The sequence below is a fragment of the Lepus europaeus genome, chromosome Y (assembly GCF_033115175.1).
Source record: "Lepus europaeus isolate LE1 chromosome Y, mLepTim1.pri, whole genome shotgun sequence".
Lineage (NCBI taxonomy): Eukaryota > Metazoa > Chordata > Mammalia > Lagomorpha > Leporidae > Lepus > Lepus europaeus.
Window position 1 is genome coordinate 6,967,385 of NC_084851.1, and position 72,089 is coordinate 7,039,473.

The window sequence follows — 72,089 nt, forward strand, 5'->3', positions numbered from 1 at the left end:
GCTGTCTTTTGCAGGCCATTAGCAGGAAGCAGAACTGCAAATAGAGCAGCCTGGACTCAAACTGGCACCAATATGGAATTCTGGGGTTGCAGGTGGCAGCTTTACCCACTATGCCAAAATGCTAGCCCCCTGCAGTTTCTTTCTTAAGAACTAAAATTAACTGTAGAATAAACTGTACAATAGAGGCAAGTAAAAACAAGCAGGCATTAATGAAATACCTGTAGAAAAATGCACAATAGAAATAAGGAAAAAGAGTTTTTAAAGCATATTAACAAAAGTAATAAAAACTAGTATAAGTCATTAAGGAAAGAAAAGAGAAATACCATACAAACAACCAGCTTCAGGAGCCCAAATAGTAGCATCTTCAAAAATTTTCTTTTCTTTCTTCTTTTTAAAGATTTATTTGAAAGAGTTACAGGGGAGGCAGCAGAGTAAAGAAAAAAAAAAACAAAGAGCTACACACATACACATGAACACACATGCACACACACACACACAGAGAGAGAGAGAGAGAGAGAGAGAGAGAGAGAGAGAGAGAGAGATCTTCCATCCCTTGGGTCACTACTTAAATGGCTGCAGCGGCTAGGGAGGCAGAAGCCAGGAGTGAGGAGCCAGGAGTTTCATCTGGGTCTCCTGTGTGGGTTGCAGGGTTTCAAACACTTGGGCCATCTTCAGCTACTTTCCCAGGCCACTTAGCGGGGTGCTACATCAGAAGTGAAGCACACAGGACTTAAATTGGTGCCTTTATGGGATGCTGGCATCCCAGGCAGCAGCATTACTCATTACACCACAAAGCCCCCCAGCTACCCCCCTCCATTTATAAACCTTAACAAGATAGTAAGGATTCTGAGAAATCGTTTGGAGTAAAAATTTTTTAAACAGATATCAAAAGTCACTGTATGTTGGAAACCAATATACCATAACACTTATATTGCATCATGTAGAGAACTTCCATATAAGTTAAATAAGACTAATCAGTATTTGAAAAATCAAATCAATGAATTTAAAAATTCCACAAGCAAAATTTCAGACTAATAGAAAATTCTAGACATTCAAGGAAGGTTGTTCCTCATTTTCCCAGATTCATCCAAAGTGGCAATAAACAGAGAATATATTTGATTTTCTTTTGAATTCATTGCTTTACATTAGTGACACACTCAGATCATGTGGAAGAAACTTAACATACATCTTTAATAAGAGATTCAGTTATTTTAAGCAAAATATGAAAGCAGAAGAGATCAACAACAAGCAGGATACATTAGAAGATGCAAAGATGGTTTAACATTCCAAAACAATCCAAGTAAATAATTCATGTGTAAGAAAAATATAAGTGAATCGCATGATCGTTGAGATTAAATGTTGAATAAAATGTTGAATAAATATTTAATAAAATAGCTTATAACTATAAAAAGAACAGAAAAAATAATAGCAATTCCCTAATTGTAATTAAGACTGGCTACAAAGAAGTAATAATAAACAGTATAATTAACACAGAAGACTAAATGATTTTTCCCTGGAAATAATCTTGTTGGACCTCTCAGTTGCAGAGATGCCCACTTGCTTGGGAGGACGCCCAAAGATCCAGACTCCAGACCAGTTGATGCAAAAAGCATGAGGTTTTTATTGAACGTTTGCGCAAACGGGCCCCCACCTCAGGCAGTGAGGAGCCCTGAGCGGCAGTTTCACACAGGTTATATAGGCAACGAATTAGCATATTCCTAATGCGCATGCATAGGATTGGTCAGTTCAGAGGGACATTAGCATACCGGAGAATGCTGAGGGAGAGTGCTGAGGGAAAGTGCTGAGGGAACGTGCTGAGGGAACGTGCTGAGGGAGAGTGCCTAGAGACTCTCCGAAGGGGAGTGGCAGCTCTGCTCTGGGCATGCCTAGAGGTTCTCTGAAGGGGATTGACTTTTCCTTCCCAGAGAACGTCCTGCCCGCTGGACTCTGGGGAACATCTAACCTCTTAAGAAGCCCCTGATATCTGCCCAGGCCTAGTTTCTTGTCCCTCTTCCCCATAAGGGTCCTTCATTTCCTCCTTTTCTTTTTGCAAAGATTTTAATCCTAAAATCTATTGGACCGGCCTGGGGAGAGCCTGCCTCACTGGAGGGAGGGAACTCTGTTCTTGCTGGACTGGGTTGGGTTCCATGTTAACAATTGTGGAGCATGGGGATTGGAAAAACAATGGGGAAAGGCCAGGAACATCACAAATATTAAACAGTTTTTGAAAGTCTTAGCTTGAGTGGGTTCTGAGTGCACTGGAGCTTCCATTTGGCTGGTCTATCCGGATCCTCGGGGCCCTGGGGGGGTGGTGCTCGCTTCACGTGTGAGGCGTGGACCCAAGCAGCGATTCCATCGACCTTGAGAGCGGTGGGAGTTGTCAACAGCACAGTGAAGGGGCCTTTCCACCGGGGCTCTAGAGTCTTAGATTGGTGCCTTCGGACATACACAGCGTCTCCGATTTGGAAAGGATGTGGGATGGTTGTCGTCTTGGGTTGGTAGGCTGCTGCAAGAGGTTTCCAGACCTGGTTCTGGATGATCTGGAGCGCTCTCAACCGGGCCTGTAATTTAGGGGCATCGGCAACAGAGTCACAGGCAAGCTCAAGCAAGCCTGCTACTGGTGGGGGCCCTCCATAAAGGATTTCGTATGGTGTCAGCCCGCAATGAGAGGGCGTGTTTCGGACCCGGAACAACACCATAGGGAGGAGTTGGACCCAGTCTTTAACGCCAGTCTCCAACGCTAATTTGGTCAAGGTCTCTTTAATTGTTCTGTTCATTCTTTCTATCTGTCCTGAACTTTGGGGTCTATAGGCACAGTGCAATTTCCAATTTATGCCTAATGCTTTGGCCACCAACTGACTTACCTGGGAGACAAACGCTGGGCCGTTGTCGGACCCGATTACCTTAGGCAAGCCGAACCGGGGGAAGATCTCCTCTATGATCTTCTTGACGACCACCCGGGCGGTTTCCCGTTTTGTGGGGAATGCCTCAGTCCATCCGGAGAAGGTGTCTACAAAAACTAGAAGATACTTATTCCCATAACTGCCCGGCCTTATCTCAGTGAAATCGACCTCCCAGTTGATCCCTGGTCGGTCTCCTCTTAACCTAGCTCCCTCCGGGAGCTTGAGGTGTCTGGCATTTACCTTGGCACATGGAACACAGGATTCAGTCACCTGCTGGACTAAAGAGTCAAGTCGTCTTTGACCCAGTGTCCTTTTTCTTTACAATAGGCACATTGATCTCTTTCCACCCGAGGCTTTCGCTTGTCTCCCAAGTCCCTATTCTGTCCTGGTCTACTCCTTTCTGTATCCTGCACTACGGTGGCCAAAATTCTACTAAGCTCTCGATTACGTCTTTTGTCTCTTTTGTCTTCCCTTTCCTCCTTCTCCTCTCGGGTCTCCCTTTTGTTGTAAATCTTTTCTGCCTCCTTCATTAAATCTTGTATAGTATACCCCTGAAGCCCCTCTAGCCGCTGCAATTTATTGCGAATGTCCGACGCTGACTGTCCTATAAAGGACATGATTACATCTCCCTGCCGGTCCTCTGCCAGGGGGTCAAACAGGGTGTACACACGGTAGGCTTCCATTAATCTTTCTAGGAAGCCTGCCAGCGTTTCCTCAGCCCCCTGCACTACTGCACGTACCTTGGCCAAATTGGTGGGGCGCTTTCCAGCCCCTCTGAGACCCGCAAGGAGATTCTGGCGGTAAAGACGAAGTCGCTCCCTACCAGCAACGGTGGTGTAGTCCCAATCAGGACGGGTTAAGGGAAACGCCTCCTCGATTTCGTTTGGCAGTAGGGTCAGTCGGCCATCTGCTCCAGGGACGTTTTTCCGTGCCTCAAGGTAGACAAGCTGCTTTTCCTCAGTAGTGAGGAGGGTCTGCAGAAGCTGCCTACAATCATCCCAGGTCAGAGCCTGGGGGTCCTGAGAGAAAGAGGGGTTATGGGTTTTCCAATTGTAAAGATCGGAAGCAGAAAATGGCCAGTACTGCATCTGGCCAGCCACCGAACGAAGAGGAAAGGTCTGTGAAATCCAGACGCTTCCCGAGCCCCCTGCCTGCCCCCGACGGAGGCGCAGGCGGCTGGAGGGCGGGGAAGGCGCTGAGACTTCTTCCCCTGCCCTCGTGGAATCAGGGGATGGTGCAGAAGGTTGCACATCCCGCTCTGGTTGTTGTGGGGGTTCCTGTGGGGGAGCAGGCTGGCCGGGAAGATAGGGTGGGGGAGAGTCAAAGAGCAGAAAGTCCTGATCAGCCAGAAGAACCGGTGGCTTGTCAGGTTTTGGATCTCGAATCTCCTTCAGAGGGTATAGGGAGGAGGTTGGCACAACCGGGATAGGAGGAGGGGGTATCGGGGAGGAATGTATTAAAGGAGTTGGGGATGGCCGAGGAAGGGGTAACGGGGTCCGTATGGGCTCTGTCGGGAAGGAGAAGGGTTCTATCCAGGGAGGGGGGTTACGTGAAAGATCCTCCCACGTGGTAATGTAGGGCACCTGATCAGGGTGTCCATTGGATCCTGGCTGAAAGACTCGCGCCTTAATCTGTAAAATAATATCGAGGTTAAAAGTGCCGTTCCTTGGCCAGCCGACCTCGAAGGCCGGCCACTCTGAGGAACAGAATTTTGCCCATTGTTTCCTTTTAACCTCCACTGAGAGGTGGCGCGCGCGTTCTCAAACGTCCTTCCAGTGATCTAGAGTGAGACTTAAAGGGGTGGTTATTTGTTGACCCATGGGTGCAAAGATTTCAGCCCAAACAAAAAGAACAGCCAATACACAGACACATACAGAAAACAAGACAAACCGCGCGGCACCAGATCTAGGACAAATCAACAATGCTACCTCAGATGGGAGCGGCCGCTTGGCCAGGCTTTTCCCGGGAAGGAGGGAGACTTGGTCCCTGACCTTCCTCCAGACCATTCCAGGCACGTCAAACCAAGCAAAAAGAACAGCCAACAAAAACCACGCAGCAACAGACCTACGACAAATCGAACGCTATTGCACTATTTTTGGGAGCGGCTGCCTGACCAGCCCTCCCCGGGAAGGAGGGAGACTTGGTCTCTGACCCACCTCCAGACCACCCTGGGAGCGTCTTCCGGGGGAACGGACCGAGGGTTTCCCCTACTGGTCTCACAAACCGGAGCGTCCTCCGGGGAACAGACCAGGGGTTGCTGGGCACGCCTGCCTCCCCCACTGGTCTCACAGAGTCAGGTACTGGCCAGTCAGAACACTCAAGACGAAGAACAACAAACAGAAAACACTTAATCATACCTCCAACTGGTTCACAGGGAATGGGTCTGAGGGCGACCTAAAATCCCCGTACGGGCCACCAAATGTTGGACCTCTCAGTTGCAGAGATGCCCACTTGCTTGGGAGGACGCCCAAAGATCCAGACTCCAGACCAGTTGATGCAAAAAGCATGAGGTTTTTATTGAACGTTTGCGCAAACGGGCCCCCACCTCAGGCAGTGAGGAGCCCTGAGCGGCAGTTTCACACAGGTTATATAGGCAACGAATTAGCATATTCCTAATGCGCATGCATAGGATTGGTCAGTTCAGAGGGACATTAGCATACCGGAGAATGCTGAGGGAGAGTGCTGAGGGAACGTGCTGAGGGAACGTGCTGAGGGAACGAGCTGAGGGAATGTGCTGAGGGAGAGTGCTGAGGGAACGTGCTGAGGGAGAGTGCTGAGGAAACGTGCTGAGGGAACGTGCTGAGGGAACGTGCTGAGGGAGAGTGCCTAGAGACTCTCCGAAGGGGAGTGGCAGCTCTGCTCTGGGCATGCCTAGAGGTTCTCTGAAGGGGATTGACTTTTCCTTCCCAGAGAACGTCCTGCCCGCTGGACTCTGGGGAACATCTAACCTCTTAAGAAGCCCCTGATATCTGCCCAGGCCTAGTTTCTTGTCCCTCTTCCCCATAAGGGTCCTTCAATCTTGGATAAGGTTTTCTTCTCTCTTTCTTCAACATTGTCCTGAATGCATAATTAGGGAAATTAAACAAACAAAAAGAAATGTAAGATATAGGGTCAGCTTTTAAGAAATAGATCTCTTAATATATGTTAATGATATTAGTATATATAGAGAAAATCCAACACAAGCCAAAACCAAATATGAGCTGATAGGTGAATTAGGCAAAATTATTGGGTACAGGATCAACACAATCAAGTGGGTTACCAGGTCCCCATAAAAGCAAATAGAAAACAATGGTCCCCATAAAAGCAAATAGAAAACAGTGGTAATGGACAAAGTACAATCCAGAAAATGAATATCTGAATGAGAAATACTCTTCAAATCCATATTTAACAAAAATCAAACGACCAAACAGAAAAATAAGCCAAAATATAAACAGAAAAAGGCCCAGAATCCAGTAAACAGTAAACTGTAACTCACCTGAAGATTATGGCAAACCCGAGTTTCAAGGTCTTAACAGGATCTGGGAGATGGGATCCTGGGGTGGGACAGCGCCCCCTGCTGTCAGGAAGGCCCAGCTGCTAATGGCGCAGCTTCAGACCTGAGGCCAAGCCCCGCCTCTCATTGTCCCCACCCTGCCCAACCCCAAGGGCCCGCCCTCAGGCTAGGGAGGATGCTGATTGGGTACGTCCTCTGTGACATGGTGCGGCCTCTGTGACTGTAGAATCAGGCGCGCCAGGGCAGCACTGCAGACCCTCCGGGAATCCTCTTCCCATTGCCACCGAGTTCAGCTTCCGGTTCTGCTCCCAGAGTCCCGGTCGGCTCAGACGCTTCTACCCTGAACTCCCCTCAGCGCAGGGCCTGAGAGGACTCCCGGAGTCCCTGGACGCCGGCAGCGGGGAGTGTGAGGGTCCCGGGCCCACAGGAGGGGAGGGGGCGGGCAGCTGGGACCCTGGTGTGCGGCCCTGTCTCAGTGTGCAGCGACTCCGCCTGAACCCGGCCTCACCTCTCCAGGTTGTGTGGGGAGAAGGAGAATCTGAACCTCACGCGTGACCTCATTTCCTTGAGTTGGGCACCGAGGTCTCAGGTCCACAGCTTTCCCAGGGTCTGAGTCAGCGTTTTGTTGCTATGACGGAATCGCAGAGACTCAGTGGTGTATTTACCACACGCTTTTGGGCCAAGGACGAGGGCCAGGATGTGGGGACGGAGTTTCTGCTGGGGAGGCTTGGGATGGCACAGATCCCACGTGGACAACTGGAGTGTGGGGGAGGCCGACCCCAGGTGGTGTGAGCACCAAGACCTGGAGCCTGGGGCACCTGAGTGTGGGTTCAACAGGCCGCCTCCCAACGCTCATTCCATTCGTGTCTTTTGTAGAAATTTGCTTCCGTTTATTTACTTGTGTAGGAATTGTGCGCCATGATTTGAATGTTACACTGCTGTTTTCTTTTGTGAAACCTGAGTTTATTCGGTGATAAGATTTGAAAAACGAAAGAGGATTTTTTGTTTTCTGCTAACTTTAATTAATAATGTAAACACTAATGGAATGGCTACCCAGGTTAAAAAATGGCCTTGGTCAGTTCAGGGCTCTTATTTTGTTTTTTAAAGATTTATTTCAGGCCGGCGCCGTGGCTCAATAGGCTAACCCTCTGCCTGCGGCGCCGGCACACCGGGTTCTAGTCCCAGTCAGGGCACCGGATTTCGTCCCGGTTGTTCCTTGTCCAGTCCAGCTCTCTTCTGTGGCCCGGGAGTGCAGTGGAGGGCCCTGTACCCGCATGGGAAACCAGGAGAAGCACCTGGCTCCTGGCTTTGGATCAGCGCATTGCACCTGCTGCAGCGGCCATTGGAGGGTGAACCAACGTCAAAGAAGACCTTTCTCTCTCTCTCTCTCACTGTCCACTCTGCCTGTTGAAAAAAAGAGATTTATTTATTTGAAAAGCAGAGTTACAGAGAGGCAGAGAGAGAGAGAGAGAGAGAGAGAGAGAGGTCTTCCATCAAGGTCTTCCATCTGCTGATTCACTCCCCAGAAGGCCACAAGGCCAGAGCTGTGCTGATACAAAGCCAGGATCCAGGAGGTTCTTCCCTGTTTCCCATGGGGGTGCAGGGCCCCAAGTGCTTGAGCATCTCCCACTTTCCCAGGCCATAGCAGAGACTGGGATGGGAAGTGGAGCAGTCGGATGGGATCTGGCACTTGTGTGGGATGCTGGCAATGCAGGCGGCATCTTTATCTGCTATGCTGCATTGTAGGCCCCAAGGGTCTTCTTGATCTCTCCTACCTCTGCCCCCACTGGTAAATGATCTGAGGTTCTTTTTAATGTTTTTCGTGGCATAAAATCTATTACTCTCAACAGTGAGTTTTTCTTGGTTTATTTTGTGGTATTTGTGATAATATTTATTTTTTTCATGTATTACTTCACAGTAATTTTTTAAAATAACATGAAAATTTTGTAGGCTATAGGTTGTGAATAAATTCCACTTCTATAAAAGGTGTTAGTGGAGTACGAGGATTAAGTATCTAACTTTTCATGCTTATGCACTTACTTAGTTTTTGATTTCCCAGTGCTTAGATTTACCTTATTTATTTATTCCACCTGGTTTTACCTGACATTTCTGTTTGGTAACATATTCCTAGTTACTAATGACCACTGGTTGGGTATTTATACTGCTGATCTATTTGTATTGATTACAAATGGTGAATTTGTATTTTTGCTTGGAGTTATGTAAGTTGTCTCTTACATATCTTAATGCTCTATTTAGGGGCACTGGTAGGAAGCCTTGTAATGTCTTCTTGGAGAACTGCCGGTTGTCTCAGTGTGTAACCCTTGTAGTAGTCTGAGCTAAATTCTGATTAGTCTGAAATGAATACTGTTTTTCTACATTTTATTGGATTCGTATTATAATGGACTATTTTTCTGCATTATTTTATTTTTAAGCAGTTGTGTATATATGTGTCTTAAGTTGATAAGAATGGAATTTGGAAATATTTATGTAATTTAAATGAACAAAGCAAGGCAGTTATCATATCCACTACATTATATACCTATTTTTCCTGATAAGAATACTTAAAAGTCTAAACTCTTATTTATTTTTCTATTGTAGAACACATTGTTATTAACTATTCTCAACATGTTGCACAACAGATCTCTTGAATGTATTCCTACCATGCAAACCAAATATGATTGGCCAAGATGACTTCAAATCTCCTTCATGTGTCTATGTAAATTTCTTGTTAGAGATGCCACCTGCCTTGACCTGGCCAGCTCTCCTCCCAGGCCAGCCAAGTAATGAAAGTCAATAGAGTGCCTTCCCCTAGGAGGTTCACACCTCCCTTAGGATATACCCCATGTGAAGAGATAGATAGGTCTGGGCCTCTTAACTTACAAGGCCTAAAGCCCAACAGATTATTATCAAGCCCCTTCTATCAGGTTCTATTTGCCTCTCAATCAGAAAAATTACTTGTAGCTTAGACAGCACCTTTCTTAGCTCCTCTAATAATGACTCTGTCCTTTGTTCTAGACCCTGTCTAGTCCACTTGGGCCTCATTCCTTTGTAATCATAACCTCTACTCTACCACCAATGGCTCTACTCCCAACCTGTGTGTACTGATGGTCCTCTTCCCCACTTAATGCTGTATAATTGTTCAGACCTGGTAAATGCCACTCTTAGGATCATTGGTTACTATCCTCACCCTGTCTTTTATGACCTTGTCTAAATATGATCAGAGTCGGTGAACTTGGAAGGCTTCCATAGCCTTGGCAACTCATGACGACAGCCTAGGGTGGTTACTGGTGCCATAAACTAGAGTGTCAATTTGTTGGGTCAACAACAGGAGCCACTGTGCACTTGCTCCTGATGTGGGATCTCTGTCCTTAATGTACTGTACATTTTGATTTAATGCTATAACTAGTACTCAAACAGTATGTTTCACTTTGTGTTTCTATGTGGGTGCAAACTGTTGAAGTATTTATACTAAATTGATCTTCTGTATATAAATAGAATTGAAAATGAATCTTGATGTGAATGGAAAGGGAGAGGGAGCGGGAGAGGGGAGGGTTGCGGGTGGGAGGGAAATTATGGGAAGGGGAAGCCATTGTAATCCATAAGCTGTATACTGGAAATTTATATTCATTAAATAAAAGTTAAAAAAAATAAAATAAATGGTTTTACTATAGACAGCACAAAGTTGGATCTTGGTTTTATTTTTCCCATGTCAGTCTCTATCTTTAGTGTATTTAGATAATGCACATTTAAAGCAATTATTGATGTAAATGGGTTAGTATGTAATATGGTTGCAATTGTTTTCTCTGTTATTTTTTAAAGTCTTATTTATTGATTTTTGTTTGTTTGAAAGGTAGAGAGACAGAAGGAGGGAGATCTTCCATCGGCTGTTTCACCCCCCCCCCAAAAAAAAAAAACCTACAAAAGCTGCAAGTCAGCCAGATTGAACACAGGAGCCAGGAAGTCCATCCTGGTCTCACACATGTGTGGCAGGGACCCAATAACTTGAGCCATCACCTACTGCCTTCCAGGGTGTGCATTCACAGGAAATTGAATCACAAGTGGGGTTGCTGAACTCAAAGCTGGCACTCTGATATGTGACATGGTTATCAAAATTTGTGTGTTTAGCTGCTGCACCAAATGCCCATGCTGATTCTTGTTTTTAAATATTTTTTGTAATTTTATTTTATATTTTAAAAATTTTTATTCTTTTATTTAATTCATTAAAGGCAGAAATACAGAGTGCTGGTTCACTCCTTAAATTTCTGCAAGGTAGGCCAATGCTGTGGCATAGCATGTAAAACTGCCACCTGTTGGTTATTAGTTGCTGTTAATAGTCCCAGTGATCTACTATATTTCTGTGATACCAATTATCTCTCTTTTTTAAAGATTTTATTTATTTACTTGGGAGGCAGTTACAGACAGAGAGGGAACGAGAGAGAAAGAAAGGTCTGCATCCACTGCTTCACTCCCTAAATGGCCCTAAGGGCTGGAAGGTGGTCTGATCCAAAGCCAGGAGCCAGGAACTTCCTCCAGGTCTCCCATATTGGTGCAGTAGCCCAGGGCTTGAGCCATCTTCCACTGCTTTCCTAGGCCATAAACAGAGAGCTGGATTGGAAGTGGAGCAGCCAGGTGACAAACCAGTGTTGATATGAGATGCTGGTGCTGCAGGTGGAGTCTTAGCCACTGCCCCACAGTGCTGGCCCCCAGCCATGGCTTTTAATTTATGTGTTTGTCTGATAATTGTGGTGGCCTTCTAGGTGGCTGTAGGAAATATAGGCAGAGATAAAAAGTGCATTACTTTGCTAGGGTGGCCATAACATAATACTGTTGAATATGTGGTTTGAATCACAGCAGTATATTTCTCATAGTTCTAGAGATTAGATATTTGAGAGCAAGATGATAATGGATTTGGTTGCTCCTGAGACCTCTCTTTGGTTACCATACAGACACCATGTTGCTGCACCCTTACATGTATTTCCTCTGTGTGCATCCCTCCTTATAAGAACATTGATCAGTTTGGATCAGGGCTTCACGCTTATGATATCATTTGATGTCAATTATCTGCTTAAAGTCCTATCTGCAAATAGTGTCATATTGGTTGTCAGCATTTCATGATATAAATTTTAGAGAGATACAGATCAACCTGTAGTACTTAAAAGGGCCCAGGGGTTTGCACTGTAAGCAGCTGTCTCCATGGAAGACTTGGTTTCTGAAATGTGTATTAATGTTTCTCACAGTATCATTTTCAATACCGATGTAAATACTGGTGCATGAATGAACACACATGTGCACCCCTGTATACATATAGATACATTATTGTGAAAATATTTAATGGTTCATGGAGGTAAAGTAAATATAGTAATCCATATGATGACATAGTGGGGCCAGCAGTGTGGAATAGAAGTTTCAACCTCTGCCTGCAGAGCCAGCACCCCCATATATGTGTGGGTTCAACTCCTGGCTGCTCAACTTCTGATCCATCCCCCTGCTGATTCTCCTGGGAAAGCAGCAAAAAATATCCCAAGTACTTGGCACCCTGCACCCAGGTGGGAGACCTAGAAGAAGCTCCTGGCTCCTACCTTCAGCCTAGTGTAGCCCCAGCTATTGCTGCCATCTGGGGAGTGAGCTAATGGATGGATGTTCAATCTCTCTATCTCTCCCTCTCCCTCTCCCTTTCTTCCTTTCTCCCTCCCCTTCCTTCCCTTCTTCCCCCCTTCCCCTTCTGTCTGCATCTCTGCCTTTCAAATAAATAAACAAATCTTATTAAAAATTACACAGTAACAAACATTAAAACATGATGAAAAATAGAAAATGATACAACTGAATAAGTGTGTTATCCAATATCTAATTTCTAAAACATAAACAGCAAACAGAGGGCTGTTTTCTTAACATGTTCAAAATTTTAAATTATAATTACTCAAAACTTAAACTTTTCATTATAGGGACACAATGGCAAGCTACATTACCAAAAGCATAAATCCAATGCCACTGTAGTACCTTTTTCATTGTTGTTTCATATTTTTTCAATATTATCTACTTAATTAAATCATGAATTATGGTGGGCTTTTCTGCTCTTTGAATACTACTTATAGCATTTAAGATATTTACAAATTTATCATCGAGTGTGTTTTTTCAACACAGGTACTGATATTGCCAGTTCAGTGAACACTGGGGTGACCATTGCAGGATTTAAAATGAAATTTATATTATAATAATAGAAGTCTCCCTAAAATTTTCAAAGACTCCAAAGCACATAAATTATCACATCAGTAATTTATTAGAGATATTTGATTTGGTTTAATTTTTATGGCTAATGTGTCATTACTATTTGGCAGTTAGAAATGTAATTGATAGGCCGGCGCTGTGGCTTAACAGGCTAATCCTCCGCCCTGCGGTGCCAGCACACCGGGTTCTAGTCCCGGTCAGGGCGCTGGATTCTATCTCGGTTGCTCCTCTTCCAGGCCAGCTCTCTGCTATGGCCCGGGAAGGCAGTGGAGGATGGCCCAAGTCCTTGGGCCCTGCACCCACACGGGAGACCAGGAGAAGCGCCTGGCTCCTGGCTTTGGATCAACAAGATGCGCCGGCTGCAGTGGCCATTGGAGGGTGAACCAATGGCAAAAAGGAAGACCTTTCTCTCTGTCTCTCTCTCTCACTATCCACTCTGCCTGTCAAAAAAAAAAAAGAAAGAAAGAAAAGAAATATAATTGATAAAGCATGTAAGAATTAAGATTTTATGTTTCCTAGAAAGAATTTTGGTATGACAGTGTGAGTATGTGTGTGATTTTATTTTAGTAGGATTTATAAAAAATGTTTTAAAAAGATATATTACTTATTCATTTGAAAGGTAGAGTGACAAAGAAAGGGTGGGGGAGTTTACTCCATCAGTGGTCCAAGGCATAGCAAGGCCAAAGCCAGTAGCCCCAAATTCCTTTTAGTTTCCCATGTATGTGGCAGGGGCTGAAGCATTTGGACAATCATTTGCTGTCATTCCAGGTGCATTATCAGGAAACTAGATCAGATTCCTAGTAGCTAGGACTGGAACTGGTTTTCTAATGCAGATCATGAGTAGTTCAAGTGGTGGCTCAGCCTACTGTGCCACAATGTCAGCCCTGACAAATTTTATTTAAAAAAAAAAGGAAAATTCTTGTAACATCTCTATAAATGGTTCCAAAGACACAGCAAGTAAAGAAATAATTACTGAAGACAGATTTGTTAAGAGCAGAGAGACTCAGTGCTTATGGATCCAGACTTGTTTCCTACCTTCCCTTTCATGATTCAGTGCAATGGGAACTCTACTCCTAAGTGCAACTGAGAACACATGGCCCTCTCTCCTGCTAGCTGCCAGCTTTGGATGACATCCTCCTTTTTCTTTCTGTCCTCAGTTGCCTGCTGCCAGAACTATGCACTGGGTGAGTTTAACTGAGAGGTAAGGCCCAGACCACACTTGAATAATAGAGACTAAGTATTGGGCATTAGGACACTTGGATCTCATCTCCCACAACATGCAATGTCCACTGTAGGCACATCCATAGAAACAGTACATTTGCAGTGACTTTGTGTTGAAAGTATTGGGGATATTGAGGAGACAGCCTTCTTTTTATTTACTTTTTTATTTTATAAGCAAGGACAAATAGCAATGAAAGAAAGCTTCCATCTGCTGGTTCATTCTCCATTCAAAACAAATAAGGCTGGGCTGGTAAGACAGGCATGATAACACTGAGAATTAAGTATTAATTGGGATGCTCACTTCCCTTTTCAGAGGGTCAGTTCAGATCCCAGCTACTTTGCTTCTAATCCAGCTTCACCTAATATTCCTGGGAAGGCAACACCTGTTGGCCCACCCCAGCATGGGAGATGGAATTCCTCAGTCCTAATTTTGTCCTGGCCCAACTTTGGCTGCTGTAGGCATTTCAGGAGATGGGGACATAAACCACCAGATGGAAAAATCTCTGTCACTCTCTCTGAATTTCAAACAAATTAATTTTTAAACAGTTATAAATTGGGAGCATGGCACTCAATTTTGGTCACCAGCATAGCTGGTGTCCCAATACTCAAGCCTCTACCTTCTGGGTGATACAGTCCTAGAGAGAGAATTAGCAGGAAGCTGGAGCTGAATCAGGAAAGAGCTAGGACTCAAACCCAGGCTCAATGGGATGTGTTGTCCCAAGCAGTGTATTAACCACTATACTCATCCTCAATACATTAAGGAGATAAAAAAAAATCCTAAAATTGATGATGGTGATGGTTACAACTGAATGGAAACAGTGAATTGTATCGATACTCTTAACTGGTGAATCTCATGGTAAGTTGCATTTATATCTCAATTATGCTATTTAAGAAAGTTATATGACTTAGAATATATTGTATTATTTCAAACTTTTCATGTAATATATATTTTAGTGTCTCAAACTCCAATGCACATAAAATGTGACTTTATATTTACATATAAATATGAATATAAATGTAAGACCAAGGGATGACAGCATATTAACTAGAAAAAGAACAGTGATTTATTCAGGACCAAGGGATATTGGTTAAAAGATGGCATTAATCTTTTCTGTATATCTTTTCTGAGAATAAAATTAAGAAATGAATTAACATGAAACAAAACATGGTCAGACACCAGAGGCATGTGGCTACATAATTTACCAGAGATGAATCTGAGACTAACATTTGGGACTGACATTATAGTGCAGTGGGTTAGGACACTGCTTGCGATGGTGGCATCCTATATTGGCATGCCATTTTGAGTCCTAGCTACTCTGCTTCTGATCCACATTTCTGTGAGTGTGTTTGGGAAAGCAGGGGAACATGGCCCAAGAACTTGGACCCTACCAGCCATGTTGGAGATCCAGATAGAATTGCCTGGTCCTGACTCCTGGCCCCATCCTGGCTGTTGCAGACACTTGGGGATTGAGCCACAAGAAAGAAGATCCATCTATCTCTTTGTCAGTCTCTTGCCTCTCTCCTTATTTTCCTTTCAAGTAAATCTTTAAAAAAGAAAAAAAAAAGATTAACCTAATTCATAATCCATGTGGTGGAAACTTAATTACCCAATCTCCTTTCTATTTGTCTCTCCCTCTATACTACAGGGACTATTTATTCCCATCCATCCAGTACAAATTACTTACTAGAACTGCTGTCATGACTTGGTGCTCAAAAACATGAACTGCAATCATCATATGATATCTATACTTAAGAAACAGATAGGCCGGCGCCGTGGCTTAACAGGCTAATCCTCCGCCTTGCGGCGCCGGCACACCGGGTTCTAGTCCCGGTCGGGGCACCGATCCTGTCCCGGTTGCCCCTCTTCCAGGCCAGCTCTCTGCTCTGGCCAGGGAGTGCAGTGGAGGATGGCCCAAGTTCTTGGGCCCTGCACCCCATGGGAGACCAGGAGAAGCACCTGGCTCCTGCCATCGGAATGGCGCGGTGCGCCGGCCACAGTGAGCCTACCACGGAGGCCATTGGAGGGTAAACCAATGACAAAAAGGAAGACCTTTCTCTCTCTCTCCCTCTACTATCCACTCTGCCTGTCAAAAATAAATAAAAGAAAAAAAAAGAAAGAAACAGATAAAGAAGTTGCTTAAGCTTAGCCATCTATTTGTGAGTATGTTCTTCCCACTTTTATTCATATCAGGACTCCTCATTGAATCCAAATATCCAACCCCAGTAGGAACAGCTCCCATTGAAAGAGGTGTATGATGACAAGGGGGACAATTCCTGGGAATGGGTATGAAAAACCAGTACTTTGTGTTGCTAAACTAGTTCTTTGATCCCTTGTTCATTTTATTACAAGGAATGTGCCATAGAGACCCATTTTTAAGCATGTAATTTCTTCTGTGTCCTGAGATGAAGGTACCTAGGCTATAAACTCAAGACTGAGGTTCCTGCTTTTCCACAATAATCACTGAAGGGCAATGGCAGGATCAAAGAAGGCTTGGGAATTTCAACAGGGCAAACCATAGGTGAGGCACAAAGAAAGCCAGGGATAGGCTGTGGGCCAAGAGTCTAGCCCATCTCAATTCTAGCCATCCTTATCTGAGAGCTTCATGAAACCCTCTATTGGCCTCTTCGATTAGTTTGTAACATAAACCAACAAGTAGAGGAAAAAGTTCAGATCCATTTCTTAGAACAGTAAGGGAAGATTTGTTAGATATTTAGATGGACAGATGGATTTCAGAAGCTCTTAGTTATGTAATTAATGGAGATTGAAACTTTTGTTTGCAGACACTTTTTGTTTCAAAATATGCACTAGAATAGTTTTCTCAACTCTGTAATATGACTCAAGGATGGAACACTAATTATTTTGGTAAAAAAGACCAAGTATCTTTATATGACCATACTTCCCTTCCCCATACTTTCTATGGATTGTGTGAATCAAATATGTTTATAATGCAAGTTTTTCTCATTTAATGTCAGTTACCCATTTTTTGCCAATCATAAATGTTGCAGAGATTTAGTGTTTGTCCATTTCCAATTATATTTTTTTTAGTTTTTTTTTTGACAGGCAGAGTAGACAGAGAGAGAGAAAGGTTTTCTTTTTCCTGTTGGTTCACCCCACAATGGAGACTGCAGCTGGTGTGCTGCAGCTGGTGCACCATGCTAATCTGAAGCCAGGATCCAGGTGCTTCTCCTGGTCTCCCATGTGGGTGCAGGGCCCAAGGACTTGGGCCATCCTCCACTGCACTCCTGGGCCATAGCAGAGAGCTGGACTGGAAGAAGAGCAATGAGGTTAGAATCCAGTTCCCCAACTGGGACTAGAACCCGGTGTGCTGGCATCGCAGGTGGAGGATTAACCTCTTGAGCCACAGCACCAGCCCATTTCCAATTATTTAAAATGTGAGTAAATCAGACTATTGCTGATAATTACTTTGCAAAATATAAATAAAATGCAATACAGTGCCCAAATAGTGTATAAAACATTTCAATACATTCTTTTTTAAAAAAAGATTTATTTATTTATTTGAAAGTCAGAGGAGAGGCAAAGACAGAAAGAGAGAGAGGTCTTCCATCTGATGGTTCACTCCCCCATTGGCTGCAATGGCCGGAGCTGTGCCGATCTGAGTCCAGGGGCCTTACCTTCTTCTGGGTCTCCCAGGAACAGGGGCCCAAGCACTTGGACCATCCTCCACTGCTTTCCCAAGCCATAGCAAATAGCTGGATTGGAAATGGAGCAGCTGGGTCTCAAACTAGTGCCCATATAGGATGCTGACACTTCAGGCCAGGATGTTAACCTGCTGTGTCACAGCACCAGCCCCTCAATACATTCTTATGATATCCAGGCAGTTTGTGTGGCAGCAATCTTACAAACAGGGTTGGCATGAATCGTGCTCATGAACATGTCTGTGTGAAGTTCTCTTGATTGTATTTGGCATGCAATTAAATTCTTCCCTACTCACCAAGAGTATATCAGCATTTGATACATAACACATCAACAAAAATATATGTTGTGGTTTTCTTTGTAATTATTTTTTAAAAGGCAGAGCATCAGAGAAGGAGTGGAGGAGGGAGAGACAAAGGATGAGGGGGAGAGAAAGAGAGACTGTTCCATCTGCTGCTTGATTCACTCTCTAATTTTCCTAACAGCCAGGGTTATGCCAGGCTGAAGCCAGAAGGAAATAATCTTACCTGGATCACTTATGAGGGTAACAGGAATCCTAGTACTTATCCATCATCAACTACCTCTCAGGTACAACAGCAGGGTGTTTTATTTTAAGTATGGAATGACCAGGATGAAAACCACAAATTTGCTAATGGGATGTGTGTCCCAAGCAGTAGTCTAACCTGCATCACCATATACAACCCTCTCAAGTTTGGTGGTTTGCTCTGGCTCTTGCCCAAACCCTGTATCTCCAATAGGCAAGTCCCAGACTTCTTCATAATATAAATGTTCAATAAGGTAAACTCCAACAAGCAAATACTTTTCAAAGTGTGTAGGTGTCATATTTACTGATGTCCAGTGGGTAAAGCAAGAAAAATGGTAATGTCAGGGATCATTGTGATGAAGATTATTTGAAGGCTTGTGTGTTGGGAAGTGTGTTATTTGGGATAATTACTAGGAAAGTATAGTATAATAAGTATGTATTATATCCATTTTTACTGTGCAGTTGTGGGTAAAAATACACAGGTTGCTAAATGACTAAATTCTATAGGATTTTCAGTATATGGACTCCTATTCAGTACATCTGTAGTAATACCAAAGTAGTTAATAATCAAGTAATTTTTTTTCTGTAGTATGGTTTTAGTGACAAAATGATGTTTCTTTCTATGATATACTGAAATTTGTTTAAACAATCATCCTGAAAATAAGTTGCTTTGCAGCCATAAGATTAGTTTTTATTTAAAGATTTATTTTATTTATTAGAAAGATAGTGTTACAGAGAGAGGTAGAGACAGAGAGAGAGGTCTTCTATCTGCTGGTTTCCTCCCCAGATGGCCACAATGGCTGGAGCTGCGCCAATCCAAAGCCAGGAGCTAGGAGCTTCTTCTGGGTCTCCCATGTGGGTGCAGAGGCCCAAGGACTTGGGCCATCTTCTACTGCTATCCTAGGCCATAGAAGATAGCAGGATCAGAAGAGGAGCAGCCAGGACTAGAACCATTGCCCATATGGGATGCCGGTGCTTCAGGCCAGGGTGTTAACCCACTGTGCCACAGTGCCAGCCCCATCATTAGCTTTTTAAAAATAAGTAGCAACAAAATGATCCCATTAACCTAAGGATAACTAGGTTTAATCACTGCTGGTTAGTAAAATTTTGGGTGCTTTTTCAGGATCTTCCCTTCCCCTTATCAAGTGTGAAGTGCTAACTCACCACAGAGATTGTTTCTGTTTCTCCAGCTAATATATCTATAATTCTGCATTCATTTCTACCATGATCTTCCTTAGCATAGTGGAGTCTAAGTGCAAGTGAGACCAGTTCTCTCACAACTCCCTGCATTCCCCTTCTTTTCCAGGTGTAATTGTAGATACCACTACATGCTTCGGAGGTCAAAGAAAATGAAAATTGGAGATACAGGGATTGGGCAAGAGCCAGAGCAAACCACCAAACTTGAGAGGGTTGTATATGGTGATGCAGGTTAGACTACTGCTTGGGACACACATCCCACAAATACAGTAACTTGTTTGCTTATTTCTCAACTTGTTTTACATTGTATTATAGGAGCTTTATGAGGATTTTTAAATTAAAACAGAAATGTAAAAGTGATAAACAAGCTAATATTGTCATAGTTATAAGTTATTAGAGCCATCAGAGCTGATTGTAAATTTGTCTACAGTCTTTCTGATGCCTCAAAGACATATCTGTTACATGATTCAAATCAGAAATTAGAATTTGCAGAATTCTAGTGGAAAATGAATTCTGGATGGTATTTATTGGTCATATAATGCTAAAGTGGAAGTGGTTTAGTTCTAATCTACAAATTAAAAATACATACATACAACATTCTGCACTGGTAAGAGTTACTAACTGGTAATAAATTGGTTAATAAAGTGTCTTAGGAATTGTGAAAATACCCTTGGGAGGCTGTACCAGATTTATGGATTGGACTGGGGTTGTGTGGAGAGCAGAATCTCTTAGGGTTCTTAAAGAGCTCTACATACATTTCTTCCTGCCACACTATACATGCTGGTTGTGCTGCAAACTTCCCAAAGCTCTGTCTTCCAGCAAATCATTCCATTCTTCACTCATACTTTAAGCTACTTGAAGTAGCCTCAATTCAATTATTTAAACATTTACCAATATCATTAAGTGTATTCTCTGGTTTTTGCCTTGCTTGAATCTTTTTCATTTAAAATATATTTACATATTTTAGAATTAGAAAGAGAGACGGGTAGATTAGGAGAAATCAAAGAGCCTCTTATCCACTAACTTACTCTCCTAAATATCCATAGTAACCAAGAATGAATCCAAGAGCTAGGAATGTACTCCTTGCCCCTGACATGAGTGGTAGAAGCCCAATTACTTGAATTATAACCACAGCCTTCCAGCACATGTGGTAGCATGAAATTGGACTCAAAAACCAGAGCTGGGAATAAAAACAAGCACTGTTAATTAGAATTAGAATATCTTTTTAAAATTTTATTTATTTATATAAGTAGAACAGATTTCATGTATTTCCTATCTATGGTTTTAAGAACATAATGATACTTTTCACTCTCTCTCCCTTCCCTTCCTCCTTTTCCCTTATTTTTCTTTTAATTTTTGCAATAGCACATTTTCAAGTTACTTTATAATCACAAGCTCAATCTCCACTAAATAAAGATTTCAACAAGTAGATAGTAGAAACATCACTATTCCTGAAGAATATAGAAAAGGGATATAGATGATAATTAGATCTCAAGGTGTCAGTTTCACTCAGACTTTTTTTTCTGCTGTATAGGCTACCAAAAATCCTAAAAAAATATTTTTGTCTTTTTAGGATTCACTGTTTCAGTAAGCACAATTGTCTTCAATTGAATCCATTTTGTTGCAGAAGAAGGATTTCATTCTTTTTTTGGCTGAATAGTATTCCATCTTATATATGTGTGTATATACACTTACACACACACACATACCACATTTACTTTATCTAGTCATCAGTTGATGGACATCTGGGTCGATTCCCTATCTTAGCTATTATGAATTGAGCTGCTATATAAAGTTGGGGGCACAGGTAACTCTTTCATATGCTGATTTTATTTCCTTTGGGTAAGTTCCCAGGAATGGGATGACTGTCATATGGTAGATCCATTTTTGGATTTCTGAAGAATCTCCAAAATGTCTTCCATAATGATTGTGTTAATTTACATTCCCACTGAAGTGTATTAGGGTATATTTTTCCTACATTCTTGCTAATATTTATTTGGAGGGGGTCTTTTGGTGAAAACCATTCTTACTGGGGTGAAGTGAAACTTCATTATGGTTTTTATTTTCATTTCTCTTGTGCAAAACTTGTTGCCTTGGCTTTGGTTCTAGGTGAACCCAGGATTGTAGTGTCTGAGTGAGTCCTTTTATTTTAGTGGATGTCAGCTGTGTCTGTTAGTGACACAAAGGTCTAGTCAGCTGCAGTTCCTAGGGATGGAAATGTGCCTTTGAGATGAATACGAGTTTCCTTGGGTGTGTATCTTTGGTCCACACATTCTGTGTCAATCTCCCTGATGACTGTGATAGCCAAGGGCTTGTTCTTGGTGCTGAGGAAGATGAGGATGGCTGGCCTTTGAATTACTGGCAAGCCTGAGTGATACTGGGATTTGTGGCAGAGTTCCGTGGCTGTAGGGCTGTGTGATATGGATCGTCCCCTCCTCAGTTCTTGGTAAGAGAGTCCAACTGGTACTGTGTTTTATAATAACAACAACCCTAGTCCTAGGATTAGGTGTACAGGTTTTATTCTGGAGAGTATGGGTCCAGAGAGGAGGAATGCAAGTAGGTTCTTCCCTGTGTCCACTGGGTAGATTCCAGTGGCACTCAGAAATTTACAACAAATTGTTACAGTCCTGGTCTTGCAGGTATAGTGGATCATTGCCCAGATCTCCTGGGGTGGGAGCAAAATTTTTTTTTTGACAGGCAGAGTGGACAGTGAGAGAGAGATGGAGAGAAAGGTCTTCCTTTTTGCCATTGATTCACCCTCCAATGGCCGCCGCGGTAGGTGCACTGCGGCTGGTGCAGCACACTGATCTGATGGCAGGAGCCAGGTGCTTCTCCTGGTCTCCCATGGGGTGCAGGGCCCAAGTACTTGGGCCATCCTCCACTGAACTCCCTGGCCACAGCAGAGAGCTGGCCTGGAAGAGGGGCAACCAGGACAGGATCAGTGCCCCGACTGGGACTAAAACTCGGTGTGCCAGTGCTGCAAAGTGGAGGATTAGCCTAGTGAGCCATGGCGCCGGCCGGGAGCAAAATTTTTTATGGGCTGCTTTTGGTGGTAGCCCCCAGAAGCTAAGGTGATTTTTCCTGGCTCAGGTAGAGTGTGTGAGTGTAGCTCTGGGCTAAAACCCCCAAACTCCCACAGATGCAGGATGCAGGGAGCTGTCTTTTGCCTTACACATTGCCCTGACTCTACAGTGCTGGTAGGAGCAGAACAGAGGCTCGCTGTGTATCTTCTCTGCTCAGTGTCATGCTCTGCAGGAGTCAGGGAGGGGAAGGAAATAAGGAGGCTTCCCTGCTCCAAGCTCAACAGTTGCTCAGACCGCTCAGTGCTCCAGGCTGAGGTAGGAAGTCAGTGGGTGATTGACTTTTTTTGTTTTGTTTTGTTTTTTTACTTACTTGTCTAACATTTCGGTAAGTCACTTCTCTGCAAAATAGTCTTTCCTTTGTTTTCTTCGTATCTCAGAGCAGCTTAAGTCATTGTGGCTATACCCTATTTAGCCATGTTGGATCTCTCCATGATATATGTTTGATTTGTAGCTCATCATTTATTCTGTTGTCATGAGTGTTGGACAATGGTTTATAAATAGCATTTGGGTCAATACTGTCATTCCTGTTTGTAGTTGATGTTTTATTAGTTTCATCAATTGCTATAAAAGGTATATCAATTTTCCAACATTCCTTTTGGGCTTTTTCTTAAGTTTCTTTTTTAGTTTTGTGGACTTTGTTTCATATCATTTGAGGTTTTGTTTTTAGGCACACCAGCATTTATAATTATATGATCAGCGTGATGTATTATCTGTTTATTATGATGAAAAGTCCCTGAGTATTTCTCTAGCCATATAAGACCCAAAAATCATTTGGTTTGACCCTGCCAAAATAACCACAGGTGGTATTATTAATTCAAGAAGCTAATAACAAGCTAATTTTAAGTTGATGATTTTGTATGGACAGCACATAATGTTGTAATATCCAAAGGGCCTTTGGCAGTAAAAATGTTCCTATGTTCTTAACTCCTACTAATCCAAGTATTCATTTTGTATCATTTTATCTGAAAATAGATTGCTTCTTTTATATTATGTTCTCATTTTCTTGTTCAGAAAATGTCTTTTGTGGACTTCATGGATTAATGTTTTATTTACTTGATAAACAAATTAAGAGCTCTATCTGCTGTTTCACTCCCTCAAATACCTGTAATGGCTGGAGCAAGATCCAGGCTAAAGCCAGGAGGCTAGAACTCAATCCAGATCACTCATGTGGATATCTGGGACCCAGCTACTAGAGCCATAATCTGGCACCTACCTGGGTGTGCATTACTATGAAGTTAAATCACAAGCAAGGGTAGGAACTTTGATATGAAATGTGAGCATCCAAAGAAGCAGCTTAACCCAATGAGCAAAAATGTCTGCCTTGTTCACCTCATATTTTAAAGTAGTTACACTAGATATAGAATCAAAGATAGAAGGATATTTTTTCAATGTAGTGAAGATTTCTTTCACCAATTTCTGAGAAGTCAGCTATCATTCATATATAGCTGACCCAGTAGGCTGTTGTTTCTTTCACAATGTTCAGGGTCTATTCTTTGTATTTGGAATCCTTCATTTTGTTATTTGCCTGCAGTAGCTTTGTATCTGTTGATTAAGGGGTCATCAAGCATTTCAAATCTATGAATTGATTTTTTTTATAATATTTAAGAAGTTTTTCACCATTTCAAAATACATATTTTGTTTTTCATTTATTCTCTTCCTACTGAAATTTATTGCAGTTATGAGGGACTTCACAAAGATTCTGGAAAGTTGAAAGAAAAAGCAAGTTTATTTTAGTGCAAAAATGTTAGTAACCCATGCATAAAACTGGTCTAGAAGTTCATTGAAAATGCATACTATAAAACACAATGCATAAAGGTTATGGAAACTGTGTATTTGTAGATTAATTTTTTTAACCAAAGTGAACGTTTCTTTTAATTCTGCTTTTTAAATGTTAGATTGCTTTCTATATTGTTCCTGAACTTCTGAAGCTTTGCATATTTATGTAGTATCTTTCATTAATTAAAAAAGGCTTTTGTGCCAGCGCCACAGCTCAGTAGGCTAATCCTCTGCCTTGCGGCACCAGCACACTGGGTTCTAGTCCTGGTTGGAGCTCCAGATTCTGTCCCGGTTGCCCCTCTTCCAGGCCAGCTCTCTTCTGTATCCCCCATGGGAGACCAGGATAAGCACCTGGTTCCTGCCTTCAGATCAGTGTGCTGCACTGGCTGCAGTGCACTGGCCATGGCAGCCATTGGAGGGTGAACCAATGGCAAAGGAAGACCTTTCTCTCTGTCTCTGTCTCTCACTGTCCACTCTGCCTGTCAAAAATTTTATAAAAAGGCTTTTGAGGGGTGACACTGTGGCATGGTGGGCTAAGCCTCTATCTGTGGTGTCAGCATCCCACATTGGGACCAGTTTGTGTCCCAGATGCTCCTTTTCCAATCCAGCTTATGACCTGGGAAGGCAGCAGGAGGTGGCCAAAGTGCTTGGTTCCCTGTACCCACATGGGAGTCCCAGAGGAAGCTCCTGGCTCAGCTCTGGCTGAGCCATCTGGAAAGTGAACCAGTGGATGGAAGAACTTTCTGTCTCTCACTTTGTCTGTAACTCTACCTCTCAAATGAATACATACAGTCTTTAAATAAAGAAAAGTCTTTTGATCTATGCCCATCTTAGTCTCTTTGTGATAAGACTGTCAAACAGATTATGACTCTGTCCTTTGTTCTAGGCCCTGTCTAGTGCACTTGGGCCTCATTCCTTTGTAATCATAACCTCTACTCTACCACCAATGGCTCTACTCCCAACCTGGGTGTACTGATGGTCCTCTTCCCCACTTAATGCTGTATAATTGTTCAAACCTGGTAAATGCCACTCTTAGGATCATTGGTTACTATCCTCACCCTGTCTTTTATGACCTTGTCTAAATATGATCAGAGTCGGCAAACTTGGAAGTCTTCCATAGCCTTGGCAACTCATGACGACAGCCTAGGGTGGTTACTGGTGCCATAAACTAGAGTGTCAATTTGTTGGGTCAACAACAGGAGCCACTGTGCACTTGCTCCTCATGTGGGATCTCTGTCCTTAATGTGCTGTACATTGTGATTTAATGCTATAACTAGTACTCAAACAGTATGTTTCACTTTGTGTTTCTATGTGGGTGCAAACTGTTGAAATCTTTATACTAAATTGATCTTCTGTATATAAAGAGAATTGAAAATGAATCTTGATGCAAATGGAAGGGGAGAGGGAGCGGGAGAGGGGAGGGTTGCGGGTGGGAGAGAAGTTATGGGGGGGGGGGGAAGCCATTGTAATCCATAAGCTGTACACTGGAAATTTATATTCATTAAATAAAAGTTAAAAAAAATAAAGCATTCTATAGTTAAAAAAAAAAGAAAGAAAACATTTTTTGCCAAAATGTTTTTACTTTAAAATACTTTTTCAAAATGTATGTACCTTCCCTTTCTGTTAATAAAAGAGAGAGGGAGAGAAAGAGGGAGATTCTATCACCTGTTTCACTCACAACAGGAGTTATAACAGCCAGAACTGGGCAAGGCCAATGCCAGGAACCAGATCCTCCATCTGAGTCACTGCATTTGCATCAGGAACCCAAGTACTTGGGAAATTATACATTGCCTTCCTACATGCTTTAGAATCAAACTGAACTGGAAATTGAGTAGCCAGGACCCAAATCAGACTCTATGAGATGAGAGCTTCACCAGTGGTGACATAACATGCTGTGCCAAAAGACCAGCCTCAAGAAAACAGTTATTTCTTCTAGTCTGGGAGCTAGATGGTCTAAAGTCAGGAGGTCAATCTAGAAAGGGCCATCTTCCTGCATCATAATGTGGCAGATAACATCACATGGTAACAGAAAAAAGTAGAAGTCTTTTAAAATTGGTGTTAAGCTGTTCTTTATGATAGCAAATTTAAACTGTGTGGACTAACTTGCATTGAGCTATTTTTTTCCTTTTCCTACAAATAGGTTTTCACTGTAACACTGTTACATCTATAGAATTTAAATAGCTTATCAGTCTTTACCTAACTTTATATGACTTGTAAATAATGAAGATACTTGGAGATTCTTTAGGTATCTTGTCTACTACTTTCAAGACCTAACTTAAATTTCTTTCTAGTTTTTCTTTCCATGAGTATAAGTCAAATTTTCATTTTTCCCTCAAGGATAGTGATTTTGAATTTTATCTTGAGTATTGTAAGGTATATGTTGCAGAAATTGTGGATACTGAAATATTCTTCAGAATGATTTGCTTTACATTAACTGGCTGGATTAAAATTCCAAATGCCATATTCTTTGCAGTGATCAATAAGTCATTGCTTCTCATAGTGTCAGTTTCACTTCTACAGGTATCCTTTTAGGTGCTCAGTTAGTTGTCACAGATTGGGGAGAACATATGCTATTTGTCCCTTTGGGGCTGGCTTTTTTTACTCAGCATGCTGCTTTCCAGATTCCTCCATTTTGTTGCAAATGACTGGATTTCATTTTTTTATTTCTGTGTCATATTGTATAGAGTACATGTCCCATAATTTCTTTATCCAATCTTCTGTCGATGGGCATTTAGGTTGATTCCATGTCAGCTATTGTGAATTGAGCTGCAATAAAAATTGAAGTACACACAGCCCTTTTATTTGCCAATTTAATTTCTCTTGGGTAAATTCTGAGTAGTGGGATGCCTGGATTGTATGGTAGGGCTATATTCAGGTTTCTGAGGAATCTCCAAACTGACCTTCATAGTGGCCTTACCAATTTGCATTCCCACCAACAGTGAATTAGTATGCTTTTCTCCTCACATCCTCACCAGCATCTGTTGTTAGTGGATTTATGTATGAAAGCCATTCCAGTCAGGGTGAAGTGAAATCTCATTGTGGTTTTGATTTGCATTTCCCTGATGGCTAGTGATCCTGAACATTTTTTCATGTGTCTGTTGGCCATTTGGATTTCCTCTTTTGAAAAATGTCTGTTTAGGTCCTTGGCCCATCTCTTAAGTGGGTTGTTTGTTTTGATGTGATGGAATTTCTTTATCTCTTTGTAGATTCTGGATATTAATCCTTTACCAGTAGCATAATTTGCAAATATTTTCTCCCACTCTGCCAGTTACCTGTTCACTTTCCTGACTCTTTATTATGCATTACAGAAACTTCTCAATTTGAAGTAATCCCATTTGTTAATTTTTGCTTAGGCTTCCTGTGCCTCTTGGTTGTTTCCCAAGAACTCTGCCAGTGCCAGTATCTTGCAGGGTTTCTCTGATGTTCCCTAATAATTGTATCATGTTGGATCATAGATTTAGATCTTTAATCCATGTTGAGTGGATTTTTGTAAGGTGTAAAGTAGGGGTCTTGCTTCCTAATTCTGCATGTGGAAATACAGTTTTCCCAGCACCATTTGTTGAATAGACTGCTCTTGCTCTGGGAATTGGTTTTAGTTTCTTGATCAAAGATAAGTTTGTTATAGCTGTTTGGATTGATTTTTGGTGTTTCTATGCTATTCTGTTGGTCTATCCATCTGTTTCTGTAACAGTAGCAGGTGTTTTGATTATGACTGCCCTATAGTATGTCTTGAAATCTGGTTTTGTGATACGCCTGGCTCTGTTTTTGTTTTCTAGGATTGCTTTAGCTATTCAAGTACTCCTGTGCCTCCATATGAATTTCAGCATCATTTTTTCCAGATTTGAGAAGGATATCTTTGGTATTTTGATTGGTATCACATTGAATCTGTAAATTGCTTTTGGAAGAATGACATTTTGATTATATTGATTCTTCCAATCCATGAACATGAAAGATTTTTCCATTTTTGATATCTTCTTCAATTTCTTTCTTTAAAGTTTTGTAATTCTCATCATAGAGATCTTTGACTTGCTCGGTTAAGTTTATTCCAAAGTTTTTTTTTTTGTAGTTATTGTGAGTGGGATTGATATTAGAAATCCTTTCTCAGCCATGGCATTGTCTGTATATATAAGGGTGGTTGATTTTTGTGTATTGATTTTGTAACCTGCTACCTTACCAAACTCTCCTGTGATTCCAATAGTCTCTTGGTAGAGTTGCAGATCATGTCATCTGCAAAGAGGGATAGTTTGAATTCTTCCTTCCCAATTTGAATTCCATTGATTTCTTTTTATTGCCTAATAGCTCTGGCTAAAACTTCCAGTATTATATTGAATAGCAGTGGTGAGAGTGGGCATCCCTGTCTGGTACCGGATCTCAGAGGGAATGGTTTCAACTTTTACCCATTCAGTATGATGCTCTCCATGGGTTTGCCATGAATCATCTTGATTGTAATGAGGGATGTTCCTTCTATACCTAACTTGCTTAGAGTTTTTATCATGAAAGGGTGTTGTACTTTATTTTATGCTTTCTCTGCATCTTGAGATAATTGTATGCTTTTTCTTCAGCAGTTTGTAAATGATTTATTGATTTGCAAATGTTGAACCATCCTTTCATACTAGGGATAAATCCCACTTGGTCTTGGTGGATGATCTTTCTGATGTGTTGTTGCATTCTATTGGCTAGAATTTTATTGATGATTTTTTCATCTATGTTCATCAGATAAATTGGTCTGTAATTCTCTTTCTCTGGTGCCTCTTTTTTAGGTTTAAGGATTAAGGTGATGCTGGCTCTGTAGAAATCATTTAGGAGGATTCCTTCTCTTTCAATTTGAATAGCTTGAGAATAATTTGGGTTAATTCTTTCTTTAAATTCCTGGTAGAATTCAGCAGTGAATCCATCTGGTCCTGGGCGTTTCTTTGTTGGGAGGGCCTTTATTACTGTTTCAGTTTCTGTCTTAGATATGGATCTATTTAGATTTTCTATGTCTTTGTGGTTCAATTTAAGTAGGTTGTATGTGTCCAGGAATCTATCTATTTCTGCTAGACTTCCCAGTTTGTTGGCATACAGCTCTTTGTAGTAATTTCTGATGACTTTATTTCTTTGGTGTCTGTTGTTACATTCCCTTTCTCATCTCTAATTTTAATGATTTGGTTCTTCTCTCTCCTTTTCTTGGTTTGTTGGTCTAATGGTGGTTAATTTTGTTTATTTTTCAAAAACCTAGCTCTTCGTTTTGCTGATCTTTGGAATTTTTTGGGATTAAATTTTGTTGATTTCTGCTCTAATTTTAATTGTTTCTTTTCTCCTACTAGGTTTGGGTTTGGTTTGCTGTAGAGTTTCTAGATCCCTGTTATGGATTGGTAGCTCATTTATTTGGTGCCTTTCCGATTTCTTAAAGTAGGCACCTATTGCTAGAAACTTTGCTCTTAACACTGCTTTTCTGATATCCCATATGTTTTGACATGTTGTATTGTTATCTTCATTTGCTTCCAGAAATTTTTGATTTCTCTTTTGATTTCTTCAGTGACCCAGTGTTCATTCAGGAGCGTGTTGTTCAGTCTCCATGTGTTTGCATATGCTCTAGAGATTCCTGAGTTGCTGATTTCCAGATTCATTCCATTGTGTTCTGAGAAGATGCATGGTATAATTTTGACTTTTTTGAGTTTGCTGAGACTTGGGAAGTGAAACAACTAATCAAAGATTTTTTTCCTATCTTTTTCTCTCTGTCATTCAACCATACAAATACATAGATATTTAAAGGAGAGAACAACCTCTAAAATTTGGGTAGGAAATGTCAACATTTTTCTGTGTAGCTTGTGATTTGTAGCCTGAAAAAGTTGATCAATAGGATTACAATTTTCACTAGCTTAGCATATATTTCTCTGATCCTATTCCCAGTGAGTTCTGCATTTACATATGTACCATACCACTTGCTACCATCTGACACATCACTGAGTCTTTAGTGCTTTTATCTGAGATTCCATATTAATGAGACCCATTCCCATGGAAGATATTTGTATCCTCAGTAAAATGAGAGTGAAAAAAATCTCCTTCCTCTGTAGTCATTTTTGTCATTGGATTTAACCTCTCATGCTCATATCTTCTACCTCTAAAAACTCTGCTGAGTTTTCTATGCTTGAATTTGAGCTTGCATAGTTTCTGGATATTGAGTTTCAGTAAGAATAGATTTTCCTAATCTAAGATTATTAATCACACACTGCATGTAATTCTGAAGTTGTCAAGCACTCAGTGTGAACTGTGGATTCACTTTTAATTTTACGTATGTTTTCAACACAATTGACTGAAAAGTCTATAACCCCTAGCCTCTGTGCATTTCTTGCCCCTTTCCATGGACTTAGAGAGATCCATCTATTAAAGTGAACTGCTGTAACAGATGCTCTATTTGTTAGTGTCTCACAACAATAGGGTTGAAAAACTAGGGTATAATTAGGTGACAAGTGACTCCCAGACACTGCAGGACTTCCACATTTAAAGTGTGTTTCAGATCTCCTATTTTTCTTCATCCTGCTATAGTGACCTTTACTAGAAATGCTCATCTTTGTGATTGGAGAATATAGAAAGCATTGGACCAAGTAAAGCTCTCCTAGAAGTGACACAATTAATATCTACTGATATTTGCTGAGTGAGAATCATGTGACCTTGTGTGAGTTCTAGACTGGGAGAGGATATGTGATTTTCTCACAAGAAACAATACTGAAGTTGAGTGAGCAATGGTCACCACACATCAGTTAATCTTCTCTCACAAATATCTTAACTTCATTCCATATCTAGAGAGACAAACTTAAAAAATATCATCTATTCTCAACTTTGCAATCAAATCCAAGTTCTGTGAATGAAACCAGAAATGTAACATATCCAGATGTGGCTTCTCTTGATTGTTAGACCTGTGTTGTCATGAGTAGACAAGGTGACTGCTTTGTTTTAATCAGTGTACATGATTTAAAAATGACGAGGATAATCACAACAGCCATTCCTTTTTTTTACTGATTTGCATGGCTTTTTAATCTATAGTTCATAGTGAAGAATATTACCTTAAACACACACACAAACTCATGCTGCTGTCACAAAAGCCCTTATAAAGTTAGCGGGTTCTATGTAGGTACTTTGAAAAGTTAAGGGAAGAAATACAATTAAAAGAAAAGTGTTCATTTTGGTTCAAAAATATTTTGAAATCCATGTATCTGAGGGAACTTTATAAATTTCACAGAAAATGCATATTATGAAAAAACTGCAAGGATTTCAATGTTTTGGTATGAAAATAAACTTTTAAATACCATTTTTCTTTTTTTTATTTAGAGAATATTAATTTCCAGCCAGCCATTCCTTTTTTATAATTTCATTTTAAAAGAAAAATTTAGGAAACCTGGAGGATAGCAGCACTGACTCATTTCAATATGACCATCCTGAGGATACATGTGGAGAGAGGCCTGTGCCCTGTAATTGAGACACAGTCTTTGCTGACACCTTCATTCTATACCTTGGTAGCTCTTCAGCCTGTTGTTTTCCAAGGAATCATTGTTTCTTCTCAGAAATAGCTTTCTTTAACCATTATCAACATTATCCACATTACACTCATTGACCAGGGCTGAACAGAGCATGCTTCCTATGGGCTGGGCTGCCTTGTTGGCTGGCTTCTTGTTTATAATATAACTTTATCTTCTGGCACTTTTGAAGTAAATTTGGTTGTTTCTGACAATATAACCCTTTAGAACGTGCATATGTGTGTGTGTATTTGTGTGTGTGAGTGTATTTGTCATTCCAGCCAGGTGTCGGCCTTACGAAACATGACATTTTGTCTGGTTATGCTACTAGTGTTTTAGCATGTTTTTTAGATGCACCTTGTGATCTCCTTTCTGTGATTTTGAACAATTGAAAATTTTATTGAGAACAACTAATTCATTTACACGGTTTAGCAATAGCTGTCATGGTCATAACCTTAATTTTCAAGTCAACATGGGTTTCAGTATGATTGTATCGGCTTTCCAAATTATTTCTTACTGTATATTTTAATTGTAAGATTAAAAAAGGCAGACTTGTCAACTTTATAATAAAAGCAAAAATGAAAATGCTTTGAGAGTTTTCCATTCCTATGCATCCTCAAGTTTCTGGTTTCTTCCTCTTCCCTTTATCTCTTTCTTGTATGATTCAGATACTTTTATGAGCTCAGCATTTTCCTGTAGACATATGAGGTAGAGTGAACTGTACCTGATAGATGTTACTGATATTCTTTTTCCTGCTTCAAACTCTATGTCCATGATGGAAATATTATTTGACTTATTCCTTGGTTACACAGTTGTGGTAGTCATTAAGTACACACAAAAATTTATCAAATAATTAATGGAAAAATACATTATAAAAAACTATGCATAAATTTTTAAAAAGTTTCCAATAAAATAAATGACCTGACAATACAGAAAAATTGATTTTTAAAAAAAATTGCTTGTTCTCCCAATTGATATTCAACATTTTCTCCTGTAACTCATCTAATGCTAATTCAGTCATATGCTTACATGTATGTCTACAGATTACAGTGTGGGATCTTTTCAAAATCATTAGGAGAAAGAGCAATTCCAGAATAACAAGGAGCAATCCACTGTACTGATTTTTGAATTATGAAATTAATATAGAAGCAAGACATTTTCATTGTAATTTTGCATTCTGTTGCCACATAGATTCCAAAATCATCTGCATCTTATATAAGATGCACAGAAGATGCACACAGGAAAATGCACTCCTAGTCTTTTTGTGACAGAACTGGCATGATGAGCAAAAAAAAAATGTGCTATTGCAGATGTTGGTGTCATTTGAAGACCTGGCTGTGGACATCACTTAGGAGGAGTGCCAGTACCTGGGCAGTTCTCAGAAGACCCTGTACAAAGATGTAATGATGGAGATTTACAACAGCCTGTTGTTTTTGGGTGAGTGATATTCCCCTCTCATGCTGAAGTGAAACAGTTACTTCCCATGTGGCAAGCAAATTAATTTTTTAAAAGATTACATGCTGGATAAGCATAGTATTTGAGGCCAAGAAACATGAGGAAAGGATTGAAATGAACAATTTTGTTTCACAGTCCCTGTGAACAAGCTGTTGTCTTTCAAAACTCTAACTTAATGATTTGATGACATCCAGCATTATTTCCCTTTAACAGGGTACTGCAAAAGCAAACCTGAGGTGATCTTCAAGTTGGAACAGGGAGCAGAGTCATGGACAGTGACAAAACCCCTAAATCGGAGCCTGTCAGGTCAGTCAGCACCCATTGGACAGGGAGACTGGAATGGAAAAGATCTCAAAGAATGTTGACTGGGTAGAGCATTTCTCACTATGTATCCCAAGTCCCAGTCCTGAGAACAGCTGATGTGATGCATCAGTCTCCAAGCAGGCTATCATTTTTGTGTTCATCTGCCTGTTGTTTTCCTCTGGGTGAATACATTATCAGAACTACCAACAATGCAACCAATTTATTTTTTAAATTTTATTTATTTATTTGAGAGGTAGAGTTACAGACAGAGGCAGAGATAGGTCTTCCATTCACTGGTTCACTCCTCAGATGGCTGCAATGGCCAGAATTAAGCTGATCTGAAACCAGGAGCCAGAAATTTCCTCTGGGTCTCCTATAGGGGTGCAGGGGCCCAAGCACTTGGGACATCTTCCACCACTTTTCCAGGCCATTAGCAGAGATCTGATTTGAAGAGGAGCACCTGGAACATGAACCAGTACCCATATGGGTTGTCGATGCTGTAGGCAGAATTTTAGCTTACTGTGCCACAGTGCTAGCCCCATTGCAATCAATTTCTGCCTGTAACGAGACTAATTTTTAGGTTATATACATCCCCTGTATTCAAACTTGTCCTTCTTCCTACTGCCACATCCTGTTTTTTTTTCAGACAATTATTCATGTATTTATTCTTTTTTTTTGACTGGCAGAGTTAGACAGTGAGAGAGAGAGACAGAGAGAAATGTCTTCCTTCCATTGGTTCACTCCCCAAATAACTGCTACAGCTGGCACTGTGCTGGCCTGAAGCCAGGAGCCAGGTGCTTCCTCCCAGTCTCCCATGTGGGTGCAGGGCCCAAGCACCAGGGCTATCCTCCACTGCCTTCCCGGGCCACAGCAGAGAGCTGGACTGGAAGAAGAGCAACTGGGACAGAATCCAGCACCCCAGCCAGGACTAGAACCTGAGGTGCTGGTGCTGCAGGTGGAGGATTAGCCAAATGAGCTGTGTCACTGGCCTATTCATGTATTTATTCTATCAATGCTTATAAAAATTGGATCACACAGAGGAACTGATTTCTTATTAGTTGAAGAAATTCAGTTCCCACTTATGGTTTTGCCCAGGCACAGGTCTTACTGTTGCACAAATTTGAGTACTGAATGAGTGGATGTGGGCTTTCTCATTGTCTCTTTACTCTCTTTTTCTGTCTATTTTTATAAATATTTATTGATCTGAAAGTCAGTTACATGGAGAAAGAAGCAAAGGCAGAGAGAGAGAGAGGGGTCTTCCAAATGCTGGTTCACTCCCCAATTGGCTGCAGCTCCCGCCAATCTGATGCCAGGAGCCAGGAGCTTCCTCTGGGTCTCCCACATGGGTGTAGGGTCCAAGTATTTCTACTGTACATCTTCTACTACTTTCCCAGGCAATAGCAGAGAACTGAGTCAGAAGTGCAGCAGCTGGTACTTGAACTGGTACCCATATGGGATACCAACACTGCAGGCAGTGGCTTTACCTGCTATGCCACAGTGGCAGCCCCTCTCTCCCTTTTCCTGTCTCTGATTCTCAAATAAATGAGTACAAAAATGAATGGCCATTGCAAGCAATTTAAAAGTGAATAAGTGAATGGGCTTTGTTTCTCTTTCTGTCCCTATCCCTATAGTTCTAATAAATAAATCATGAAGAAAATAGGATGCCAGTGTTGCAGGAAGCAGGTTAACCTGCTGCAATACTTTTCCTGCTTCTTTTAAAATGTGATTATAATGTAATAGATTAGAAATGCATAAGAGAGTCAGTTTTCTGTAAAAATGGGAGAATTCTGAGTATCCAGCACAAATATTGAAAGACAGAACTTCAAATTATAGAGCAAGAGGGTATACCAAGAACTGAGAGAATACCAAGTATGCTGGTTTCATAATGAGGCGGAAATACTTCTCAAAGAAGGTGAACACCACCCTAATGGCAGAACATATTTCCTTAAATTGATTGGAAAGCATACAAAAAATGATGTATGGGACATTTATGGGCCTTCTGCGGTATGAGAATCTGAAGATACTAGGTTTTCTTAGGAATCTGTGGAAAGCTGTCATCATAATGTGCATATAAAAGGTTTGGGTAGGGCTGAAATTGTGGCAGTATGTTGAACCATATTCCTATAATGACAGCATTTCATACAGGCACCAACTTGAGTCCTGGCTGCCCTACTTGTGATGCAGTTCCCTGGTACTGTGCCTGGGAAAGCAGCAGATGTTTCTTTGTACATATCTGGGAGACTCATTTGGAGTTCTGTGCTCCTGTCTTTACCCTGATACAGTGTTGCCACTGATTTCTCAACAATGTTGCAGTGGGTTCATTTCTGAGAGGAGCAGTGTGGTGGGGGCAAGAGGTGCGGAGTCAACACACAGACTCCAGGAGTCGGGTGAAAGCAGGTTTGAGGCGAGCAGCCTGCAGACTCATTTATTACAGTTGGTAGAACAAATTATATAGCTAAGACCAGCCAATCTGGTCAAGGGGCAGTCTATGCCCCAACCAATCACAGCCTGTTGCCAGGCAGTTTCAAATCTATCCAATCACTGCCTGTGGCCAGGCAGTTTCCAAAGCCATCCAATCACAATCTGTTTCAAATCCATCCAATCACAGCCTGTTGCCAGGCAGGCTCCATTGCCAGGTGGGTTTCAAAGCCATCCTGAGTATCTGATGCTCGCTTGCCAGTGGCCACCTTGGCATGGCCTTCTCATTCCTCTACAGTACAGCCCTGACCATTGCAGCCATTTGGGGAGTGAATAAGTGGATGAACACTCTCTCTCCACCTCTCTTTGTAACTCTGTCTTTAAAATAAACAAATCTTTTTTTAAAGTTTTTTAAAATTTATTTATTTGAGAGAGAGAAGTCTTTCATCTGCCAGTTCACTCCTAACTGACTGCAGTGCATGGAGCTGAATCAATATGAAGCCAAGATCCTTAGTTTCTTCTGGGTCTCCTATGCAGGTACAGGGACCAAATGACTTGGGCCATCCTCTGCTGCTTTCTCAGGCACATTATCAGGTAGCTGAATCTGAAGTGGAGCAGCTGAGACTTGGCACCCATATGGGATGCTGGTGCCAGAGGGCAAGGCTTTAACCCACTGCACTACAGCACCAGCCTCTAAAATACACAAATCTTGCAAACATTTAAAGGAGGTGTTTTTGCTTAAGAAACCCCACAGATCTCTATAGCCATTCCCCTGGAAAAACTGAACATGTAGCAACCATAGAAAATGGATGCTGTTTCTATGTTATGGTCCTGCTTAGGGAATACACACATGTCCTCCTCTGGTACCTATAAGTAAGTGATCAAGTATTTCTACTAAGTGTTTCTCAACTTTTATAAATATTTACTTAGTTATGAAAATGTTTATTAGGTTCTCCTTGCATGGCAGAATGACAGTAACAGAGAAATAGAGAATGAGAGGAAAGTCCTCCACCTACTGGTTCATTGCCCAAATGCCTGTAACAGTGAGAATGAGGCCAACCTGAAATGAAAATCCAGTAAATCTGGGTCTTTCAAGTGTGTGGCAGGCTCCAACACACTTAGAATCATCATTGGCTGCCTGCCAGGACACATTAGCAGGAATCTGTGTTGGAAGCACAGTAGCCAGGACTCATCTGGTATTATTGTGGGATGTATGCATCCTAAGAAATGGTTTGACCCACTGCCTGACATCACTTGCCCCCTCTCTCCACTTAAAACATTTAACATAGTTGAGTGTATGAATTTGGGAAAGCTTCCTTTGTTTTATTACCTTAGTGTATTATGAAGAAAAAGATATATAGGGCAACATTGAATACCTTTTACTGACCTATTCAAATGCTATTCCACTAGGAAACTGCATTGCCTTTACTTGAACATTCTACAAGTAACACCTAGATATGTTTCATGGATATAGCATTTTTTTTTCTCATTTCAGCCTGCAGAAGGGATGACCTATTGGGAACCAACTGGAAAAGTCAACAAATAAATTTGAGGCAAGCTGTAATCACAAACAACAACTTATCAATGCACAAGAAAGTTAAATTAAAAAGCAACACTTAATTTAAGCTCATGCCATATTTTTACTGAAAGCTGAGACATATAATTTATTTCACAATTTGCTTCTCCCTAGGAGGCCTGATAAGATGCAAGCTGCAGAGAAATCTGATGGCACTAATGTACCTGGCAACTCAAGTGAATGCTGGGAGCCTATCAGTCAGCCTTACAAGATTCAGACTTTTCAGCAGGTGTTTGAACACAGTATAAGAGGCAAAGGGTTCAGCAGGAAAAGGGTGTTCTTTACAGATGAAAAGGCTCATATGGGAGATACCTGTAATAAGTCAGTTGGCACTGTAGGAAAGACAACTGAACATGGAAAGAAAACTTTCCAGAAAAAGTCCTACCACAGTAAACCTCAACAAACACACACAGGAAAGAAACTTTATGAATCTTTTGAGTATGAGGAAACTCTCATTTACAAATCAGATTTTACCACAAGTCAAAGAACATATACAGGAAAAAAAATCTATTCTTGTAACCCCTGTGGAAAATCTTTCAATTGTAAATCCTGCCTTTCTATCCATCATAGCACTCAGAAAGAGCAAAAGCCCTCTGGGTGCAATGAATGTGGGAAATCCATTTACCTGAGATCAGATACTACAAATCTCATGATTCACTCAAGATACAAATCTTTCGCATGTGAAACATGTGGCAAAGCATTTTATTGGAAGTCGCAACTCATTCTACATCAGAGAATTCACACAGGGGAGAAACCTTATCAATGTAATACATGTGGAGAAGGCTTTCATGGGAAAACAAGCCTTATTTCACATCAAAGAATTCACACAAAGGAGAAATCATACAAATGTGATATATGCAGAAAAGCCTTTTCCTGGAAGTCAAATCTCACTGTACATCAGAAAATTCACATAGGGCAGAAACCTTATGAATATAAGCAATGTGGAAAAGCCTTTATCCAAAAGTCAAATCTCACTTCACATCAGAAGGTTCACATAAATGAGAAAACTTATGGATGTGAAATGTGCGGAAAAACCTTTTGCTGGAAGTCAAACCTCACTACACATCAGAGAATTCACACAGGGGATAAACCTTTTGAATGTAATACATGTGAAAAAGCCTTTTGCTGAAAATCACAACTCATTGTACACCAGAAGATCCACAAAAGGGAGAAAACTTATGAATATAGTACCTGTGGAAAATTCTTTTTCCAGAAGTCACAACTCACTCTACCTTGGAGAAGATTTATGAATGCAAAATGCGTGGAAAACCCTTTTGCTGGAAGTCACAACTCTTTACCCACCAGAGAATGCATAGATCAGAGAAAATTTATGAATGCAATGCCTGTGGAAAAGTCTTTTGTAATAACTCAACTCATTACACATCAGAGTGTTCACACAGGGGAGAAACTTTATCAATGTGATGAATGTGGAAAAACATTTTAGAATTCAAACTTCAGAAGGCATCAAAGAACTCACATGTAAGAGATAACTTGTCAATGCTATGGATAAGAAAAGACTTTTTGCCAGAAGCTACATCTCAACAGACAGCAGAACTCACAAAAAGGAAAAACACCTTTTAATGAAGTGATTATGAAAATTCTTGATGCCAGAAGTCAGGGTTAAGCACACATCAAAGAACTCACAGGTGAGAAAGCATGTGAATATAGGAAAACTTTCTACAATAAGCCAGATCTCACTATCAGGGATCTTAGAGGAAAAACTCTACAAAGGCAGTGGAAGTGGACAAAGCTTTTACTCTGAGGCAGATTTCAACAAGCATCAGCAAAATTATCCACAAAATTATTAGTACATAAAATAAATGCTAGCAAAATTACTCATTATTCTGCAAAACAGTAATGAAGGAGGAAAAACACCTGTTTAACATCACATCTCTGCAGATATTAGGGAATTCACATGAGGGTGTAACACTGCACTGCAGAGGCTGGCTATGCACTCTTTGAAATCTACATTAGTCTCTGTGCCATATACTCTGCTGTTTTTCCAGCACTTATTATGAGTAGGGACGATATCCACATGTAATTTTTTGTAAGTAAATATTCATTCTATACTACTCAGTTTGAAATACAAGCCTAACATTTGCAAAGTATTTGGTATAACTGTTTCACTGCCTGCCCATGAGTCTTCCTCCATTTATTCTAGTACAGATCAGTAATGTGACCACAGTTGTGTTACCTCATATGCCAGCCATAATGCTGTACTATTAGAGTTGGATGTTGGATTTTTTCTACTTGGTAGGATTTGTCTTGTGACTTTTTCAGTCATGTGAATCCCAGATTTGTGTGTAGACTGTCTAATTTTCCCATATTACCAATCTATTTATAGACTGAAGAGGATTCATAAGTATTGTTTTGGTGGCCTAATGTCCAAACTGTCTTTCTGGGATTGTTTCTGGGCCAATGTTTAATTTTTTTTCCATTAAAAGACAATGACAGAGGAAAACATGTACACAGAGTACACAGAGTTCTTATATTCACTGCTTCACTCCCCCAGATGGCTGAAACAGCCATGTCTAGGTGAGACCAAAGCCAGGAGGCATAAATTCCATTTTAGCCTCCCACATGGGTGGCAGGGCCCCAAACATATTGATCATCAAGTACTACCTTTATAGGAGTATTAGCAATGTAATGACTGAGAAACAAAGTAGCCAGGACTCCCAGCTAACACTTAAATACAAAATGTCAGCATTGCCCACAGCAGCTTAACCTGTTGTTCCACAATGCTGGCCATAGTTCTGTTTATTTTTGTCCTTATTCATTCTGTAGCTCTCTTGCCACTCTATTGTGGTTATGCCTGTTTGGAGTCATTTACCAATGTTCTGACTTCTGTTTTATTTAATGGTACTATCTGATGATATAGGCAGCTAGCTAGTGAGATCTAGGAATAGAAGACTGCCAGCAGCATGTGTATTGCAGTCACACGCTGTCCAAAACCCAGACCTTCCATATAGCCTACAGGGTTTGCAACTAGAATTATTTTACATGGTTCCATGCTCATCATACGCACTCCCCATCAAGAACCTGAGTCTTAATTCATTATGTGCTGGATTCATATTTCTTGAATAAAGCATATGTATTCCAATTACCAGTGCACAATAAGCCTATCCTCCTTTTCCCCCCAAAGAAACCTTTCATTTAACTATAACAGACTTCATGCATTTCATAAGTACAACACTCTTGCACCCATAATCCAGTCTCTCCTCACCCACTGTCTCCCATGCACAGTCCCATTCTCCACTGAGATTCATTTTCTTTTCTTTTTTTAACTTTTATTTAATGAATATAAATTTCCAGTGTACAGCTTATGGATTACAATGGCTTCCCCCTCCCATAACTTCCCTCCCACCCGCAACCCTCCCCTCTCCCGCTACCTCTCCCCTTCCATTTGCATCAAGATTCATTTTCAATTCTCTTTATATACAGAAGATCAATTTAGTATAAAGATTTCAACAGTTTGCACCCACATAGAAACACAAAGTGAAACATACTGTTTGAGTACTAGTTATAGCATTAAATCAAAATGTACAGCACATTAAGGACAGAGATCCCACATGAGGAGCAAGTGCACAGTGGCTCCTGATGTTGACCCAACAAATTGACACTCTAGTTTATGGCACCAGTAACCACCATAGGCTGTTGTCATGAGTTGCCAAGGCTATGGAAGACTTCCAAGTTTGCCGACTCTGATAATATTTAGACATGGTCATAAAAGACAGAGTGAGGATAGTAACTGATGATCCTAAGATTGGCATTTACCAGGTTTGAACAATTATACAGCATTAAGTGGGGAAGAGGACCATCAGTACCACCATTGGTGGTAGAGGTTATGATTACAAAGGAATGAGGCCCAAGTGTGCTAGACAGGGTCTAGGACAAAGGACAGAGTCATTATTAGAGGGGCTAAGAAAGGTATTGTCTAAGCTACAATTAAGTTTTCTGATTGAGAGGCAAATAGAACCTGACAGAAGGGGCTTGATAATAATCTGGTGGGCTTTAGGCCTTGTAAGATAAGAGGCCCAGACCTATCTATCTCTTCGCATGGGGTATATCCTAAGGGAGGTGTGAACCTCCTAGGGGAAGGCATTCTGTTGACTTTCATTACTTGGCTGGCCTGGGAGGAGAGCTGGCCAGGTCAAGGCAGGTGGCATCTCTAACAAGAACTTTACAGTTCTGCCTGCAATGTTGCTGACCCTACTTGACCATATCCTCAGCTGCAGTGGTCACTTTGGAAGTTGGGCTGAGTGAAGGGCTTTTCAGCTTAGAGCCAATAAGATCTGTGGCTCTGACCTGGGCATCCTTCGAATCCAGGGCAGGTCCATTTCCAGTGATCCAACTCTTGGCAGAGCTGCCAGGGCTCTTCACAAGCTGACTTCTGCTGAAGCCAAGGCTTACCACATTGAAAGCTACTGCAGTGGACTGGCCTGTTGGGTCTCCTTGAGGGCAGATCACTGCACAGATCAGCCATTAATAGGCCTGCCACCCATTGCTTCTGATGCCGAGCTTTCTTTTCCTCCTGGTTTGTGTTAAAGCAGACCAGAGGATGCAAGTCAAGGGAATGCCCATGTCCCATCTCTAATCTACGGTGGCCTGAACTACAAGTCTATAGTCACAGGCATGTTCTGTAGTAGATTTTCTAAGGTAGACAATGCCCATGAGGAAAATTATATTCTCCCTTTAAAACTTTCTTTCCCTTTGGTCTGAAAGGGAGGTTTTTTCTACTTACTGTTTACTTTGCTGATGGCAAAGTGAATCTAGCTATGAGATTATTATTTAAGTTCTTATTTTGGCTATGCTATTACAGAAAAATGTTAGCCATCTCTTTTATAAGGTCCAAAGATTAAATTGTGCATCCTACAGATTCCTTAATAATAGAATTAGTTTCCTACCTTGAGGAGAATAGAGAAATGAAAGAACAAGTTGGGCTTAGAATAGAGAAATGAGGGAGCAAGTACTAGATCGCTTGCTGACAATAGCAATATCACATGAATACTTAGCAAACAGTTTCAACCATTAGATAACAACTTAAGAAAACATTTACCAGAAGGTCCAATGCCTTCCATAAATTTTAAGAATCATGTATTTGGAAACACCTCTTAAATATCTAACATGGTGTAGTTTGTTTAGCCAGTAAACTTAAGCACAACCATATAAAATGTTTTTAATTTCTTTCTACCAACAAGTTTAAAACATATGATACACATATTCAGGTCACACAAATTAAAATGTATCTTTGATTGATTTTAGCAGCTTAAATTTATGGACAATCTTATCTGTAAGCCATTTAAAATAAAACTCTTAATAAAATTTTCCCATGTGGACATACAATATGTAGCCACATATAACATAGCATAATAGACCAATATAGCAATTTTAATAATAGCTTTTAAAATCTTTAACTCTTTTTGTAGATTGCCAATTGATTTGAATTGCTTTTTGTTTTTAGTAACCTCAGTTAACCATACTTTCTCTCAGTTGGCACTGTTAATACATTATTGGCTTCATCTGTTTATAGAGCCATCCCAAAGTACTGAATACAGTGGAAGTGGCTGGAAAAAGTCCATAGGAACCTATAGGAGGACAGCTAAACACAGAACCAACAATGCTTTAGTTTTATGAGCAGCAAATCCTATATAACTGTGGATGACAAAAGACTTTAAGTTGCCATGTTTAAAATTATAAACTCAGCAACCAACAAGAGGCACTTGCTTACTTCACAGTATTTTTGAAAGCACCTGTAGGATTTTGCAAGTAAAAAACCCTTTAGGCATCTGGGGCTTTCTCATTAAGATAACTATCATGTCTAGTAACACAAGATCATTTGACTTTTTAATTCTCAAATATTTGTATTAATAGCATTTTCCATTATAGAAACTTAAAATTTGGTACCACATCACATCTTGACAGTACTTCTAATATAATCCAAATAGCCTGATTGGTTGGTGTCTCTATAAGATGAGAGACATAGGTCCTTCGATTTTTTTCAATTGGGCCCAAACTGTAAAAACCAAAGTCCAAGATTTACTGGAAATTTTAGAGTCCATATTGTTTGAAACTTTGATTTTTTGAATGTCTGTCAAGAATGCCAAGAAGGCTCAAAATCCAAAATATCTGGTTGAAATAAGATTCCTTAAAATCATGACTTAACATAGACCACATTTGATCATTGTTAGAAGGTGATTATTCAAATCTTTGAAAACAAGCACATATTTAAATAACCCATAGCTCTTAATAAAAATTCAGCTGTTTTTGAACAATTAGAATTTAACAGACATCAAGAGAACATAATAGATTACTTTAACACATTGCTTTAACAGAGCATCACAGTTTAATTCTATGTCAAAGAGAAATTGAGCTTCCTGTGATCTTTTGCTGTGAGGTTTCCTTCCTTTACCTTCTTTCATATTGGTGACCATGTTTCTGTGTTTCTGTGTGTAACACATCTTTAAGCACCTTTTGCAGGGCAGGATGAGTGGCAACAAACTCTTTCAGTTTCTGTTTGCTATGAAAAGTCTTTATTTCACCTTCATTCACAAAGGAGAGCTTTGCAGGATATAATATTCTGGGCTGGCAGTTTTTCTCTCTTAGTACCTGGGCTATGTCTCGCCATTCCCTTCTAGTTTGTAGGATTTTTGATGAGAAGTCTGCTGTGAGACTAATTGTAGATCTTCTGAGAGTAATCTGACGTTTCTCTCTTGCACATTTTAGGATCTTTTCTTTATGTTTCACTGTGGTGAGTTTGATTACAACATGTCGTGGTGAGGATCTCTTTTGCTCATGTTTATTTGGGGTTCTATCAGCTTCCTGTACTAAGATGACTCTGTCCTTCTCCAAACCTGGGAAATTTTCTGCTAGTATCTCATTAAAAATGCCTTCTAATCCTTTCTCCCTCTCCATGCCTTCAGGAACTCCTAGAACCCAAATGTTGGGTTTTTTAATAGTATCCTGTAGATTCCCGACAATATTTTTTAGATTTCTGATTTCTTCTTCTTTTCTTTGGTTTGCCTGTTTCCTTTCCTGTTCTCTGTCTTCTAAGTCTGATATTCTCTCTTCTGCTTCACCTATTCTGTTTTTAAGGCTCTCTAATGTGTTTGTCATTTGATCTATTGAGTTCTTCATTTCATTGTGGTTTTTTGTCACTATCGCAGTTTCATGTTCTACTAGTTGTTTCATTTCATTTTGATTCCTCCTTAATATTTCATTTTTACGAGAGAGATTTTCTATCTTGTCCATTAAGGATTTCTGTAGTTCAAGAATTTGTTTTTGAGAACTTCTTAATGTTCTTATCAATTTTTTGAGATCTGCTTCTTGCATTTCTTCTATCTCATCATCTTCATAATCTTGGATTGGGGTGTCTTGTTCCTTTGCGGGCGTCATAGTTTCTTCCTTGTTCTTGTTTTCTCGGTTTTTGCATTTGTTGTTTGGCATATTGGAGATATTTGATTTCTTCACTGTGGTGATTTTTCTTGTTACACTATGGCTCTATATTAAGTGAACTGTCTGCTTTCGGTGGAGCCTTAGAGGCTTGAGATAAGTGTGAACTGAGAGCTATGTTTGGTTCCTCAGGGTTGAGGGTGTGTCAGAGATGACACTCCCAGGTTAGGTGTGGTAAATCTCTCTTTCTTTCTTTTTTTGATTCAAAAGGGAAGTAATTCTGCACAGCTGAATGTAATTGGAGGTAGTTAGCAGGCAAATGATATACCCACAGGGGCCAGAGATTGGAAGCTCTTTCCCAAGGACCACACAGGGAATCTCTGATGCCCTCAGTGTGGGCTCCAATTCTCCTGCAGTCTCCCATTGGGTTGCCAAGTTAGATGCTAATCTCCTGTTATCTCACCCCTCCCCCAGAGTCTGGTTTTTCTGCTAGGCTCAGGGCCGGTGCAGACCTGAGGTCACCCTGCTTATGACGTATGTCCAAAATGGCGCCTGCTCTTTGTCTTGCTCGCCTTTGAGGGGTGAGCGGAGAGAGAGAAACTCGTGTCCGTATCGGTCACTTTTTTTCTCTCTCTCTCTTCTAGTTAGCCTGGTGAACTTTTCCCCATGGAGTTTCAAGCCTCGTTCCCTCTAGTCTCCTCTTTCCACTTGCCCACTGGTGTCTTGGGCTATTGAGGTTTGGCTCACCTCGTGTTCCAGCTCTGGTGTGTTGAGTCTTCCGCTGGTGTCCCGAACTTGGGCTCCCATGCTCTCCACGCAGGTCCACTGTGAATCACTAGTTCCAGAAGAGTTTGCTCTGCTGTTTGTTCCCCTACTCTTCCTTGACCCTGCAGTATCTCCACTTTTATTAACCTGTGTGTCTTGCTGAACTATCAATGTGCTCCCTTCCTATTCCACCATCTTTCTGACTCTAAGATTCATTTTCAATTACTTAATAAACAGAAGACCAACTCTAAGTAAAGATTTCAACAATTTGCACACACAGGAAATTGAGAACAAGTTTAACTCTCATAATACAACTCACTAAGGATAGAAGTCCTGCATATGAAGTTTGTGTACAGTGATTCCTGTTGTTAATTTAACAATTAACATGCCTGAGGCTCTTGACATAAACTGCCTGGGCTATGGAAGCCTTTTGAATTCTCAAACACCATCAGTATTTAGAAAAGGCCATACACAAAGTGAAAGTTCTTGCTTCAGAGAAAAGTACGTCCTCCTTTGGTGACTTCTTTCCACAGGGGTTTCACACAAAGATATCCTTCATATAGTACATTTTTGTCCATGGTGTTGTAGTGTTCCATGCCGGAAATACTCTCATGGGCATTTCAGCCAGACCAGAATGAAGGGCTGATTCTGAAGTCAAGAGTGCTATTTGAAGTGATTATCATTCTATGAGTCTGCTGTGTGGACTGTTTCCCATGTTGGACCCCATATTGGGGTCCAATGAAAGTTTATAAACTATACTGTTAGCAAGAAGTCCATAGGAATGTATGCAAAACTATACAGCTTTGCAGTTATAAATTTCTTCCTCCCTTATTCCCACTCTTATTTTTTTACTGAGTTCTATTTTTTTTTGACAGGCAGAATGGACAGTGAGAGAGAGAGAGAGAGAGAGAGAGAGAGAGAGAGAGAGAGAGAGAGAGAAAAGTCTTCCTTTTTTCCACTGGTTCACCCCCTAATGACTGCTGTGGCCAGCGTGCTGTGGCTGGTGCACCACGCTGATCCAAAGCCAGGAGCCTGGTGCTTCTGGTGTCCCATGCGGGTGCAGGGCCCAAGCACTTGGGCTATCCTCCACTGCACTCCTGGGCCACAGCAGAGAGCTAGACTGGAAAAGGAGCAACTGAGACAGAATCCAGCACCCTGAACAGGACTAGAACCCGGGGTGCCGGTGCCGCAAGTAGAGGATTAGCCTGTTGAGCCATGGAACTGGCCGAGTTCTATTTTTAATTGATGTTATACACGTATGATTAGCTCTGTTAAGTAAAGAGTTCAACAAATAGAATGAAAAAAAGTTCCTTAATAGTCAATATAAAGGCCGTTCTCATTGTTTCTCAAAGTGTCAATTTCACTTCTACAGATCTCCTATTAGGTGCTCTATTAGTTATCGCAGTTCAGGGATTTCATTTTTTTTTACTGCTGTAGAATTCCATAGAGTACATGCCCCATAATTTCTTTATCCAGTCTTTGGTTGATGGGCATTTAGGTTGGTTCCATGTCTTAGCTATTGTGAAAAGAGCAGCAATAAACATGGGTGTAAATATACTCTTATTTGCTGATTTCATTTCCCTTTTGTAAATTCCCAGGAATGGGAGGCCTGAGTCATATGGTAGATCTATGTTCAGATTTTTGTGATGCCTGATGGCTTTGTGTTTTTTTCTTTTGTTTTTGTTTTTCTTTTTGTATATAGTTGCTTTAGCTATTTGTGGTCTCTAGTATTTCCATATGAATTTCAGCATCATTTTTTTCACTCTTGCAACATTGTTTTTAAGATTTAGTAATTTGAAAGGAGAGAAGGAGAAACAGATCCTCCATCTGCTGGTTCATTCACCAGATTATCACAATTGATCAGGCTGGGGCCATGAGCCTCTTCTAGGTCTAAGAGGTGAGTTTAGGGGTCCAGAAGCTTGGTCCATCTTCCACTGATTTCCCAGGACCTCGCAGGGAACTGAATTTTTTTTTTTTTTGGACAGGCAGAGTAGATAGTGAGAGAGAGAGACAGAGAGAAAGGTCTTCCTTTTTGCCATTGGTTCATCCTCCAATGGCCACTGTGGCCAGTGCATCATGCTGATCTGAAGCCCAGAGGCAGGTGCCTCTCCTGGTCTCCCTTGCAGGTGCAGGGCCCAAGGACCTGGGCCATCCTCCACTGCACTCCCAGGCCATAGCAGAGAGCTGGCCTGGAAGAGGGGCAACTGGGATAGAATCTGGTGCCCCAACTGGGACTAAAACCTGGTGTGCCGGTGCCGCAAGGTGGAGGATTAGCCTGTTAAGCCACGGTACCAGCCAGGGAACTGGATTTTAGGTAGAGCAGCTAAGACTTGAACTGGAGCCCATATAAGATGTCAGCACTGCAGGCCATTGTTTATCCTACTGCAACACAGAGCTGTCCCAACCTTGATGTTTTTAATTCTAATTTCTACCTCAGTTGTTTTTTTTATTCTGACTGACTGCATTACCTACACTCCTTTGAGATTTTTTTCTGAGTGTTCAGCAGAAGCCACATCATTACCATCTGCCTTGTTTAAATTGTCAGATTTTTTGGTTCTACAACGATTCTATGTTGACTGCTAAATACCTGTAGAGGTAAGGCACATGACAAACTGCCAGCAACTGTGACCAAATAGTGAAATAGTGGTGTGGATAATGATAGGACATGTTTGTGCCAGATGAAGGAATGAGGAATTTGTCAGTGAAAAATGGATATGAGCCCTGACTTCTGCTATATGCCTGCATGTCCTGTCACACCTGCAGTGCCAGACATCATGCTCCCAAAGCATGCTTGCACATCAGGGAGCACATGTACTTTGCATCCCTGGAGGTGCATTAGCAGGTGCCTTGAATCTTCTAATTTGTTGGCATAGTGCTGAACATTGTCACTTGAACTCCTCATATCCTAATTCCTCCTCAACATGCATAAACTCCAAGGCACTTTGGCATCTTGCCTCTTGCTTGAGAAAGCAGGCATTGAAAGACATGCTGGCTTCTGGGCCCCCATCTCTGAAAGGCACTATGAGGTGTGCTGCTCCTGGGTGCACAGAGAACTCTACCTCCCATTGAGATCTCCAGATTTGCCTTAGTTTGTATCAAGTATATTTCTGCCACCATGTTGGCTCTGAAACTCCTGCCTCATTCCTATCCAGGTGGCCTGGGGCAACAAAGACTAAGCAATAAGCACATGAAGTCCCCTTTGGGAACTCTTGGCTTCCAACACCTTTGCAAACCATGAGCTACAACTGTCCACTGCCTCATCCTGAAGACAGAGAGAGCCCTAAGGCAGGAGACTTCAGTTTGGTATGAGAGTCCTGGGATATAGTATTTGCTAATGTAGAGGCTGTGAGACAGCTCCACATTGCCTTTATGCCTGAGAGTCACCCAAGTTTTCCCTCTATTGGGATGAATTATCCCTGGAAACAGGATTGTGCCTCAAGACATTGAGGTCTAAAAGTGAGTACCAGCTGACTGTGAGCACAATGCACAAGCTGCAAAGCAGTTTCCACTGGAGCACCAGCAGTGAAGCAAGCCTGTTCAGTGTGAAGCCTATTTTCCTCTTCCTAGGTGATGGCTTGGCTAACACGTCATGCTTGGGATCAAGACCCTGTCAGGCACCAAGAATCTGAGCATTGAATGTAAGGGCAGCAATTTTCATCTACAATGCAATCCCAGGGTCATGTAGACCATGCTGCATTTAAACTTATGCTGAAGTTGGTGCATCACTACATAGTGTCCTCCACCCCAAGCACTCATCTTTGTGAGCCCTGGGGTGACCCTCTGAAGGGATGCTTGGGCAGCAGCCTGCCCAGATATTCCTTGCAGCCCATCCCAGAGTACCTATTAGATCTAATTTGGTGGTGAGAAGATTCGCTCTTTTCTAAAAATATCAGCCCCCTAGGACAGCACCCTACTGGTTGATTGTCTTCTCTACCTCCTAGGAAGGGGACAAAGTGGGCCATGTGGGTTGGAGAGAAACTGCATGGGTGGACCCAGGTGCCCAGATGCTAAATACCCAGCCACTGGGACCAGAAGAATGGAACCAAGTGTCCAGAAGTTACCAACCCAGTTTCTGGCTCTATCCACCTCTATAGAATGACTTGAACTTACTTATGGTACCTAGGGTATCCCTGTATTCTCTCTCTTTTTTCTTTCCTTCTTGTTCTCATTTGATGTTCTTGCCTAACCATTGTCTGATTGGTGGGCTTTTCTGTCCTTTACTAATAACATTTTTCTGTGCTTAAATGCCTTATCTTCCAGACTTTAGAGTTTTCCTGAGATTTCAAGAGTTTGTAGCAGCACTTTGTAAAGTATAATTATGTAACAAAGACAAGAATATTTTTTTTGTTTCATGCTTAATTCCTCTAATATTCAAAAAATTAAAGTAACTCTAGGTTAAAATTCTATGTGTTCTTAAATTTTTTATGTAAATTCAAGAATCCTGTAGGTAGGGGAAAAAGAAACATGAAGCTTTATTTATGGGAATGTCTTGGTAAATAAAGCTAAGGCGTAAGAAAGAAGCCAATTCATGGGAAATTCAAGTAATACTCATCCTAAATTGAAAATGCTGGTGATCTTTAAGAAGAAATAGTGAGGTAATGCAAGAATGTTTTAGAAGTTTGGTGGAAGACGAATCTTGTGTAGGATTTGGTTGGCTGACACTAGAAAAAAATCTTTATATGTATTTTTTTGACAGGCAGAGTTAGACAGTGAGAGGGAGAGAGACAGGAAGAGACAGAGAAAGGTCTTCCTTCTGTTGGTTCACTTTCCAAATGGCCACTACAGCTGGTGTGCTGCAGGCAGCATCCAGGAGCTGGTGCTTATTCCTGATCTCCCATGTGGATACAGGGCCCAAGCCCTTGGGCCATCCTCCACTGCCTTCCCAGGCCACAGCATTGGAAGAGGAGCAACTGGGACAGAATCTGGTGCCCCAACCAGGACTAGAACCCAGAGTGCTGGTGCTGCAGGTGGAGCACTAGCCAAATGAGCCACAGCACCAGCCTCTTTAGATGTATTTCTAAACATCAGTAATGCAGTAACATTAAAGGCACACTGTTATAAGATTAGAATTTAATCTTATAAATTAAAGCAAAAAGGTTTTGTACTAAACATTGCTCAAAAATTTTGATCTTTTTAATTTCAAAATCTAATGTCAACCCATCTTCTAGGCTATAGTGTTTTTTTGTCTTGTATTTAATTTGTGGCTATCCCCTTCCATTTTTACTCAGCTCCTGTCTGATTGTCTACCTCTCACTTTGTCTTTATGTGTTTAAGTTGTCTGAAGTAATGGGTTAATGTCATGTGGTAATTTTGTTAAATTTCTCTGTGTTAATTATTTTGTTCATTTTTCTAAGTTTTTGTACTGACTTAACAAACTAATCTTAGTTTTGTAATAAATTTATGTGTCATTGGGAAGGAAATAAATGCATTTTCTTTTGTATATTGAATTTTGATTGCTTAGGTAGAGCTGAGCTGTGAATGAGTCAAGGCTATTTACTTTTTTTCACACATTTGGTCACCTTACAGTTGACTAAACCTAGTCAGTAATTCTTGTTGAAACACTGAATAAATCAATTTTTTCAGTGATGTAGTATCTTGATGATATTTTAAACTTCTGATAACATGCATTTGTCTTTTTATTTTATTATTTTTTAAGATCCAAAGTTCTAAATGAAATCCTTGAACTTCAAAATATCCATTTAGATTTTTAGAGCCTTCCAAGATCCAATCCCCCACTTGAATGGTTACTGAAGTAAAACCATCCTTACTACCCTGGCTACAGAACCTGAAGCAGATAAATCAACCTGGCTCTATTTCATTTTTCTATTCTTCATTTATATCCTCAGATTTAAGATGTACTAGACTGTGTGCACACTATGTTGGATTAAAAATTGTAGTTGTACTTTTGCAAGGACACTTAGAATATAAGGGACCAAAATATGACAACTTGTCATTAGATTATTTTTCATAATCAGAAGATTTGCAGTACATTAATTCACCTTTTTAAAAAATCAGCTTTCAGGGGGTTTTGGCTGTGGTGTAGTGCACTAAGCTGCCATCTGCAGAGCCAGCACCCCAGATGGGTCCTGTTCAAGACCCTTCTGCTCCTCTTCCAATCATTCTCCCTGATAATGTTCCTGTGAAGGCAATGGATGATAACCCAAGTGCTTCAGGCTCTGCACCCACATGGGAGACCTAGATGAGGCTGCTGGCTCCTGGCTTCAGCCTGGCACAGTCTTGGACTTTGCAGCCAGTTGGGGAATGAGCCAGTGTATAGAAAATCTCTCCTCTCTTTCTATCCCTCCCTCTCTCACTGTGACTCTGACTTTCAAATAAATATTTTAAAATAATCAGCTTCAGGGGTGAGCATTGTGATGTACTGTGCTTAACCACCACCCAAGATACCAGCATACTTTATGGGCACTGGTTCATATCCTGGCTGCTTCTCTTCAGAAGCAGGTCCCAGCCTAGGAAAGTAGTGACAGATTTTCCAAGTCCTTGGCCCCTTGACACCCATATAGGAGACCCAAAAGAAACTCCTGGCTTCTGGATTTGGCCTGCCCATCCTTGGCCAGTGAGGCCATTTGGAGATTGGACCAGTGGATGGAAGATCTTCATCACTCTCCACATATCTGTTTCTTTCTTTCTCTCATTCTGTAACTCTGCATTTCAAGTAAATAAATACATCTTTAAAATCCAACAGAACAGAATGAATTAATAAAGGAAACTATTTTGTCCTGGACTTTTCTTTGATGCTGGACTCTTACATACTACAGTCAGAAGAGATTTACCCCAAGGATACTAGTGTGTTTTTACATACACAAATCACTACACATGACATGCTATAACAACAAAAGTGCAAAAATTGTATGTTATTCTCAATAGATGTAGAAAAGGCAGCTGATAAAAATTAGAGAGTCTTTCATTACAGGAACTCTGAACAAATTAGGTACACAAAGAATACACAATAACATAATAAAGGACATATACAACAAGCCAACAGTTGACACCATATTGAATGTGGAGAGGCTGAAGAATTCTTCTCCAAGATCTGGAATAACCCAAAATGATCATTTTAAGCATTTCTATTTAACATAGTATGAAAAGTCATGTAGCAATTAGGTAAGAGAAAGAAATAAAGAGACATTCAAATTGGAACAAAGGAAGTCAAACTGTCACTGGTGGGAGATGACATGAGCACATACATAGAAAACATCACATACTCTAACAAAGATCTTTTAGAATCAATTAAACAAATTTGCAAGATAAAATGTCAAAATATAAAAGTCAGTAGCAGTGATTTATACTAATAGCAAGTTATCTGAAAAAGAAATTTTAAAACTATTCTTATTTCCAATGACTATAAAAATACCAACCTAAAACTCAGTTCAACCAATAGGACAATGAGACCTGGAAAATACTGATGAAAGACATTTAAAAAGGCACAAAAGAAATGAAGACATCTATGGCCATAGATTGGAAGAATAGATATCAGTAAATGATCATATTAACCAAGGCTGCATAATGATTCATGCAATTCTTATCAAAATGCCAATGGCATTTTCATAGAACTAGAAAAAATATTAAAATTAATTTAAATACATGAAAGAGACCCAAATAGCCAAAAATATATTGACTAAAAAGAACACAACAGGATATATTTATATTACCCAAATTTAAAATATTTTTCAAAGCAAAGTCACAATGAGGTTTCCTCTCACTCCAGTTAAAATGGCTCTCATGTGGATATCAACAAACAACAAATGTTAGTGAGGATATGGGGAAAAGGTACCCTAACCCACTCTTTTGGGATGTGAACTGCTCTAGCCACTGTGAAAGACAGTATGGAGATACCTCAGAAATCCAAATGTAGATCTACCATATGATCCAGCCATCCTATTCATGGGAATTTACACAAACTTCAAGAAATCAGCATTTGAAGGTGTTATATGTACCCCTATGTTCATTGTAGCACAATTCAATATAGCTAAGATCAGCAATCAACTCACATGTCCATCAGTTTTTGACTAGAAAAAGGAACTATGCTATATATACACTATGTAGTATCCTGTATTTTGCAACAAGATGGGCACTATCAGAAACCGTTTTACTAAGTGAAATAAGCCAATCCCTAAAGGACAGATATGATATATTTTCCTTGATCTGAGGTAACTAATAGAATACCTGAAATGCAATGTAGTGAAATAGATATTTTGAGATTTGATGATTTTACAGCTCCTGTCTCTTCCATTAAGGAACAGTGTTTTTTTGTTTTTCTTCTTCATACTATTTGTAGAATTCTTTTGTTTAGTGTAGGATTAACTATATGATCTTTAAGTAAATTGAACATAGATCTTGGTAAAAATTAGGAGTGGGAATGTGAGAAGAAAGAGGAAGAAGTTTTGGAGTTTGGGCAGGAAATAGGGTGGTGATGAGTATCACTATGTTCCTAAATCTGTATATAGGAAATACATGATATTTGTATAACAAAATTTAAAAAGTAAAAACTTATTTCCATTGGGCATGCATGTATATATATACCCCCTATATCTATATCTATATCTATATCTATATCTATATCTATATCTATATCTATATCTATATCTATATCTATATAAGGATCTATATCTATATATAGGTATATATATCTATATATGTATATAGGTATATATACATATAGGTATATATCTATATCTATATCTACATGTATATCTATATCTACATGTATATAGATATAGATATATATACCTATATATATACCTATATATACCTATATACCTATATATAGGTATATATATATGTGTACCTATATATCTAGATATAGATATACCTATATATCTATATGTAATATACATTAATAATTATATAAAATTATATCTATATATATCTACATAGTCTATATATCTATATATTATATATAGATTATATATATAGATATCTATATATCTATATCTACCTATTGGAAGATTAGAAGTACAGGTATATATATATATATAGAGAGAGAGAGAGAGAGAGAGATCTCAAATAGTGGCATTGCTGGAACATACGGTAGTTCTTTCAGATTTTTTAGGAATATTAACTCCTTTTTGGGGGATGTACTTAATTACATTGCCACCAAAATTACACGAAGATGCCCCTTTCTCCTCATCCTCTCCATCACTCATTGTCTTTGTCTTTTGGGTAAAAGGCAATATACTTAGAATAAAATAACTTATTGTAGCTTTCATTTGCATTTTCCTCATGATTACTTATAGTGAGCCTTTATTCATTAACCTGTTGTTCATTTCTACATCTCCCTTTGAGAGATCTATGTTTCAATGTGTTGTTCATTTATAAATTGTATTTTTTGCTATCAAACTGCGTTTCTCATATGTATTAATTATTAGCACCTTTTCAGATATATTGATTATAAATATTTTCTCCCATTTTTTAAATTTATCTTTATTTTTAGAAATTGCTGTTTCATTTCTTAAAATTTTATTTAAGTTATACAAGTTTATGTATTTGATACATAAAGATTTAGGAACATAGTAATACACCCACCCTACCCTCCTTCCCGCCATGGTCCAACAATTTTTTCTCCTCAATCTCCCATTCCCACTCTTAATTTTTATAAAGATCTATTTTCCATTTACTGAATGATCATAAAGTTAACCCTACATTAAGTGAAAGAATTCAACAAATGGTATGAAGAAAAAAGATGTTATCCCTCAACAGAAGAGACAAGGCTGTAAACAATCATCAAATCTCGAAAGGTCCATTTCATACAATACATTATATTTTAGATACACTATTAGCATTGATCAAGAAAAATATATGATATCTGTCATTTTGTTTCTGGATTATTTCACTTAAAATAGTTTGCAGTTGTGCCCATCTAGTTGCAAAAGTGGGAAGCCACATCATATGGTAGATCTATATTCAGACTTCTGAGATATCTCCATACTGTCTTCCACAGTGGTTACACCAGTTTACATTCCCATCAACAGAGGACAAAATAAGTCTTTTGAAAATACATTTGCTTTCCTATGTTTATTACAGAACAATTCACAGCAATCAAGAAATGGAGACAACCTAAGTGTCCATCCACTGATGAATGAATAAGGAAAATATGATACATATAACCAGTGGAATATTATTATGCCATTAAATGATTTAAATCTTTTCATATGTAAGAAGATTGGAAGTACAGGTAATTATTTTAAGTGAAATAAGCCAAGCACAGAAAGATAAGCATTATGCGATTTCACTCATGTGGAATCTAAATGGTTGATCTAATGTAAATTAGATATATAATGGTTACCAGAGTCTGGGGAGTGTGGTGGGGGAGTGAAGGGTGGAGAAAAAAATGATGAACAGATACTAAGCCATAGCTAGATAGGAGAAAGAATTTCTGGTGTTCTATTGTATAGTTGATTGACTATAGATAATTACAATGTATTATACATTATTCTAAAATAAACTGGGTGAAGGGCTTTTCAATATTTTCTTCAAAAAGAAATGCTGTTTGAGGAGGTAGATATGTTAACCCTAATTACACATTAAATTATAAATGTATACAAATATCAAGTCATAACGTGATAGTCCATAAATATGTATAAATTTTTGTGCTCATTAACAAATTGTTTTCAAATTATTATAGAGGAAGAAGGAAGGAGAGGGAGGGAGAAGTGCAGGGGAAGAGGGGAGAAGGGAGAAGGGAGAGGGAGGGGAGAATCAGGAGGGGGGAAGGAAAGTGATGGACGAGGGCATGGTGGAAGGAATTAAAGAAGGCAAGCAAAACCAAATATTAAGATTAAATACAAATGGTGAACAAGAAAATATTGTTACCAGCTTTCTGCAGACAAAATGGAAATATATACATTCATGCAAATAGAGATAAAATATTAAAATGTGGCTATCTTTTTCAACATTCATTTATTCATTTATTAACTTTATTAAATTATACAATTTGTATTACCCTATGCCAAAAATTGGAGGAGAGTAAAAAAGATATTGTTATTTCAAATGAGATACTGTCACTGTGAATGATATTACATTTCCTTTTTAAAAGATTTATTTTATTTATTTGAAAGGTAGAGTTACAGAGAAAAGCAGAGAGAGAGAGATCTTTCACCCACTGGCTCACTACTCAAATGATTGCAATGACTGGGCCTGGGTCACTCTGAAGCAAGGAGATTCATCTGAGGCTTCCATGTGGATTCAAGGGCCCAAGGACTTTGGCCATCTTCTGCTGCTATCCAGGTGCATTATCAGGGAGCTGAATCAAAAGAGAAGCAGTCAGAGCTCAAACTAGTGCCACTATAAAGCAGCGGCTTTACCTGCTAAGCCACAATGCTGTCCCTTTTGATATCTTTAAAATCATCTTCACTATATTTTCAATATCAGGTAAACAATTGATTGTTTTAAATTAAACTATCACTACACTGATTGGTTGCTTGCAAAAAGTAAAAGAAAATTTTTTCTTAATAAAGATAGGATTATTCAGAACCTCAAATTATGTCTGCATTTTTTAATGCAAAGTATCTAACATACAACTTAGATTTAATAGACATGTCGGGAAGAAAAATATATGAAACAGAATGACTGGAGATCTAGATATTGGAGTTATCAAGACTAGAATATAGATAACTGACAAATATTCAAGATTCATGATAAGAGAGTTTTCACGGAGAAATAAAAAATAGTCTAAAAATCACATAGACATACTTTAACACACAAACAGAAAAACTAAAATAAGTGAATGAGGTTAATAACAGTTTAGAAAAAGCTAAAGTGAAAGAGAAGTGGAATATTTGCTGGCCTTCAGAATTCATGGAGGATTGGCTCCAATGCCATTCACAGATATCCAAATCCATGGATTCCTAAATCTCTTGTATAAAATGACATAGTATTTATACATAATATATTCACATCTTCTGGTACACCTTAAATCATCTAGATTTACTTAAATACCTAATAAAATGTAAATGCTATGAAAATAATTACTGTGTTATTGAAAGAATAATGTCAAGAAATATTTTTTTGACAGGCAGAGTGGACAGTGAGAGAGAGACAGAGAGAAAGGTCTTTCTTTTCCATTGGTTCCCTCCCAAATGGCCACTATGGTGGGCACGTTGTGGCTGATGCACTGTGCCGATCTGAAGCCAGGAACCAGGTGCTTCTCCTGGTATCCCATGCAGGTGCAGGACCCAAGCACTTGGGCCATCCTCCACTGCCTTCCCAGGCCACAGCAGAGAGCTGGACTGGAAGAGGAGCAACTGGGACTAGAACCCGGGGTGCTAGCACCGCAGGTGGAGGATTAGCCTAGTGAGCCATGGCGCTGGCCAATAAGAAATCTTTGAATGTACAATTAAATCTATACATGTAGATTTCATTTTTTTGAAAAATTTTTATTTATTTTTTTAGTTTTCCAAATGCAATTTTTAGATATAATCACTTAGGTGCTTAAATGAATACATAAAAGACCCAGAGGGGGATCTTACCAGTACTCTAACAAGGAAAAGTATACAAATCCCTCTTTTTCCCCTAGCTTCCAGCTTTGCAAGAGGGAACACCTAACAGAATCCAGTCCAGTATATCACTATACCAGTTCTGTGCTTTGAAAAAATATCTGGCTACATATGAGTCTGAATACATCAAATGCTGCTCTTGCCCTTAAAACTTCTAAGAGTAGTTATCATTTCTAGTGTGGCACTTCAGGATAATGAATAATGACCAAGGGAAAAAAATCTTTAAAATAAAAGCAAGAATATATCATGTCTTCCCAGATTTTTTGAAGCAGATTGTCAAATTCTTCAGCTTAAAAAAAAGTCTGAAAAAGACTGCTGCTATATTATTCAAAGAACTGCATTCCTACAAAATGGACTTGGCCTATGTAGCTCATTCCATAAAACATTTAATATAAAACTCTTCATATTTTTATCAAGGATAAGTAATTTTAAGGATAAATAATGGAGTTTTTATTCCATTGTCCTCTGGTATTTTAGTTTATTGAATATTTTTCTAACAAACATTTTGAAAAGTTTATTATCATTTTTTCTTTGATTACCTACCAGTTACTTAACTACGTGTTTTTTGTTTTGTTTTGTTTTGTTTTTAAAGACAGAGTTACAGAGAGAAGTAGAGACAGAGAGAGAGAAATCTGGTTCACTCCCTGCAGTGGGCAGAGCTGCGCTGATCTGAAGCTAGGAACCAGGAGCTTCTTCCAGGTCTCCCACATGGGTAACAGGGGCCCAAGGACTTGGGCCATCTTCTTCTGCTATCCTAGGCCATAGCAGAGAGCTGGATCAGAAGAGGAGAACTGGGACTAGAACCAGTGCCCATATGGGATGTCAGTGCTTCAAGTTAGGGCTTTAACCAACTACACCACAGTGCAGGCCCCTCAACTTTTCTTTTCAACATCATAAATACAATAGCTTAGAGTTAGCCTTTCTGCTTTTGTTTTAGAAAGTAGATCCTCGAGATATTTAGAGTCCTAACTGGAGAGCTAGCAATGAAATAATATAGTTTAATGATACACCACTGTCTCCTGTTTTCTTTTTCTTTTTAAAATTTATTTTAAAGGTAGAGTTATAGACAGTGAGAGAAAGAGACAGAGAAAAAGGTCTTCCTTCTGTTGGTTCACTCCTCAAATGACTGCCCTGGCCTGTGCTGCGACTGGAAGAGCTGGACTGGAAGAGGCGCAACTTGGACTATGCCCATATGGGATGCCGGCACAGCAGGTGGAGGATTAACCAAGTGAGCCAGGCCCTGGCCCCAACTATGTGGTTTTAAAAGGTAATCTGCTTTAAATTCTCAAAGTCAATACTAAGAAAAATATGCAGCTTATCCTAATTGTTAACATTTATAAAATGTATAGTTCATTCAAATAAAAAATAACTTTTTTTTCATAAATAATGCATACAAAGCACAAGAGCTTTTTAGTATATTTAGTGAAGCCAAGCATTTTGACATCAACAAAAACATCTTTTTATCTTAAACTAAATTTTCAAACAGCATGCCATTTAGTTCATACTGAACTAAATTTCCAAAACAATATGATTTTTAATGATTTGCATAATTTAATCTTGATAGGTACTTCAAGAAAAATATAGTTTTACTGTCATAGTTTTGATGAGAAGAAATAATAAAAATAATATAGATACCACTGGAGGATTAACAGGACAAATAATATAGATATATTACAGGAGGGTGAATCCATTGAACGAAAAGGAATTCTTTTTTTTTTACCACTTCTACTGTTTCATTCATAACATTGATACATATGACCCACAGGAGAATTTCCATTCATAACAGTGAAAGAAGGTTTGTCTTATATTATAACAGTGGACATCTCTACATTGTAATATTTCCCAATTCATCTCATGCCCCAGAAAATTCTGCTGTGCTTAACCCTGAACAGAACTCCCTGTAGTACATCTTGCTGCAACCTCAATCTTCTCCATGAATCAGTACATTTTGGCATCAAGATAATGGTAAGTTCATTCCCTGGTCATGTAGGATAGCTGAGTTCACCACCATATGAAGAAGATGATCTCTCAGTTCAAATTTTTTTTCAGTCAGTGCTGTTTTAATGTGACTTGGTTCTTCATCAACTCTGACTTCCATCTGCTAGAAGATTCTGAAGAAGATGGGAATCCAGGCTTGGGCATACAGAACATCACAGCTTTGTTTAATTTGGGTGCATGGTGCCATTTTAGGTGACCCATTCCCAAAAGATAGCCCTGACCCCCAAATTAGATGTCATTGGCCTACCCATTGCTTCTTATTTTTTTGTTTTTTTTTTGTTTTGTTTTGTTTTTGCTTTTTATTTCATAAATGTGAATTTACAAAGTGCAACTTTTGTATTGTTGTGCCCCCCAAAAAAGGAATTGTTAACAGAAGTTCAATACTTTTACTAAGTTCAATAGGAGAAATTACTAAAAAGATGTTTGTAAAAACCCAAGACCACAAAAGTGTATCAGAAGTCAATCTTAATAATATTGCAGATTTTGCTCCAATTACAAAAATCAGGAAAGATGAAAGGTGTTTCTGATTTAGAATTATTTTCTAAGAACATTGGATTCATTTTCTGAAATGTGTTCTATCCATTTGCTTGATCAGAAAGCTCCAGCTTCAATGTTCATACTTATTTTCTAATGGAAAGCAAAGTAATTAAAGTCTGATAAAAATGGATGGTGATCTTCAAGTATAGGCCATTTGGACTTTGTAATGAAGTCATAGTTATGACAGGTTGATAAGTCTGAGGTTCATTTCCTATCAAAAGGAAAAAGTAAAACAAGTCTGGTTTATTACCCTTACCTTCTTAATAGTAACTAACAGATTTTACAAATCAAGCACCTCATAGTGTGACATGAAATCCTTTAAATCTGAAACAGTATCTTAAGTCTCAATTTTTGAAATAAAAAATCAGATAATCAATGAAGTTTTTAAGTAATAAACTGTGCTACCCACATTATTTAGGTGAAAACTGGCCCATGAATTTAGGCCGAGTTTTCGATAGAAGATATTTCTTCTTTGATTCATATACAATAAAACATTTTAATATTTAATAAGAATCTCTGTTTCTGTATATTGGATCAAAAGTGTGTTATGTTTTAAGTAACAACTTACAGACAATTAACTCATATTCTGCATATCCAAATGGTGGCTTCATATGGGAGCCTTTCATCCACGTACAGCATCAATACTTTAATAAAGCATGAATTTATTTTGCTTGAGGATTAAGTCTCATTCTCCATGGTTAATGCAGGATTGCTCATAGCAGCTTTGCCTCTTCCAAGGTCTATATTGTTTTCTGTCCAAGACTGAGAGTCAGTAAGAAGGTGGATCTGGGATTCTCACAATGGCTTTGCAGGAATTTATGGTTTTCAGGATTTTAGTTGTTGAATTCAGTCCTGCAGGAGTAGATGGTTGTGCAGGATCCTGGTTAACAAGGCAAGCTTGGAAGGAGCAGCCATCAGACAGACATGAAAAAGTGGGTGGCAACCAGTACTTCTTTGTTTTTTTTTTTTTTTTGACAGGCAGAGTGGATAGTGAGAGAGAGAGAGATAGAGAGAAAGGTCTTCCTTTGCCATTGGTTCACCCTCCAATGGCCACTGTGGCCTGCGTGCTGCGGCTGGCACACCACGATGATCCAAAACCAGGAGCCAGGTGCTTCTGGTCTCCCAGGGGGTGCAGGGCCCAAGCACTTGGGCCATCCTCCACTGCACTCCCTGGCCACAGCAGAGTGCTGGCCAGGAAGAGGGGCAACTGCGACAGAATCCGGTGCCCTGAACGGGACTAGAACCCCATGTGCTGGCGCCGCAAGGTGGAGGATTAGCCTAGTGAGCCGCAGCACCGGCTGCAACCAGTACTTCTTCTCATCACCAAAAACTTGTCTCATTATTTTTACTGAGACCTAAGCTGAATCCATTCTTAATGGTTCCACGTCGAAATACTGGACTCCTGAATGCCTCTAATGTAGATTTATTTTTTGCTGACTAGCCAACAATGATAGCCAAATAGAGAAGATAAGCTGACAGAAAACTAGCTTCAGCAAAGATTAGAAACATCATATGGAACTTGGCTTGGGTATCTGGTAGACCACTTGTCCAAAACTTGACAACATACTGTAAGTCTGTAGCAGTGATAAAAAGGCAGTACAGCAGAGAATAAGCCAGGAAAAGAAGGAAGAATTTACAATCTGAAGTCCAACACAATTGTTCACCCATGGGCAATGATGATCCATCTTCAAAATACATTTATCACAGATGGAACAGAGATGGTAGTGATCTGGTTTTATAAGTTGGCATCTATCACAATAGCAGATTGCTCTAGTCATGGTCCTGGTATAAATGAGAAGATCCCTAGCTGCTCACCTAACAACTTCCTGATGGGCTTGTCCTCTTGGCTCTCTCTCTCCAACAATTCTTTCTCTGCATAAGAGAGATGGCATTCTTTAGAAGGATCCATTGGTATTGTAAAGATAGTTTTCCAGTACGACCTGACAAACAATCGCAAAAAGTAGGTGATAAGCCAACTAGCCCACAACTTGTTCGCCAATGTTTTCCATGGGAACTAGTCAGAGATGGATGGTGGTGGCGTAGTAGGACCAGCCCTGGAGGAGGCTGATGCACACCACCGGGATCCAGGACGGCACCCGCCACAACACACGCCGGTACCGCCGCCTGATGCTGCATAGGCCCGAGGGTGCCATCTTCCAGCGACATCCACCTGCCCAGCTCTGGCCTCTGGGCGGGATGGCCGCGCCAGGGGCTCCCGGTAGGACTGGCCTGGGGGCGGGGGCTGGTTGTGCTGTGGCTACTGCCACCGCCACTGTGAACGCCCAGCTCCTCAGCCCAGCGGAGGCGGCAGCCATGGGAGGAGGAGGCAGAGGAGGCAGCTCTACATGTAGATTTAAAAATGTATTTTCTATCGACTGTTTTGTTGAAGACATGGACGCATAATCTCTGTTTATAGAAAGCCAAATCCAAGAGAGAATAAAATATTCAGTCTTAAAATGGGGAGAAAATAAAAGATGAAAAGTGACAATGATGCATGAATTAAATAAGTCACAGAGAAACTGCTGACATTTTTCAATTGTAGGCCCAAGTGGAAAGGTTTAAAAAGGAAAAAAACAAGAAGCAGAAACAATATTGAAGAAGAAAATCATTGAAAATTTTCCAAAACTTTAAAAATCAACAATCACCAAATTATAGATGCATTAAATGATGCAAACCATTTTCAAGGTAAACCTTTAGGTTCACTTTTTGAAACTAAAGACAAAGAGAAGAAAACAAAATATATAATCTCCAAAGGATCTAAAGTGAGAGAATAGCTTACTTATCTGTGTCTGGTTTCGCTGTATTAGTTGAGGAATCTGAATTTTGTACTGCTGTCAGAAAAATCAGTATCCATTAACACCTATAGACATCATATGTGAAAGTGTATATATATATATATATGTATATATATATGTATATATATGTATATATATGTATATATACATGCAATTTCAAATAAAAATTGAAATGGATCATAGCTGGAACATTTTTACTCAAGCAAATATTGAAGCAAACATTCTGACTGGAGAAAAATAGTCTCAGAAGAACAATGGTGAAGAAATTAATAAATCTTGACTTGAAACTTTTCTATTATCATTGTGTGTATTCCATATTTTTTTTGGTATTCTATAGTTTCTTTTTTTTTTTTGACAGGCAGAATGGACAGTGAGAGAGAGAGATACAGAGAGAAAGGTTTTCCTTTTGCCATTGGTTCACTCTCCAATGGCTGCCATGGCCGGCACATCACGCTGATCTGAAACCAGGAGCCAGGAGCTTCTCCTGGTCTCCAATGCGGGTGAAAGGCCCAAGGACTTGGGCCATCCTCCACTGCACTCCCTGGCCACAGAGGAGAGCTGGCCTGGAAGAGGGGCAACCGGGACAGAATCTGGTGCCCTGGCCAGGACTAGAACCTAGTGTGCTGGCACCCCAAGGCAGAGGATTAGCCAATTGAGCCATGGTGCCAGCCTATAGTTTCTATCCCTTATACTAAAGAAAAGGTAAGGAACAGAGATGTTAAAATGAGGTAAAAATGCTGAATTTAACTGAGCAAGCCTGAGAATCTAAAAGCATTGTCCTGGTGCCTTACTAATCAGTAAAAGTGATAACTAGACAGAAACCTTAGAATTTTTTCCTTAACTCATCTCAGTGTGAGATTACCACAGTAATTACAGGATTATGCTTTGCCCATAGTAAAAAATGGTCTCAAAAATTAAAAAGTGGTTTTTGTTACAGAGAACATAACTAGGCAGTCTATTCATATCAATCATCTCCAGGGGAGGAGGAGTGGGAGCAGGCCTGAGTGGAGGAAGATGCTCCCACAGAGTAGGGAAGGATTGCATTTCAAACACAAGCAATTATGCAAACCCACTCCCACCATGCCTAGAAAAAGAGAAAGGGACACTGAAGGGGAGAGCAGGGGACCTGCTGGAGGACTCCCTAAATGTTCCGAATAGGCAGAAGACCTCAAAGTGGAAAAGGCCGCAGCCACCATACAGGGGAGTGGCCTGTCCCCACAGAGGTGAAGAAAAGCACCCGCTCCAACACAGGCCCCTGGTATGCCTCAGGCTCCAGGCTCCAGCCTGGGATGCCTCAGGAGGAAGAGATGGAGGAGGAAGAAGCTTCCAAGGAAAAGACTGAGCCCCTCAACATCAGAGATCATAGGAGACTGTAGCCACCAATATTTCAAGAGGGGCCTCCTCCACATTCCTGCCACTGACGGGGTGTTCCTGGGGACTTTGGCCATAGCCTGCAAACTGGGAACCTGCTCTCCCCCTCCACTCATTTTCCTCACTACAAGTCCAGCCCCTGAAGATTGATCTGGACTAGGTAATCCATCTGGCCCTTGCTTGCAGGTCCCCACACACTTAAGATCAGTCAGGGCCATGTTTAAACTCTGGATGAGATTACTCCTCAGTGTGCCATCTTAATTAGAGCTGTTTCCCAGGGCTTCTCCTGGGGCACCGGCCAGCTCCTTCCACCTCATGACATCCCTCTCCCCTTCCCCCAGGCATTCTGGGGCACTGGGTTTCTGTCTGGGGTAGGGAGTAAAAGGGACAGAGCATAAACAACAGGGTGGCTGCTGGGGCCTGGGAGGAGCAATCCTCAAATGGGGGTGGGTGTGTTTTGTTGAGTTCCTGTTTCCTCCCACACCTATTTTACCAGTGGCCTAAATTCAGGTAAAATAGAAGAGCTTGTGGGGGATGGGTGCCCTTCCATAAATCTTTGATGACTAATAACATCCATTCCTCCTTTTGCTGACCCCAGGACTTCTGGGAGTTGTAATTTATATGGGAGTTGTAATTAATTTTGGCAGACTTGGGATTTCCAAGTTGTTTGGGCCAAGGAACTAAGATGTGAAGAGTTGGCTTCACCCATTTGGGGGATGTTGAGCATCTGTCTCCCTTTAGATCTCAGGGGTCAGAGATGAGATTCCCTGGGAGTCTTCTAGCTGATTTTCCCTCCCCATAATGCTCAAGACCAGCCTATAGTCATGTATCACCCAGAAAAAGGAAAAGACACTATTTTAGGAAATGTTTTTAATAAAAGGTTCTTAATAAAAGGAAAGGTTAGGAAAGTTGTCTTATGAAATAAAGAAGCACTCCTGTCCCTTTGTGTGTTCTATGCTCTGCTATTCCCTCCTCCCCCATTGCTCTCATTGTTGGGGCACATTTAGGGACTTCCCTTCTGTTTGGGACTTATGACTTTGTATTTTGTAGTCAAGTCTCCTGTCTTCCAGTGTCACTTCCCATCCACACAGTCTACTTATTTCCCTTATAGTTATGATATACTTATTTCCTTTATAAATATGATCTATAAGCCATTGAGAGAGCAGACAGAAATGAATATCTGCTCCCAGTCTCTTCCTAGTGGTCGCCCTCTGCCTTTCTTTCATCTCTTTCTCCCTTGCTCCTCTCATTTGGACTTTCATGAAAAATGCTTACTATAGTTTTGAAAGTTTACATATGAGAAACATAGATTTTTTTTTTCAGCTTTAGGAAAATAAAGTGTTAATTACTAAAAAGTAAGCAAATAAAAATTCTTCTAGTGGCAAGTACTTGGGTGAGAAGCATGTAGTTAACATGTTGATATCTTCTGACTCTCTTTCATCTCAAATATTACTATTTAAGAATATTGATTCTGAAAACATAGATACAATCAAAAGAGAGAAAAAGACAAAGTTTTTCAAACAATAATTGCAAAACTTGTATGTAGCCAAGGTACCTATTGGGCAGGAATCAAAAATACATATGGTGATTTTCAAGCAATGACACCCTAGAATGTGTCAAGTATCACAAGAGTAATGCACTCCAGCCTTAAATAATAAATAATAAAAAAGAAAGAACAAGAAAAATTTGGTTATCAATACTAGATGTTACCTACAGGAAGCCAGAGCTTTCGTTATTTCAATTTTATTGCTCAAAAAGTAGATATTTTCTCACATGTCTAGCTAATCTAAAATGATGGGAAAGATAACAGAATATTCAGAAACATTCTTGGTATTTGGTAACTAAATCCCTTGTTCCATTAAAGAAGCATTATTCTGACAAGAACATTCTTTTGAGAATAAGTAGTAAGTTCTATTTACCAAAGTAAATCCTACCCCAGGTGATGGATACCTGGCACTAAATACTAAAATCAGAACAAGGCCATAAACCACATTTCTCCAGATGAAGGAGTCTATTGATTTACTAATTCTGAAGGACCTGAAAGCACTGCAATATAGACTTTAAATTTTATTAATTCAGTTCTCTCCCCAAATGATTGACTTGGCCAGGGCTAGGCCAGGCTGAAGCCAGGAGCCAGGAGCTTCATCTGGGTCTTTCACCTGGATACAGGGGCCTAAGGACTTGGGCTATCTTCTGCTGTTTTCCCAAGCACATTAGTAGGGAGCTGGATTGGAACTGGAGCAGCCTGGACCAGAATTGGTGCTCATATGGGATTCTGGCACTGTTGGCAATAGCTTAACTCATTTTGCCACAATGGCAGCCCCAGCATATATGATTTTTGCCAATGCATATAAAAATATCTTTTCATTATATTTAACTGCAAACTAAACCTAACTGTGTACGGAAAATGTTTTTATCAATCTGTTGGTATATTTTGGTGGGTTATAGTAAATGTGACTTTAACAGATAAATATATTAATTCTTACCCATGACCTATATCATTCTCTGAATCTATGTCAAGTATTATTGAATAAGAAAACAAGTATGTATTGATGACAAGTACAAAACATTTAGTGTTTTGCATTCAATGTACTTGTAGTAGATGTTCAATAGTCCATAATTTGTATCTTTTTTTCCTTTTGTCAATTCAAATCAACCTTTTGTTAATGATATAGGAGATAGAGGGTATTTGTAAAATCTAAATGACCTTTATGAAACATTTATTTATCCACTAAAGATATTTTCTTAATTGGATACTTGAAGGTTAATAGAAAATAAAACAAAGAATATAGAATATATCCCTTCTTGGTTTTAAAGACCAACATCCCAAGTGCTGCCATCTAATGAAAAATATTTTTTCAAAAGGAAATGAAGAAAATGCATTTAAAATCAAGGAATGTAAGAAAATAAAATTTAAAGTTTTTGAATGTTAATACAAACTGTTTTTTGTAGCAGAATTTGCACACTGATCAAATGTTTTTGAGTAATTTATTATAATAAATATAGGTCATTATACTAATACATTTGGGAGTAATAATAAATATGAGGAAGTCTTTAAAATAAGAAACTTCTAATTTAATAGTGAAATATGATGTTTCACAACTCTCCATTGCAGGGAAGTATGCTGGTAAGTGCCAAGTGGAAATATAATTTCAGAATCACAGAAAAGAAGGCTGAAGGCTCCTAAGCTACTTCTGTTATTAAGAGAAGACTTCAGGAAGTCTTTTCAAGGGTGATGAATGAGGGCACAGAGGACAAACACTAAGGAACAATTCCTGCCATCTTGCCTTACTACCAAGGACTAATAAGACATGAGAATCATTTTCAAATAAAAATCTGCAGACAATAAAAATTCAATTTCCTTGATTATGTTACTGTGTATATTATAGATAAAATGATCACTTTGAATTTTACTACAGGGGAACATGAGCACCTAAGTCCATCATAGATGCTAAAGTGCTTATTTTGCAATTCAGACTTTTATATATAGCTTTAGTGTTTTAAAATCTGGTATATCTGTTCTCCATGAATAAGGAAGAAAAGACTGTATTTTTTAAGATTTATTTATTTATTTGAAAGTCGAAGTTACACACAGAGAAAAGGAGAGATGGAGAAAGAGAAAGAAAAGCCTTTCATCCATTGGTTCACTCCCCAACTGGCCATAACAGTTGGAATTGCTCCAATCCAAAGCCAGGAGCCATGAGCTTCTTCTGGGTCTCCCACATGGGTGCAGAGGCCTAAGGACTTTCACCATCTTCAACTGGTTTCCCAGGCCATAAGAGAGCTGGATCAGAAGTGGAGCAACCAGGACTTGTAACAGGGCCCATATGGGATGCCAGCACTGGAGGTGGTAGCTTTACCTGCTATGTCACAGAGCCAGCCCTGACTGTATTTGTTAAGTGACCAAACCTATGACACACCTCTTTGTATGCTTTAACTGTGTATATGAATTGTCATCATCATAGTAAATTTATCAGCTATGTGTATTCTGTCTTATTTGAATATTTCAACTCTATATCTCCAGAGAATTTCAACTTGATAAAAATTCACAAATTTTTCTTCCATTAAAATATTTAAGCTGTGGATTTATTTTTCTTGCCTAATGGTTCTGCAGACAACTTCCAGGATATATTGAATAGCAATGGTGAAAGTGGGCAGGCATCTTTATCTAGTTGCAGATCTCAGTGCAAATGCTTCTAACTTTCGTTCATTGAATATGATACTGGTTGTGTGTTTGTTATCTATTGTCTTGATTGCACTGAGGAATGTTTCTTATACACCCAATTTGCTTAATATTTATATCATGAAAGGATGTTGTATTTATCAAATGCTTTCTCTGCATCTTGTGAGATAATAATATGGCTTTTACACTTCAATTTGTTGATATGCTGTGTCACATTTACTAATTTGCTTATGTTGCACCATCCCTACATACCAGGGATAAATTCCATATGGTCCTGGTGAATGATCTTTCTGATGTGTTGTAGGATTCGATTAGCTAGTATTTTGTTGAGAGTTTTTGTGTCTATGTTCATAAGGGACATCGGTCTATAGTTTTCTTTCTATATTTTTTCAGTTATGGAATTAAGGTGATACTGGCCTCATAGAAGGAGTTTGGGAGGAAATAACCCTTTTCGATTATTTTAAATACTTGGAGAATAATTAGAATTTGTTCTTCTTTAAAGGACTGGTGGGCCAGTGCCACGGCTCACTAGGCTAATCCTCCACCTGTGGTGCTGGCACCACAAGTTCTAGTCCTGCTTGGGGTGCTGGTCCTGTCCCGGTTGTCCCTCTTCCAGTCCAGCTCTCTGCTGTGGTCTGGGAGTGCAGTGGAGGATGGCCCAGGTCCTTGGGCCCTGAACCCACATGGGAGACCAGGAGGAAGCACCTGGCTCCTGGCTTTGGATCAGCGCAGCGTGCCAGCCACAATGCACCAGCCATAGTGACCACTTGGTGGGTAAACCAATGGAAAAAGGAAGATCTTTCTCTCCATCTCTCTCTCTCTCTCACTGTCTAACTCTGCCTGTCAACAAAATAAATAAATAAAAATTTTAAAAAAAGGACTGGTGGAGTTCAGCAGCGAAGCCATCTAGTCCTGGGCTTTTCTTTGCTGTGAGGATCCTTATTACTGATTTCATTGCTATCTTGATTATTGTTCTGTTTAGGTTTTTTGTCTTCATGACTACAATATGGTAGACTCTATGTGTCCTGAAATACATCCATTTCTTCTAGATTTTTCAGTTTGTTGGATAAACGGATTTAATAATTATGAATATGTGGTTTTGAGTTCAATTTCTCAATTCAATAAAATATAATGTAGCTTGTTTTCCTTCCTCCCTTCTCATCAGTTCATATATGTGGGTTCCCTGTAACTTTCACTATCAACTGTGTCAGTGAGACCACATGTCTCAGTTGCCTTGGTTCAGTCCATTTTACACCACTCTGGTGTCCTGCACTGCTTCAAATTTTCTGAATTTATCATTTTTAACAAAAATTTACTTAATAATTCCATTAATGGACGTCAAGTCAGGTTAGGACAACCTTCACATTGCATTTCCAGATTCTGCCATACTATCTTGTTGTGGTATATGAGGCTTTTTTTCTGTTAATAGGCATTTCACTTTAACAAATTGTTCAGTCTGCAAGACACTTAGAACAATCTTCCCTCCTTATTGGATCTTTTCTAAATGTAACTTACTATCTCCATTACAAGGACAGCATGTGCAGCACCAGCTCATAGAATGAAATGTTCCTCTAAAGAAGTAGCTAGGCAGAACAAGCGCCTTCTTGTTTTGAATAGTGATGGTGAGGGAAGGAATTACCTGTTTATCCTGATGTCCCTTGGTCTACCAGCTCATTGCCTCCTGTGACAAGCCTGAGGTTGGGTTGGGTTAGTGGGAAACTTAACACTCTTGTCTATGTACACAAGAATTATGTATATATGGCCTAATAGCTGCTAAGCTATTGCTTTTCTTCTTCTTTTTAACTATCTTTGAACCACTACTTGTTAATATCGTCCAACATAATTACTGGTATTTAGCCACTGTTGATGTATGTGAGTTTCCCAGGAGACCTTCTGATTCCTGTTTTTTCCCCTTTACAACACTGACTTGGGACACAAAATCCTAAGGCACTGCCACATTACTGCTCAGTTTCTCCCATGGGTATATGGTCATCCCTCAGTTTCCTAGATCATTTTCAGGATAACCACAGCTTGTCTCAGATAGGAAGTTTCAAAGCTCTCCCAGTCACCTAAATAATTGTAGTTCACCTTGCAGCAGGTTTTACAATTACCAAGAACTTACTGAAGATTTCAGGACAAATAGGAACATAACACAGTCACACACCTGCACATCCACAAGGTAAACCAACATAAAGATGTGTTGGATTCTTGCATCAAGTTAGAAGACACCTCCATCTTATATTGTAATGATTCCTTCACACTACACCAAGAAAACACACCAGGCTTGGGAAACCTGAATAATTTCACCATAGACATTATATCCCGCCACAGATCATATCAAGGGGAAATCTGCTCCCACCTTACAGGGAGAGAAACAACTGTATACACACTCAGCATATATTGGGCACCACTAAGGGCACAACCAAAATCACTTTCTGCAGCAGCCAGGAGAAATCAGGGCCACCCACCTCAGTGTGAATGTCCCCAACTCAGAAGGAGACAAAGAGAGCAGGTCCCACTCACCTGGACCCTGAATTTATCCACTTGTGCTGAATGAGCCTCCTAACCAGAAAAACAAACTCCAAGTCAATAGTGAGTTATCTAAAAATCAGTGGCCTCTAAGGAGGGGTGCTGGACAACAGTGACTTCATAGAACCAGCTCTGTCACAATGGTGCACTCTATGTACAGGAGGGCCAGAGCCAGCCTCCTCAACCCACTGAATAATAAAAATTTCCAGAGGTGGGCTTCTTGAGGCCTCCCCAGGGCACAGGTGAAGATCTGGGGCAGGTATTCCATGTGACCAGGTATGCACTGCTCTCTGTCTAGACAAGGCCCTGCTACACAAGACCCCATGTTTCTGCAGGTCTCTACTTTCTACCCATCCTTTCCTCCAATGCACTTACATTTTACAACAACGTTTAAAGCCTTTTTATTTTTAATTAACATAGTTACTCACCTGAAGGAGAGAATATTGCAAAGGGACAAAATCAGATAAATGTATTATTTTATATTTTTTCTATGTCAAAATCCTATGGCTTTTGTTTCTATGTGAAATTTCTGTAAGTGTTTTATAGTCTTTGCATTTCCAAATGTTTTAATTATTTGAGAGAGAGAGAATGAATTTCTCACTCCAAATTCCCACAACAGTTAGGATTAAACCAGAGCAAAGCCAGGAGCCAAGAACTCCATCCCA

The 72,089-nt window shown here is 40.0% G+C and overlaps 1 protein-coding gene and 1 pseudogene across 1 annotated transcript; one reads left to right on the forward strand and one right to left on the reverse strand.

Annotated features, from left to right (window-relative positions):
- Positions 1 to 7,026: 7,026 nt before the first annotated feature.
- Positions 7,027 to 38,474, forward strand: LOC133754011 (zinc finger protein OZF-like). Its single transcript, XM_062184642.1, has 6 exons — positions 7,027 to 7,184; positions 19,348 to 19,469; positions 33,262 to 33,354; positions 35,485 to 35,542; positions 37,460 to 38,237; positions 38,331 to 38,474. The coding sequence occupies exons 1-6, from the start codon at positions 7,027 to 7,029 to the stop codon at positions 38,472 to 38,474; spliced, it is 1,353 nt and encodes a 450-aa protein (XP_062040626.1).
- Positions 38,475 to 61,186: 22,712 nt separating this feature from the next.
- Positions 61,187 to 62,699, reverse strand: LOC133754216 (palmitoyltransferase ZDHHC2-like; annotated as a pseudogene).
- Between the last annotated feature and the right edge of the window lie 9,390 nt (positions 62,700 to 72,089).

Bases quoted from the DNA above. Each gene is read 5' to 3' on its own strand.
- LOC133754011 (XM_062184642.1), top strand. From the start codon at position 7,027: ATGACGGAATCGCAGAGACTCAGTGGTGTATTTACCACACGCTTTTGG. The intron at 7,185-19,347 runs GTGAGCACCAAG...CTTCTTTTCCAG, and splicing joins GGAGGCCGACCCCAGGTGGT to GTGTAATTGTAGATACCACT. The intron at 38,238-38,330 runs GTACATCAGAAA...ACTTCACATCAG, and splicing joins CCTGGAAGTCAAATCTCACT to AAGGTTCACATAAATGAGAA.